Source organism: Quercus suber, unplaced genomic scaffold (genome assembly GCF_002906115.3).
Source record: "Quercus suber isolate HL8 unplaced genomic scaffold, Cork oak 2.0 scaffold_1095, whole genome shotgun sequence".
Taxonomy (NCBI): Eukaryota; Viridiplantae; Streptophyta; class Magnoliopsida; order Fagales; family Fagaceae; genus Quercus; species Quercus suber.
In genome coordinates, this window is record NW_027070500.1 from 1 (window position 1) to 59,637 (window position 59,637).

The 59,637-nt window shown below is 36.9% G+C and overlaps 3 protein-coding genes across 3 annotated transcripts; 2 read left to right on the top strand and 1 right to left on the bottom strand.

Annotated features, from left to right (window-relative positions):
• The first annotated feature begins 2,631 nt into the window (after positions 1 to 2,631).
• On the top strand, positions 2,632 to 7,711 carry LOC112038697 (uncharacterized). Its single transcript, XM_065769254.1, is given in 11 exon segments — positions 2,632 to 3,158; positions 3,293 to 3,370; positions 4,697 to 5,404; positions 5,504 to 5,606; positions 6,149 to 6,223; positions 6,226 to 6,248; positions 6,367 to 6,541; positions 6,660 to 6,830; positions 6,920 to 7,020; positions 7,147 to 7,258; positions 7,390 to 7,711. Coding segments are annotated over 10 exon segments (1,779 nt in total). The 5' UTR covers positions 2,632 to 2,873; the 3' UTR covers positions 7,207 to 7,258; positions 7,390 to 7,711.
• An 18,274-nt stretch (positions 7,712 to 25,985) lies between these two features.
• LOC112038710 (auxin-responsive protein IAA32) lies at positions 25,986 to 27,476 on the top strand. The gene is made up of 4 exons (XM_024071560.2): positions 25,986 to 26,218; positions 26,647 to 26,895; positions 26,976 to 27,084; positions 27,229 to 27,476. The coding sequence occupies exons 1-4, from the start codon at positions 26,092 to 26,094 to the stop codon at positions 27,308 to 27,310; spliced, it is 567 nt and encodes a 188-aa protein (XP_023927328.2). The 5' UTR covers positions 25,986 to 26,091; the 3' UTR covers positions 27,311 to 27,476.
• A 3,807-nt stretch (positions 27,477 to 31,283) lies between these two features.
• LOC112038699 (receptor protein kinase-like protein ZAR1) lies at positions 31,284 to 34,258 on the bottom strand. Its single transcript, XM_024071541.2, has 2 exons — positions 32,494 to 34,258; positions 31,284 to 32,336 (listed from the first exon to the last, which is right to left on the bottom strand). The coding sequence occupies exons 1-2, from the start codon at positions 33,974 to 33,976 to the stop codon at positions 31,666 to 31,668; spliced, it is 2,154 nt and encodes a 717-aa protein (XP_023927309.1). The 5' UTR covers positions 33,977 to 34,258; the 3' UTR covers positions 31,284 to 31,665.
• Positions 34,259 to 59,637: the final 25,379 nt, after the last annotated feature.

The following is a 59,637-nucleotide window of genomic DNA, read 5'->3' on the forward strand; positions in this document are numbered from 1 at the left end:
AAGAGTAAAGATTTCCTTCAACTAAAATTGAGAAAGTAAATTTTAACTTTTCTCAATTTGTTAAATATTTAAAATTTTGGATAGTATTGTGAAAATATTGTGAGATTTTATTGTATCTCTAGACTTTCTCAATTGGAAGATTTGTTATTTTATTATTTATTTCATGTAATGTACAGTTTGTTTAGGGAAACTGTTTCTTTGTTTTTCTATTCTATGTCAGGAGCTAAATCAACTTTACATAAGCATGTATAATAGAATTTTTAGGAGGAGTCAAGGGGAAGGGGAAGGGGGAGGGGGGGGGGGAGGTGCCACCCTCGTCCCCCTCTAGCTCCGCCCTTGCTAGAGGCTGTACCGGTTTAATCAACAGAACGATATATTTCGGTACCGGTGTACCGTTTCGGATTTACCGCTATTATATATATATATATATATAATAAAAATAAAAATTTATCATAAAACATTACCTCAATTCAGAATAAATTATTCATGATTTTAGTCTTTAGCATCAACTAAAATATATATATATATATATAACAGAAAACTTAATTGTTCATTGCATACTAAGAAAACAAATAATATAAATAAGTTACTATTCTGCCTTTACAAAAATTCGAAAATAACAAAACTAGGAGAAAAAAAAAAGGCTTTTTCTATACTGGCCTGTACGGCCTGTATTTAAATCGGTACGAAATAACTGCATTTCGGCACTGGTGCAATTACCGGAATGGTAAATACTGGTTGTATTTGCTAGTACGGTACGACATCGACCACCTTGATTTGATTATATGCATGTGTTTAAGCTTAAAAGCTTGATATTAAACTTGAGCTCAAAATCCAAACTTAGGTTTTTGGAATTAACATTGTTTGTTGACTTAGTTAGAGTTTTGGCCAAGTTTGAACATTTTATTTTTATTATTAAGTTGACCATTCACTACTCAACTCAACTTGGATGTACTTGATTACAACATGAATAGAGAGGAATTAGGCAATTTCACAAAATTACAAAAATTTTGAAATACCCAAACAACACACAAAATTAAACTAAAAACTCAAACTCTATTTAGAACACCACATTGTTCTTTGCACCACTACAAACTATTCTCTAATAAAATTTTGCAAAACCGTTAAAGGAACTTATTGTACAAAGACGAGATTAGTAAAAAAAAAAAAAATCCAATTCAATATCGGTGGTGCATCAAAAGGCATGGTCAATCGTTCTTCACACCACTAAACCAATTTCGTATTATTGTCGTTCTCTCACTCCCTCACTCCCTCACTCCCTTGATCTATCGCTCTCAGTTATTTAGGGTTTTGGTGGGTTAAGGGTTTAAATTTTATATATATAGGTACTACGACATCGTTTCACAATTTCTAGTGTAAGGACAGGGTTTTTTGCGCCCAAGCCTAAAAAGTAGACTGACCAAGGCTTCAAGAGCTCAATACAACGAATTTATAGATGTTGGACTTGAAACTAGACTTCAATGAGTGGAACAACAATCACAGTAGGTTAAATATGGCTAGAAAATGAAAATGAACAAGTTTTATGCAAGGGAAATCCTCCTTGGCGAAGTTCGAGGAAAGTAGTTCTTATATATTTCTGTTGAACTTAAACACAAATATAGTTCTTGAGGCTACTGTGTTTTTTTCCTAGATTCTTCAATCCCTTCTCGTAATGAGGTCTTTCTTCTTTATATTCCCCTACTTTACTTCATCTCAGCCTTCCACGTGTAGGTTAAGTTGTTGACTTTGATCCTTGTCCCATTAGCACCCTCTTGAAGTCTTTGGGAGTAGCTGTAAGACTAAATATTACTATTTAGGTATCACCTCTACATTAATGCGGTCAGGGAGTTAGCTGCAAACATTTAATGCAGTGGTAGCAACTTTTTCCTAGATAACTCTCAGCTTCCCTTTGTCCTATTCTCTCTTGATGCTTATCCTTACTAGTAAAATTGTCCAGTATATTGTTCTTGATGGCAGGTCAAACTTTTGACATCTACTCTACTTAGCCGAGAAGGCATTTCTCCTCGGACTACTTTCCAAATCTTTATGACCAAGATCCTTTCATAATTTACTGATTTGTTTGTCTTCGTTAAGGTCTGACTGTCCTCGGACAGTTAAATGCCATCGGACAAAGCCCACAACCCAATATACATCCGTGAGTCTTTCACCCCTACATCTAGGTTTTTCATTTTTAATTTTATAATAATAACTTTATTTAGTAAATATTCTAAAATTATCAAAAAACGCTTTGCTAGTTGACATTTAAATAAGTTTAATAGAGGTTAATAGAATGCTTTGATTGAATAATTTTGAAACATAGAAACCTCAATTGAATTAAAAAAAAAAAATTTAGAATCTAAAGAAAATTCTTAGGTACTCCTAGAGCACAGAAAAATTGTGCTCCCTCCTCTCACATTTATGGTGAACCCCACCATGAATTTAATGAGCAGATCTTATCATGAATGTGAGAGGAGAGAGTACTATTCTCTATGTTAGAGATTACTTAAAAATTACATGAATCTTAAAATGAATTTTAATGAAATTTTGTACTTTTCCCAAAAAAAAAAAAAAAAAAAAAACTTTAACTCATAATAAATACTAAGTGACAACCATTTATTAATATTCTTCACGTAAAGGGTAAAGACATTACAGTTTACAGTTTACAGAACCGAACCGACCACCAGAATTAGGCAAAATTATTAAGGTGTGAAAAATGTTGGGTCAATGATTCATTCACACACGTTTCACAATTGATTTATTGTCAGATTTGGAACATCATTGCCGTCCCAAATCCACGTTGGCACCAACGCAATCAAATCCAGAGACGAAAGCAAAAGCACCGAAACGAACGAAGAAGAAAGTAACAACAAAAAATGGCAACGACGATTCAATCCGATATTCGCTCGGCTCTGCACGTAGCCACGTCGACCATCCTCTCACGCGGCGGCGGAACCTTTCGAGCAGTGGCTGTTTGTTCGTTTCCCATTAGGCGAACGAAGTCGTCGTTGAGGCTGAGAGCTTTCTTCTCCTCCTCCTCCTCCTCCGTTTTGAAGAGTCAGGAAAAACCGCCGATATGTACGGCGGACGAGCTCCACTATGTCCCCGTGTCAAACTCCGATTGGAAGCTCGCCCTCTGGCGCTACCGTCCTTCACCTCAGGTTTCTTAAAAACTTTTAACTTTTTTTTTTTTTTTTTACAGGATTAATTTCTATTCTAGATTATTTTTATTTAATTAAAGTTGTTTATTAGTACTAAATAGTAAATACTAATAAATATGAAAAAAATTATGTAGGCTCCTCCGAGGAATCATCCGCTGTTACTGTTGTCTGGAGTGGGCACTAATGCTATTGGATACGATCTCTCTCCTGAGGTAATTTTTTTTTTTTTTTTTTTTAAGCTTATGGAGTTTTATATATAATGTGTGTTTAAAGACAATGATGTCTTAATCTCATAATGGTGCCAAGTTAAATTTGACAATTTGAGAGAGAGAGAGAGAGAGCAATCGGAAGGATATTACAAAAGATTGTGTGGGGCCCCAGAATTTTCATGTTTTGGACTCTATTTTTGTTTCGTTTGTTTGATACTATGTCTATGACTATTTCTTTTTTGGATAATAAGTATGTTCAGTGCGGAAATGACAAAGTGGGTGACAAAGAATATATGTGTATTAGTTCGTGAGAATCCATAATGCTCACCTTAGTTTCATTAGGATTAAGGTTGAGTTGAATTGAGAGTGTGCTTGTAAATTTGTGGAGTAAACGAGGAAAAGTATGCTTTACAATTTTCTAGAATGTTTTTGAGGTATATGGGACACTACAGCTTTAAAAATATATGAATAGTTATTGTAATAAATCTGAAGTCAGGCTAGGGAATGGTAAAGCTTGACTGCCTGGAAAGTGGGGATACATAAATTGATATTTGTGATGTATTTTGATCATTCGTGAGGAAGGAGCGAATAAGAATGCCATTGCATATCAAGTCGTGGTGGAATATGAAGTATGGAACTGCGATTGGATTATTGTATCTTTGTTGGAAATGTAAGAAAAAGCTGTATAAAAATGACAGTATAATGTTAGTAGTGGATCGCCCAACTCACTAAAGCTGCAATTCTAGTTGTAGCCAGCATATGCATCCTTTAGCATTTAGCTCCATTGAGAACCTCCTGTCCTCTGTGTTATGTCAAAGGAAATCAAGAATATTCTCACCACCCATATTGACAAACTTTTGGGCTTTGTTTTTCCGGTAACATGATTATAAAGTGAATCCTCTGCATGGTGCATTTATACTATGAACTTGGTTGAATCATTTTGGGAATTTTCACTAATTTTATCATCAACCTGTCTGACCTGAATGTACTTATCGATGCATTTACTTGTATTTTTACTCATCCAAACTTCTTTTTATGTTATACGTTTCTCAATTTTTGGTCTCTAGAGTATGGTTCACCCTGCACATCATTGGTTTGGTTCCCTTAAGTATCTTTTGTTATGCCATTTGTTGCTCAATCCTGTGAGTTTGCCTGATCATGGTATTAAATGTGAAACTGATATCATGTAATTATTAAAAACTTATGCAGGTTAAGAAGAATTTAATGATTCTTTACACTTGGGGGTTTTTTTTTTTTTGGTCTCCTACATTTCCCACATTTCTATACCACACTATAGCAGCCTACTAACATATGTGGTATCTTTTTCAGTCTTCATTTGCTCGGTATATGTCTGGCCAAGGGTTTGACACATGGATCCTTGAAGTTCGAGGTGCTGGGTTGAGTGTGCAGGGATCGAAAACCAAAGAAATTAAGCAGTCTGCCAATGAAAGATCAGGGCAGATGGAAGCTGCTTCCAAGCGTGTGACCAATGGGGCTTTTCCCGTGGAACCACAGTCAACTAATAGCACTATAGCTTTTGCAGAATCTGAGACTTTTGCTGTCAAAGAAAAAGAATCTGAGAGCATGGTTGTCAAAGGAGACACAACGGGAATGGCGACAGTGTGGGATGAATCAAGACTGGTAATGAAATTGACAGAAACCTTTATGCGTTTGTCCGAAAGACTCTCTGGCTTTCTCAGTGAAGGTCAATCCAAGATCATGTCTGCTAAATTATTTGATCAGATTTCAAGACTTTTGGTGGATTCTCAGTTATCCGGTCGATTTAATGATATAAGGGACAAGCTATTAGGTTTGTTGGAAGCAAGGCAAAATTCCAGTATTGCTAGCCAAATCAGGGATCTGAGCCAAAGGATTGTAAATATCATTGATGAGGGCCAAATATCTGTTTCACCTCCATTGTTTGACTTGCAAGAGCGTTTTGTTTCAACAATAGAAGATTTCCAGAAGCAACTTGACTTGATAGTGAAATATGACTGGGACTTTGATCATTACTTGGAAGAGGATGTTCCAGCTGCGGTGAGGTGACTTTTGTCTGGCTGGAAAGCTATAATATATAAACTAAGCATGCCTACCCTTTACATTATGAACTAACATTGTTCAATTTTGTTAATATAGATTGAATATGTAACAGCAGAAAGCAAACCAGAGGATGGTAAATTGCTTGCAATTGGACACTCCATGGGTGGTATCTTGCTTTATTCAACCCTTTCACGATGTGGTACAATTCCATCCCTTGTAGTGTGTCATGTTACAATTACATTTACCCACTGATAGCATTGATTTTTGTAAATGCATTCTGTAAGCTTTTTATTGTATCTCATGGCTTGCTCTAATGGCTTGACCTTATACTGTGTTGGATCGAAGGCTTGGTGCTATATACAATATTTCTTTTAGTTCTAGTTTGTCATAATCATAACCAATTATGTCATAGGCTAACTGACCTTTTCTCCTGTACTATAGAAAATGATAACTGACTTATTAATGTAATATGGCCCTTCACTAATGTTGTGTGGTCTGAATATTAATTTTATGGGTATAATAGAAAATGGTCAGCCATTATTATGATAGTTTCAGGTTTTATACAATTTTAATCTAAGTTTTCATATCATTTAGAATGTGTTTTTTTTTTTTTTAAATCAGTTTTTAAAATGTTATGTTAGTTTGTTTCAGGTTTTATACTATGTTTGTTTTTCTTCTTTCCATTTATTTTGTGAAGAAAGAAGAATCCTATTGATGCATTCATTTATTTTATCTTATAAGCTTTTGAAGGAAGAGACTCGAGATTTGCAGCTATTGTTACTTTGGCATCATCCCTTGACTACACATCTTCAAAATCACACTCAAATTGCTCTTACCACTTGTAAGTGGATGTAAAATTTCATCATTGTATCATCTCATGTAATTCGTGACTATCTTCTCAAAACGTTTGGAAGAATACGCTTTGTTGAGAAACTAATATCAAGGCACTTGTCATACAGGCGGATCCTGCGCAGGCTCTCAGTGTACCTGTCGTTCCTTTGGGAACATTATTGGCAGCAGCTTATCCTCTCTCATCTCAACCTCCTTATGTCTTGTCTTGGCTTAATAATCTTATTTCAGCAGAGGACATGATGCACCCTGAGTTGTTAAAAAAGCTTGTCTTGAACAACTTTTGTAAGTTTCTGGTCAATCTACATCACATCATCAATTGAAGGTTCCACTATATGCATGATATCATACCTTGAATCACCACTAACTACTAATAAATGTAACCTCCAATTACAACTGGCAGGTACTATACCTGCTAAACTTCTCTTGCAGCTTACAACGGCTTTTCGAGAGGGTGGGTTATGTGATAGGAGTGGTACCCTTTCTTACAAGGATCATGTACATAAAGGCAATGTCCCTATCTTAGCACTAGCTGGTGACCGGGATCTCATTTGCCCACCTGAAGCTGTAGAGGGTATGCTTAAATTCCAGATGATTTATATATCTACCTTGTTTGAGATTAATAGCCTATGCTTATTTCTTATGATGATTTGGATGGACCAGCAACTGTTAAACTCATTCCTGAGCAACTGGTTACCTATAAAGTATTTGGAGAGCCTGGAGGTCCACATTATGCCCACTATGATTTGGTGGGAGGACGATTGGTATGAAATTTTTTTTTTGGGGGGGGGGGGGGGGGGTTTGGTGTGGGGCGGGGATGATGGCATAATATGACACCTCATTCAATTTATTTATCTGCACAGCTATTTGTCTAATGCTTTAAAATGCAGGCTGTGGAGCAGGTGTATCCATGTATAACCCAATTCCTTACTCAGCATGACTCAGCATGATTACCTAGGCAATGAAACTTCATGTTACGGATTGAATTTGATTTCCAAGCAGGTATGAAATATCTCTCTTAAGATTTTGATTATTACACATCCCTATAGGATCTTTGGTTTCTTGGAACATGCTTGGTACTTTGTGCCACTTGCACTTAATGTAATTATTTGCCCTTTTCATTGATGATGTAGGGAGGATGTGCAGATAAAGCATTCCATTCCTGGAGGACCTTAAAGATATTTAGCAGAATTTACATTGATTTTACTATCTTGTAAATTATCGACGTAATTGGTGTTAGGAGAATCAAAGTCAAGCAAGGAGGAAGGAAAGCATTCTTTCCATTATACAGTGCCTAGATCTCTGGTCAATTGTGTAATAAGAATTTTGTTCAAAGTATATTATTTCTTGCTTGTCTAACGCTATAACCTGCCCATGCCAACACCTTTAAAAGTGTCCTGCGATATCTGATTCTGAGGTATAATTTGCTCTAATACACCTTTTGTTTATTTATCATTTTAGATTATAAGATTGCTGGCAAAAATCTTGGGTCAAAACAAAGTGTTGTAAAGGGTTGTAATTTAGTCAAATTTGAGCTGTGTTAATAGGATTGTGTTAGGGTTGAGTGTGGATCATAATTTCTTCAAAGATGAGGTTTTGGTCTGTTCAAAGGAGATGAGTTGCCAATCTTTTGGTCATATCTTTTACACATTAGGGTGTTTGTTGAGGTTATAAAAAAGAATCCATCTCTATTTCTCAATCTTTGTGTGCGCATTAGGGTGTTTGTTGAGGTTTTGGTCTGTTCAAAGGAGATGAGTTGCCAATCTTTTGGTCATATCTTTTATACATTAGGGTGTTTGTTGAGGTTAAAAAAGAATCCATCTCTATTTCTCAATCTTTGTGTGCGCGCTCTTTGATGAGTTGTGGTTTAAAATCAATACAATTTCATATTCTACATCATATCTTATCCAAATAATGCTATTATTATTTGATGAGATGGGACTATAATTTCCATTATTTTGTAATGTATATGCAAATATGAAATTCAAAGGAATAAAAAGAATAATATTATAATATTCTTTCATTTTTTTTGTTTGGGAGTTTTAATGGAGAAAATGAAAAATCTATTCTCTTATTTGAGTGGATAGGGGGAATACTCATTTCTCTTTATTTCTTCAAAACCTTAAATTTTCATTCTCTCAAAATTAAATTAGGAGAAATTGAAGGAAATAGAATTAGATTTAATGAATTTTTTTACAAAAACTTTTAAAATACCCTTATATATTTTGCCAATTATTTTAAAGCAGGGATTTAATAGTAATATTATTATAAAATTATTCTATTAATTTCTTTCTATTGTTACAATCCATTCATTTTCATTCATTTATTTTAAAACATCTAAATAAGATTACTTAATTCCATTTTTTTTTTACATTCATTTTTATTACTTAAATATTTTTCATTCTTTTATGATCATTCATTCTTATTCCCTTATGAATTCTTAAACAAAGCATAAGGTTATAACAAAAATAAAGGCACGTTATTGGAAGAAAGAATATTAAAAAAAAAATGTTAACGGGTGTGTGGACGACTAAATTTCTCTGTTCGAAATAAGTCAAACAAGTAAAATAGTTTCACAAATGTGAATTTATATTGATGAATGTGTGGTACAATTCTCTGTGATTACAAAAGAGTGATCATCTAATTCGATCTCCTTGAAAGATTTGTTGATTGGAGTTGTGGTAATGTGATTTTGATTTGAACACAAGATATCCTTCAATTTGGTTAAGGGATGGATCGAAGATGGTTGAAACGGAATTACAATGAATCTTTGGCCATGAGCTTGTTAGAAATCCTTTGTTCTTCACGTTTTTCATGTTCTTGGTGTGTTCTTCGTGTTCTTGGTGTGTTCTTCGTCTTCGAAGGTTTGTGGTGGAAGTTCTTCGGTGCTTTAGAGGCTTGGATCTGTAGAGCTTTACTGATTTGTGATTTGTTGAGGTTTCTGGAGGCTTTTGAGCTTGATTCCAGTGAGCTTTGAAATCTAGAAATATGATTTGGATGATTCCTCTTTGAATGTTTTTCGTATTTGAAGGTTTGTGATGAAAGTTCTTCGGTGCTTTAGAGGCTTGAATCCGTAGAGCTTCGTTGATTTGTGTTTGTAAGGTTTCTGGAGGCTTTTGAGCTTAATTCCAGTGAACTTTGAGATCTAGGCAGGTAGTTTGGATGATTCTGCTTCGAATGTTCTTCGTATTTAAAGGTTAAAGTTCTTGAAGTTGCTGAAGGCTTCAGGGCTTGATTCCAGCAGAGCTTCTAGACTTCTGAATCTTCAAATGGCTTAGTGTCCTCTCTCCAGATCTCCTCTTCCCAGCCCTCCTCAAATGCTTTAGGAAGGCTTCTATTTATAGGAGTTTAAGGGTAGGTAAGCGACATGTGGCGGAGTCTGATTGGTGACACGTGGCAGAGCTTGATTGGTCCGCTTATGTCATCGCTTACACGTGCTGGATTGATTGTGTCATCGCTTACACGTGCGAGACTGCTTATGTCATCGCTTACACGTGCACTGATATGTGATTGGTTTTTGCATGACACTTGGCAAATTTCTATTGATTTCTGAGTAGTGATAGCAAAACCTAGCAGCAGTATGTGGCGCTTTGTAATTGGCTGTATTTTGTGGACTTGGTAGTGTGACGTGTCAGCTTGTGATAGGTCAAAAATTTTTCCTCTCTACAAATGCCCCCTCGAGACTCGTTCACGCACATAGTTTCAGAGTGTGATGTGGGAATGAGTTTCGAAAACAGTTTTTTGCACTTGGCTCTTCAAATGAAGTAATTAGAGGTGGTGGAGCTTTCAACAGGATGAGATAATTTTCGAGGAGTAGACCTACCCATATGAAAGGTTTTGATGAGGCCGAAAAGAGGTCTGCGAGTATTTGAATGTACTTGCATGACCGAGCTTTCTCAGCAGAGGTTAAGTTGAAGTAACTTCAGAAGAGTGTTTTTGGATCGTTGGCGGCGATCACATGGTGTAGAAGATGGGAAAGACGTGAGGATGGTGGCTGGGTACAGCGTGCAGAGTCATGGGGCTAGCCTCGTGTTTTTAAGAACCGCTGGTGAAGTCATCTCAGAAGAGTATACTTCAGATTACGGCGAGGCCATGTGGGAAAGTGGCTGAGTGCGCATGTGTCATCGTTTTACTCAGGTTAAGTTGAGGTAATTTCAAAGCTTATGGATTCTGGAGATGATGATGTTGGTGGTGAAGAAGACGGGGATGAAGCAAAGCGAATGGGTGAAACATACGCCACCATGGTACTGGTCCTGTATGTCGGGGACCCTCTAGTGTAGGTGTTTCTGGGAGATACACCTTTGAATATAGGACTGACTGAATGTTGCATGGGGTCTGACAGTAAGTCATTGAATGTGCGTGTGTGATGGGACTATGCCGACAGACGTTAAGTTGAAGTAATTTCAGAAAAGTTCATTCTGAAATACTTCAAGCTGAATTTAAGTTGGAGTAATTCCAGAAAGTGTGTTTTGGGGTACCAGCAACAATGACCTTTGGGTCCCACACCGGTGGGGACATGGAATATGGCTTTGGCAACCATTTACCAGCTCCAAAGGCTGAACTCTGATGAGCTGGTGTCTTGGAGGTTGTTTCAAGTGTTGGATGAAAGAGAATTTGTAGGACACCCCAACACTTTTTACCGTCTTCACCTATTGACACTTGTTGGGAAAGCACAACAAAATGAAAGATGTTTGTTCCGAACCTCTACCTTTGCTGTAAGACTAAACAAGTTGAGAAGGACTATGGAGTTCTCAAAGCAGTTAGGAAGCTCCTTGAGCTAGGATACGGGAGATTCAGTTGGCCTTAGATCTCTTGATCGGGTAGATCTAAGACTACAAGGAACAATGATACGAGCTATGTTATGAGAAATTTTATGGACAAATGTAGTCGTTAAGTGGAGAAACAAAGTTTGTCTGGATTTCAAAACTGCAATGATTTTGTGAGGCGGTTTTTTACTGAACCATGAGAAGGTTGAGTTCAAGATGATTACGAAGCAATTTTGGTTGCTAGGTATTGAGGATGATGAAGCTATAGTGAAAAATGGCTGTGAGAAAGAGGACTTGAAAATTTGAAAGAAGCAAATCTTTATTTCATAACTCAGTGTGTTTTTCTTGATGAGTGCTTGATGAATCCGGCCCTTCTATTTATAGCAGAGAGATGAAGAATGGTAGATGGAGTAGTCGAGAATGGCGGATGGAAATTTTTGGTGAGAATGGTAAATTCCCGACTGGTAGGTGCCGAATGGTAGGTGGGAATGTTTGGCACCAAAAGGAGAATGGTAGGCAGAAGACTGGTAGGCACCGAACGGGAATGGTAGGTTGGACGGGTGACCTGATGTAATTTCAAATTTAAGACACACATGTGAGAGTTCATCTATACTTTAAAAGAGAAGCCTTGATGAAGTCTGGAGAATAACCTTGAGGGGATCCAAACTAAATGGATGAATCTCAAATCTTGATCTTGGGAGCTTAAGTTTTGGACATTGTCAGTACTTTGGAGATGTGGGTTAGGTTGGCGACTTTCAAGTTGCGAAAAACTGAGCAAGACAAGTTTGGCTTGAAAATCTTGACTTTGGGTTGAATTCAACACAAAAATCAACTAGCTTGGAATTGAGTTATTTGTGCAATTTTCGAGTCTCAAATGACGGAACGGACTCCAAAATTGGAATGTACGCGAAAAATTGAGCAAGATAGGTCCATCTTAAAAATTTTGACTTTTGGTCAACATTTACGCAAAAGTCAACTTTTTAGAAATTGGACGTTTGCGCAATTTCCTAGCTTCGAATGAAGAAACGGATCCCAAAATTGGAACGTACTCTAAAAACTGAGTGGGACAGGCCCCTTTTGAAAATTTCGACTTCTAGGTCAAAGTCAAAAGTCAAACTTGGTCAAAGCATTTTCTTTTTTCTTTTTCTTTTTTTGGCGGTTCGGACTGGGTCAAGGTCAAACCGGGTAAGATCAGGACAGTTGGGTCAAGCCGGATAGTGGAGGATGACGTCATTGATGACGTCATGCTCTGAGGCTGGCGCGTGCAAGCATGTGAGAAACCTACCGGCGCGTGAAAGCGCGTGAAGAAGGCTGGAGGCGCGTGGGGGCGCGTGTTGCTGAAGCAACCACTACTGGCGGCGCGTGGCGGCGCGTGCCGCATTGTTTGGGCCTGAAATTTTCAGGTTTTGTAGTTCCAAGGCCATACAAGACCCCTGCAGTGTTAGTTTCATGAAATTGTGAACAGATTTGCACAATTTTGAGAAACTAAACCGTTGCCCATTGCGAGCTTATGGCGGCGCGTGGTGGCTCCTTTGAGAATGATCTTTCTGGGTTTTTTAGATCAAGGGCCGTTTGAGATTTCTGTAGGGTCAGTTTTGTGAAATGATGTCTGGATTTTCACGATTCTGAATGAGAAAGCCACGGGTCTTTGTTGGACTTAAGGCCTTTTTTGGTCTAATTTTGCGATGGCTGTCCTGACAGGATGGTACCAGGATTCACATTTGTGAGGTAGGTAATGAGCCAATATCTTCTGTCTCCATGGCTGAACATCCTCCCTCATTTCAAAATTCGATGCAGTCTTTTTTGACTTTGAGTGCATTTGAATTGCAAAGTCTGACCTTAAACATTGGTGGCAGCATTTTTCTTCTTTCTTTTTTTTGTCTATTAGCTTGCAAGGATTCCTATATAAAGTTGTCCCAAGCACGCACTAAGTTTGCATAAGCTTTGTCTTCAGTGGGCATCTTGATACTATGCAGAGAAACTCTGCCTCTTTATTTCAGTGGGTATCGTAATACTGTGTAGAGTTTTTTTTTTTTTTTTTTTTTTCTTTTTTTCTTTCATGCTTAGTTTGTACATAGGCTAGAGATTACAATTGAAGCTCTCTCTTTCTCTGATTTTTTTTTTTTTTTTTTAGACTTGCCGTGAGATTTTCTTCTAACAAGTTCTTTGTTGTTGCTTGCTTTTGTTATGCAGCAGACTTTCCTTTATTCTTTGGGCATTTGCGTCGAGATTTACAACAACGTTCTTAAAGTGATGTTTGTCTCTATCCTTGACGTTCGCATAGCAACAGTCATCTAGGCAACAATGTTATCAAAGGTGTTTATGATTCAATAATGCTATTACTAGCATTTAACTTTGAAGTTGTACGGGCCTTTGTCTTGGCAATTATGCTGTACCAACACTTGTCTTTTCAACGCAGCCATCTCAAGAGTCTTTACAATATAGCCACATCAAGAGTCTTTATCATGAAGCCATGCTAGCATTTGTTCTTGTACTGAAGTCATGCCAATATTTCATTCGCCCCAAAGCCATGCCAACACCCATCTTTTTCATGAAGCTACGACAACACTTCACATTAGCTCTAAAGCCGTGCCAACGTTCATCTTAGCTATGAAGCAATATTTGCAGTTACATCTGCTACGAAGTCACACTATTATTTGCACTGAAGTCGGGACAACATTCATCTTTGCCATGAAGTAATGTCAACACGTTATTTGCACCGAAACCATGCCAACGTTCATCTTTGTCATGAAGCAATGTCAACACTCTATATTAGCACTTGTATTCGCATTAAAGTTGCACCAACATCCGTCTTTACCATGAAGCTACATCAACTTGCACTGAAGTCGTGCCAACATTCATCTTTGTCGTGAAGCTATGACAACACTTCATTCACACCGAAGTCGTGCCAATACTCGTTCTTGCCATGAAACCACATCAATGCTTCATTTATATCGAAGCTGTGCCAACATTCATCCTTGCCATGAAACAATATTTACACTTGCCTTCACAATGAAGTTGCATTCATCATTGTAGTGAAGCCGTGCTGACATTCATTTTTGTCGTGTCAACACTTCACTCGTACCAAAGTCATGCCAACATCCATCTTTGTCATGTCAACACTTCATTTGTATCAAAGCCGTGCGAGCATTCATCTTTGTCATGAAGCCACGACAACACTTCATATCGAAGCTGTGCCAACGTTCATCTTTGTCATGAAGCCACGACAACACTTCATTTACATTGAAGTCGCATTAAAGTTGTATCAATATTGACCTTATAATAAAGCTACAACAACATCAATTTTCAGAGGCAACATAGCTCAGACATTGAGGATACGTAGCACTGTAGCTAGACATCGGGATTTCAAAGATGCCAACAAGATGTTAAAGATGCAAGGAGTCCCTATCAAGACTTTGAAGATGCAAGAAGATGCCAACTAAATCTTGAAGATGCAAAGAGTCCCTATCAAGATTTTGAAGATGCAAGGAGATGCCAACTAAACTTTGAAGATGCAAAGAGTCCCTATCAAGACTTTGAAGATGCAAGGAGATGCCAACTAAATCTTGAAGATGCAAAGAGTCCCTATCAAGACTTTGAAGATGCAAGGAGATGCCAACTATACCTTGAAGATGCAAAGAGTCCCTATCAAGACTTTGAAGATGCAAGGAAATGCCACCAACAACTCAACATTGCACGAACATGCCTATAGAAGCAAAGTGATGCAACACCAATAATCTATCATCATTCTGGAGGAAGATGACGTCATCCAGATTTCAGAAATATGATGTGAAACGACACCACTCAGAAGGGAGATGATGTGGTTCAAATTCTAGAGCTATGAAGTGACACAACTTAGAAGAGAGACGATGTAGCTTAGACTTGCAAGGTACAAGAAGATGCCCCCAGGAGATAAGTGATGCAAAACATACTTCAGAAACGTGGGAGAGTGTCCATAGAAGATAGGCAATGCCATGCAGACTTCATTTCTTGCAAAAGTGGTTGAAGATTTTATTTTACTCCACAATCAAAAATCAACTTATGTTCATCATCATTTCAAGGATAGCTAAGCAATATTAACTCCTTGCAGTCTTCATCTTCGACTACAACGATCTTCGATCATCCTATTGAGTAGTTGACTACCTTCAAGTAATGTCTTGCTGACCAAAGGGGTCTTAAAAGCATATTAACAACCATTGCAAAATTCTTCAAGCCAGACTAACAATCCTTCTTTTTTTCATGTGACTGAACTTAGTGACAAGCAGAAAGCTACCAACGTACCCCGGAGAGGGATCAAGTCATCACGTAGTTCAACATTCTTTTTTTTTTTTTTTTTTGTGTGTGCAAAAAAGGAGGGCTCAGTGTGTAATAGTCGGTATCACTATTAATCGAACCCGAGACCTCTCAAGGGCGACTTGGGCATCCAACCACTACGCCACACTAGCAATTGGTGACATAAAGTGAGATTAATTTCTCTTTATTGGTATGCTTTCAAAGGTAATGGGAAGACATCATGTACCCTTGCAGCATTACAGTGGGTAGTTTAAGCTCTTGCCGAGGAGCAATCCTTGATTTTTAAGTGTAGAAGCGTTTGAGGAACTTCCCATTGATGGGGCCGATCCTTTCATCATCATTGTTGGTCAACTTGTAAGCTTGGTTGGTGTTTGCCCCCTGCTTGAGAGTTGGAAGTATATCACAAGCAACGGTCACATGGTTTGACTCGACAACTTCATCAAAGTCTAGATCAATCTTATTTTCTTTGGCAAGCTTTATGATTTGTTTTTTGAAGACGAAGCATTTTTAGATTGGGTGGCCAATAACGTGATGATATTTGCAATAGTTAGGGTCATCAACTTTCCCTATGTCTTTTGGTCGCTTACATTCTGGCAATTCAATCAGTTTCAATTGCAGTAGTTGTTCTAAGATGTTTGACATATCTTCATCGGGGAACGGATATGCTTTTTGCTCACGTTCCTTAAAAGTCAGACGCCACACCTCGTTGCCACTCTTCAAGTCGTTTTTCATCTGCTTTCGCTCCTCTTCTTGGAACCTTAACTACGATAATGTTAACAACCATTGAGTCTTTGAGATTGCTTTTTGCATTCTTGTCATTCCTCCTTACTTCCTTTCTGCTTTCCTCAAGTATGGGAGGGTTTGTACTTCCGTGGCTAGCAATGGCTCCATGTCATGTGCACGAGTTGTTAGCTCTTCAAATGTTCGAGGTTTTATCCCTTGGAGGATGTAAAGAAGTCCTCAATGCATGCCTTGGATGCACATCTCTACAGCAGAAATTTCAAAAAGTCGATCCTTGCAATCCAAGCTCAAAGAATGCCATCGATTGATATAATCGACCACCGGCTCATCTTCCCATTGCTTGGTATTAGTAAGCTCTATCATACTCACTGCATAACGCGTGCTATAGAATCGGTCAAGAAACTCTCTTTCAAGTTGTTGTCAGCTATCGATTGACTCGGGTTCTAAGTCTGTATACCAATCAAAGGCATTTCCCTTGAGCGAACGGACAAATTGCTTTACAAGTAGGCCTTTTTGAGTCCCTGTGTTCTCACAAGTTTCTACAAAGTGAGCAACGTGTTGCTTAGGATTTCCATTACCATCAAACTGCAAGAACTTGGGGGGTTGATACCCATTTGGCATCCTCATGTTGTTGATGCGTTTTGTGTAAGGTTTTGTATATATGAGAGTACTTGTAGAAGAACCTCTATATTGTGCTCGGATGGTATTTGTTATCATGTCTTGTAATTGTTGGATTGACAACGAAGCAACTGAAGTAGATTGTTCTCGTCGGGGAGTGTTTTCAATTTCTCTCCCTTTGTCATCCTTTGCGGATGTGAATTTATGACTTGGCTTGATTCACCAAGATCTTGTACTTCGAGTTTGTTCATTAAAGTTGTAATTTGGAGGTCCTTATCTTCAAGTGCTTTTGTGAGAAGGACGACCCTTTGTTCCATTTCAGACATCTTTTCTTCCATGGTAAAGGTGTTAGTCATCATGACTGACACAACTTCCCAAGATGATGGAGAAGAAAGTGATTTGAAGTGAGTACGTGAAATCTCATCTTTTGGGTTCCCTTTGATGGGAGAGAAATCATGCGACCAACTTCTTGTGAAGGAAGAAGGGGATTTGCCCCCATACTTGAGGTGTTCCAAGGTGGAGATGTCCTTGTTGATGGCCTTGTTTCTTGCAAGAGGGTCTAAGGAGATGATTGTCTGGACCTTGGCTTCCTTGGTTGATTGAGATTGAAGTTGATTATTTGCTTTGGGTTGGCTACAATTGATTACACCAATGTAGTTGTTGGTGGTAGCTGTACCAAGTTTAGTTGAAGTAGTTGTTAAAGCTTGAATGTTCTTGCTAGAGGCCATTGGAACTGGTAGCAAGATGATGTAGGTTTCTTTCTTTAAAGGAGAATGAGATGAAAGGCAGAGATGTCCCACCGGGTGTGCCAGAATATGTGGACGACTAAATTTCTCTGTTTGAAATAAGTCAAACAAGTAAAATAGTTTCACAAATGTGAATTTATATTGATGAATGTGTGGTACAATTCTCTGTGATTACAAAAGAGTGATCATATGATTCGATCTCCTTGAAAGATTTGTTGATTGGAGTTGTGGTAATGTGATTTTGATTTGAACACAGGATATCCTTCAATTTGGTTGAGGGATGGATCGAAGATGGTTGAAACGGAATTACAATGAATCTTTGGCCATGAGCTTGTTAGAAATCCTTTGTTCTTCACGTTCTTCGTGTTCTTCGTGTTCTTGGTGTGTTCTTCGTCTTCGAAGGTTTGTGGTGGAAGTTCTTCGGTGCTTTAGAGGCTTGAATCCATAGAGCTTTGCTGATTTGTGATTTGTTGAGGTTTCTGGAGGGTTTTGAGCTTGATTCCAGTGAGCTTTGAAATCTAGGAATATGATTTGGATGATTCCTCTTTGAATGTTCTTCGTATTTGAAGGTTTGTGATGGAAGTCCTTCGGTGTTTTAGATGCTTGAATCCGTAGAGTTTCGTTGATTTATGTTTGCAAGGTTTTTGGAGGCTTTTGAGCTTAATTCCAGTGAACTTTGAGATCTAGGCAGGTAGTTTGGATAATTCTGCTTCGAATATTCTTCGTATTTGAAGGTTAAAGTTCTTGAAGTTGCTGAAGGCTTCAGGGCTTGATTCCAGCAGAGCTTCTGGACTTCTGAATCTTCAGATGTCTTAGTGTCCTCTCTCCAGATCTCCTCTTCCCAGCCCTCCTCAAATGCTTTAGGAAGGCTTCTATTTATAGGAGTTTAGGGGTAGGTAAGCGACACGTGGCGGAGTCTGATTGGTGACACGTGGCAGAGCTTGATTGGTCCGCTTATGTCATCGTTTACACGTGCTGGACTGATTGTGTCATCGCTTATACGTGCGAGACTGCTTATATCATCGCTTACACGTGCACTGATGTGTGATTGGTTTTTGCATGACACTTGACAAATTTCTATTGGTTTCTGAGTAGTGATAGCAAAACCTAGCAGCAATATGTGGTGCTTTGTAATTGGCTGTATTTTGTGGACTTGGTAGTGTGACGTGTCAGCTTGTGATAGGTCGGAAATTTTCCCTCTCTACAGGGTGCTTTAAGAACATTAGTTTAGAAATTATTTTAAAAATTTTTTTATAAAAAAATAATTATTTTAACAACTTTTTGTATTTAAAAGTGATATAAAAAAATTTTAAAAGTAATTTATTAACATCTATCCTAAGAGTCAGTTAATAAGACCCTATTTAAAATTAGTGTTTTGGCAGATAAAATGATTTTCTCATCAATTTCGAGATCATCCCTTGATTCAGGAAGTGAAAGCTGAATAAAGGTAAAAGTCGTTGCGCATGAAATTCTGTAGCCAAGAGTCAGAGCCGTTTTTATGCATTAAGGTCTAGGAAGTAGGACTTTAATAGTTTGACAACGATTTACTGTACACAGTGTGAACTCTGCTCATTAAGGTCTAGGTGTAGGAAGTTAAAAGTGAGAAACATTTACTGTAACCTAGTGAACCGGGTAGCATGAACTTCACTGGACTCATCTCAGACTTGTCTCAATTAGAAATCTGTGCCTTATATAAAAATATATTGAAACTCAAGCCCATTTACATTTAGGTCTGATCTTGCAGCCCCATTCTGGGGCCGAGCCTCTTTTTGGGATTGGACTGCTGTCTTCCCATAATCCCATTAATCATGTTTGTTGACCCAAAAGTAACAAGTCATTCATTTTTGGGGCAGGATTGCTTTGACACTTCTGGCATGGTGAATCATGCTGGCTGGTTTTATGTTGTTACTATCAATTGGGTTATAGTAAATACATACGCATGAGAATTTCTACATTAATCAAATAAAATAAGTACGTATTATGCGGGCATGTACTAATTCTTACATTTGAATTGTGCTACATAAATAATTAGAGGGTACTCAATTATAATTTTACTAATTTTTTTGAAATATGACGCATATATGATTAGTAATACCTGTCAACTTGGTAATCTCACATAGCTTGGGGAAACTTAAGTGGGAGAGATGAGAATACTAGTTAAGAAATCAGAGAGATCACAATAGTAACACAATGACATTGTAGAAAACCCAAATGCCAAATAGACCACACTAAGAAAGAAGTAATAGTATAAACTAAACTGGAGTCCAATTATAATTTGAATAAACCAACTTTGATGAGCATTAAATTCAGGCCACCAGCGATACCGTTGTCCATATTGTACACTCACAGCAGACATGAAGCAACATGTAGAAAAATTAGTGTTTCAATTCTTTAACATGTATTGCACTTGTCACAATACATGCATTACTTATTGTTTATAACATGTTGGTCCAAGAAGTACAAACTCGTTATCAGTCATTGGAAATTGCTCCTAGTCACCCTGGGATACCATACCAACCTGAGAAGTCTGAAACTTTTGTAGCAATGTTAGGTAGCAGAATCCGAAACTACTTTTTTTAAGATAACTTTGGCCATCCCTTGTTCTTGTGGTGTTTTCAACTATCTTGTCTACTTGGCTACTTGCATGTTGATAGTAGCAGAAAAAGATAAGCATCATTCAATAATAGATAATGGAGTACGCTTTCTTGTCTTCAATTTGTACTTTTAACTGGCCCCCACAATCTGTTTGCTTTTCTGCTTCACATGTTGAGTTGTTTTTGGCTCAAACATGCTATAAATTGGTACCTCCATTGGATGCAAATCGGCATAACATAGTAGCTACCGACAACTTAACCGCGTAAAACTAAAAGTTGTTTTGCGCAATATTCCAATGGATTCAAACACATCAGGCTTTTTTCACTCAGTTTATTACCAAGCCAAGGAAGATGATAGTTTCATTGATCTGGGTCTTAGCCTGAGAACTTTGCAACCTGAGGCTTATCATCCTTCAGGAAATCGTATGCTCTTCCTTCCTTTACTTTTGTTGTTTATGTAAGAGTCACTAGCTTTAACCAACCCCATGTAGTAGAGAGATTAAGGCTTTATTGCATTGAATTGATTACTTATGTTATTCATTTGGGTTTATGTTAGTAATTTGTACCAGGAAAAGATAGGATTTCATGGGAGGATGTGATGACAATTTCCTATTATGTGTATCATTTATCATATTCATGGTATTGGTTGGTTATGTTATACTTGTACACAATGCTCAAGAGGAAAATTGTCTCTGAGTCTTTCCATTTGGTAACTGTAACTGTTGCCAGTAGTCTAGTAACTCAGTGGTATTGTCTGGTCTTCTTTGTAAGGAGAACCAAGGTTCAACAATAAACAGATAAATAAAAATAATTTTAACAGTAACTGCAATGTACTAACTAGAATTTGGATTTGGACCAGTGGAAAGCCTTGAGGGATATGATGAACTCCTAGGTTGGCCCCCAGCTAACCTGAACTTGAAAAGTTCAGACACTTTGAATCCAAGAAGTATAACTGAAGATTGTGATGAAGAGGCTGATGGAGTCCAAAGCAAAGAAAGGTGGGCTTTTGTGAAAGTTAACATGGATGGGATTGTAGTTGGCCGGAAAATTTGCATACTTGATCATGGTTGTTACTCTAGCCTAGCACTTCAGCTAGAAGAAATGTTTGGTAGGTACATTTTTTTTTTTTTTTTGTGTGTGCAAAAAAGGAGGGCTCAGTGTGTAATAGTCGGTATCACTATTAATCGAACCCGAGACCTCTCAAGGGCGACTTGGGCATCCAACCACTACGCCACACTAGCAATTGGTGACATAAAGTGAGATTAATTTCTCTTTATTGGTATGCTTTCAAAGGTAATGGGAAGACATCATGTACCCTTGCAGCATTACAGTGGGTAGTTTAAGCTCTTGCCGAGGAGCAATCCTTGATTTTTAAGTGTAGAAGCGTTTGAGGAACTTCCCATTGATGGGGCCGATCCTTTCATCATCATTGTTGGTCAACTTGTAAGCTTGGTTGGTGTTTGCCCCCTGCTTGAGAGTTGGAAGTATATCACAAGCAACGGTCACATGGTTTGACTCGACAACTTCATCAAAGTCTAGATCAATCTTATTTTCTTTGGCAAGCTTTATGATTTGTTTTTTGAAGACGAAGCATTTTTAGATTGGGTGGCCAATAACGTGATGATATTTGCAATAGTTAGGGTCATCAACTTTCCCTATGTCTTTTGGTCGCTTACATTCTGGCAATTCAATCAGTTTCAATTGCAGTAGTTGTTCTAAGATGTTTGACATATCTTCATCGGGGAACGGATATGCTTTTTGCTCACGTTCCTTAAAAGTCAGACGCCACACCTCGTTGCCACTCTTCAAGTCGTTTTTCATCTGCTTTCGCTCCTCTTCTTGGAACCTTAACTACGATAATGTTAACAACCATTGAGTCTTTGAGATTGCTTTTTGCATTCTTGTCATTCCTCCTTACTTCCTTTCTGCTTTCCTCAAGTATGGGAGGGTTTGTACTTCCGTGGCTAGCAATGGCTCCATGTCATGTGCACGAGTTGTTAGCTCTTCAAATGTTCGAGGTTTTATCCCTTGGAGGATGTAAAGAAGTCCTCAATGCATGCCTTGGATGCACATCTCTACAGCAGAAATTTCAAAAAGTCGATCCTTGCAATCCAAGCTCAAAGAATGCCATCGATTGATATAATCGACCACCGGCTCATCTTCCCATTGCTTGGTATTAGTAAGCTCTATCATACTCACTGCATAACGCGTGCTATAGAATCGGTCAAGAAACTCTCTTTCAAGTTGTTGTCAGCTATCGATTGACTCGGGTTCTAAGTCTGTATACCAATCAAAGGCATTTCCCTTGAGCGAACGGACAAATTGCTTTACAAGTAGGCCTTTTTGAGTCCCTGTGTTCTCACAAGTTTCTACAAAGTGAGCAACGTGTTGCTTAGGATTTCCATTACCATCAAACTGCAAGAACTTGGGGGGTTGATACCCATTTGGCATCCTCATGTTGTTGATGCGTTTTGTGTAAGGTTTTGTATATATGAGAGTACTTGTAGAAGAACCTCTATATTGTGCTCGGATGGTATTTGTTATCATGTCTTGTAATTGTTGGATTGACAACGAAGCAACTGAAGTAGATTGTTCTCGTCGGGGAGTGTTTTCAATTTCTCTCCCTTTGTCATCCTTTGCGGATGTGAATTTATGACTTGGCTTGATTCACCAAGATCTTGTACTTCGAGTTTGTTCATTAAAGTTGTAATTTGGAGGTCCTTATCTTCAAGTGCTTTTGTGAGAAGGACGACCCTTTGTTCCATTTCAGACATCTTTTCTTCCATGGTAAAGGTGTTAGTCATCATGACTGACACAACTTCCCAAGATGATGGAGAAGAAAGTGATTTGAAGTGAGTACGTGAAATCTCATCTTTTGGGTTCCCTTTGATGGGAGAGAAATCATGCGACCAACTTCTTGTGAAGGAAGAAGGGGATTTGCCCCCATACTTGAGGTGTTCCAAGGTGGAGATGTCCTTGTTGATGGCCTTGTTTCTTGCAAGAGGGTCTAAGGAGATGATTGTCTGGACCTTGGCTTCCTTGGTTGATTGAGATTGAAGTTGATTATTTGCTTTGGGTTGGCTACAATTGATTACACCAATGTAGTTGTTGGTGGTAGCTGTACCAAGTTTAGTTGAAGTAGTTGTTAAAGCTTGAATGTTCTTGCTAGAGGCCATTGGAACTGGTAGCAAGATGATGTAGGTTTCTTTCTTTAAAGGAGAATGAGATGAAAGGCAGAGATGTCCCACCGGGTGTGCCAGAATATGTGGACGACTAAATTTCTCTGTTTGAAATAAGTCAAACAAGTAAAATAGTTTCACAAATGTGAATTTATATTGATGAATGTGTGGTACAATTCTCTGTGATTACAAAAGAGTGATCATATGATTCGATCTCCTTGAAAGATTTGTTGATTGGAGTTGTGGTAATGTGATTTTGATTTGAACACAGGATATCCTTCAATTTGGTTGAGGGATGGATCGAAGATGGTTGAAACGGAATTACAATGAATCTTTGGCCATGAGCTTGTTAGAAATCCTTTGTTCTTCACGTTCTTCGTGTTCTTCGTGTTCTTGGTGTGTTCTTCGTCTTCGAAGGTTTGTGGTGGAAGTTCTTCGGTGCTTTAGAGGCTTGAATCCATAGAGCTTTGCTGATTTGTGATTTGTTGAGGTTTCTGGAGGGTTTTGAGCTTGATTCCAGTGAGCTTTGAAATCTAGGAATATGATTTGGATGATTCCTCTTTGAATGTTCTTCGTATTTGAAGGTTTGTGATGGAAGTCCTTCGGTGTTTTAGATGCTTGAATCCGTAGAGTTTCGTTGATTTATGTTTGCAAGGTTTTTGGAGGCTTTTGAGCTTAATTCCAGTGAACTTTGAGATCTAGGCAGGTAGTTTGGATAATTCTGCTTCGAATATTCTTCGTATTTGAAGGTTAAAGTTCTTGAAGTTGCTGAAGGCTTCAGGGCTTGATTCCAGCAGAGCTTCTGGACTTCTGAATCTTCAGATGTCTTAGTGTCCTCTCTCCAGATCTCCTCTTCCCAGCCCTCCTCAAATGCTTTAGGAAGGCTTCTATTTATAGGAGTTTAGGGGTAGGTAAGCGACACGTGGCGGAGTCTGATTGGTGACACGTGGCAGAGCTTGATTGGTCCGCTTATGTCATCGTTTACACGTGCTGGACTGATTGTGTCATCGCTTATACGTGCGAGACTGCTTATATCATCGCTTACACGTGCACTGATGTGTGATTGGTTTTTGCATGACACTTGACAAATTTCTATTGGTTTCTGAGTAGTGATAGCAAAACCTAGCAGCAATATGTGGTGCTTTGTAATTGGCTGTATTTTGTGGACTTGGTAGTGTGACGTGTCAGCTTGTGATAGGTCGGAAATTTTCCCTCTCTACAGGGTGCTTTAAGAACATTAGTTTAGAAATTATTTTAAAAATTTTTTTATAAAAAAATAATTATTTTAACAACTTTTTGTATTTAAAAGTGATATAAAAAAATTTTAAAAGTAATTTATTAACATCTATCCTAAGAGTCAGTTAATAAGACCCTATTTAAAATTAGTGTTTTGGCAGATAAAATGATTTTCTCATCAATTTCGAGATCATCCCTTGATTCAGGAAGTGAAAGCTGAATAAAGGTAAAAGTCGTTGCGCATGAAATTCTGTAGCCATGAGTCAGAGCCGTTTCTATGCATTAAGGTCTTGGAAGTAGGACTTTAATAGTTTGACAACCATTTACTGTACACAGTGTGAACTCTGCTCATTAAGGTCTAGGTGTAGGAAGTTAAAAGTGAGAAACATTTACTGTAACCTAGTGAACCGGGTAGCATGAACTTCACTGGACTCATCTCAGACTTGTCTCAATTAGAAATCTGTGCCTTATATAAAAATATATTGAAACTCAAGCCCATTTATATTTAGGTCTGATCTTGCAGCCCCATTCTGGGGCCGAGCCTCTTTTTGGGATTGGACTGCTGTCTTCCCATTAATCATGTTTGTTGACCCAAAAGTTAACAAGTCATTCATTTTTGGGGCAGGATTGCTTTGACACTTCTGGCATGGTGAATCATGCTGGCTGGTTTTATGTTGTTACTATCATTTGGGTTATAGTAAATACATACGCATGAGAATTTCTACATTAATCAAATAAAATGAGTATGTATTATGCGGGCATGTACTAATTCTTACATTTGAATTGTACTACATAAATAATTAGAGGGTACTCAATTATAATTTTACTAATTTTTTTGAAATATGACGCATATATGATTAGTAATACCTGTCAACTTGGTAATCTCACATAGCTTGGGGAAACTTAAGTGGGAGAGATGAGAATACTAGTTAAGAAATCAGAGAGATCACAATAGTAACACAATGACATTGTAGAAAACCCAAATGCCAAATAGACCACACTAAGAAAGAAGTAATAGTATAAACTAAACTGGAGTCCAATTATAATTTGAATAAACCAACTTTGATGAGCATTAAATTCAGGCCACCAGCGGTACCATTGTCCATATTGTACACTCACAGCACACATGAAGCAACATGTAGAAAAATTAGTGTTTCAATTCTTTAACATGTATTGCACTTGTCACAATACATGCATTACTTATTGTTTATAACATGTTGGTCCAAGGAGTACAAACTCGTTATCAGTCATTGGAAATTGCTCCTAGTCACCCTGGGATACCATACCAACCTGAGAAGTCTGAAACTTTTGTAGCAATGTTCGGTAGCAGAATCCGAAACTACTTTTTTTAAGATAACTTTGGCCATCCCTTGTTCTTGTGGTGTTTTCAACTATCTTGTCTACTTGGCTACTTGCATGTTGATAGTAGCAGAAAAAGATAAGCATCATTCAATAATAGATAATTGAGTACGCTTTCTTGTCTTCAATTTGTACATTTAACTGGCCCCCACAATCTGTTTGCTTTTCTGCTTCACATGTTGAGTTGTTTTTGGCTCAAACATGCTATAAATTGGTACCTCCATTGGATGCAAATCGGCATAACATAGTAGCTACCGACAACTTAACTGCGTAAAACTAAAAGTTGTTTTGTGCAATATTCCAATGGATTCAAACACATCAGGCTTTTTTCACTCAGTTTATTACCAAGCCAAGGAAGATGATGGTTTCATTGATCTGGGTCTTAGCCTGAGAACTTTGCAACCTGAGGCTTATCATCCTTCAGGAAATCGTATGCTCTTCCTTCCTTTACTTTTGTTGTTTATGTATAGCTTTAACCAACCCCATGTAGTAGAGAGATTAAGGCTTTATTGCATTGAATTGATTACTTATGTTATTCATTTGGGTTTATGTTAGTAATTTGTACCAGGAAAAGATAGGATTTCATGGGAGGATGTGATGACAATTTCCTATTATGTATTTCATTTATCATATTCATGGTATTGGTTGGTTATGTTATACTTGTACACAATGCTCAAGAGGAAAATTGTCTCTGAGTCTTTCCATTTGGTAACTGTAACTGTTGCCAGTAGTCTAGTAACTCAGTGGTATTGTCTGGTCTTCTTTGTAAGGAGAACCAAGGTTCAACAAAAAACAGATAAATAAAAATAATTTTAACAGTAACTGCAATGTACTAACTAGAATTTGGATTTGGACCAGTGGAAAGCCTTGAGGGATATGATGAACTCCTAGGTTGGCCCCCAGCTAACCTGAACTTGAAAAGTTCAGACACTTTGAATCCAAGAAGTATAACTGAAGATTGTGATGAAGAGGCTGATGGAGTCCAAAGCAAAGAAAGGTGGGCTTTTGTGAAAGTTAACATGGATGGGATTGTAGTTGGCCGGAAAATTTGCATACTTGATCATGGTTGTTACTCTAGCCTAGCACTTCAGCTAGAAGAAATGTTTGGTAGGTACCAATAATCTTTTTCTGAAGATTGAGAATTATACATGTTGGAATGGAAGTAAATAACCAATTGAATATTTCAGGTAGGCAATTGGCATCCGGGTTAAGGTTGTTCCAGGCTGGCTCAGAATTCTCACTGTTCTATAAGGATAGAGAGGAGAATTGGAGAGCTGTTGGTGATGTGCCATGGAAGTAGGTTCTTTTTTGTCATCATCGTTTTTTTTTTTGAGTCTGCATTTTTCGCTTTCTTTGTTAGATGGAACACTATAGAGTCATAGTATTGGAACCATTGTGTTAATATCCTTTTTTTCTTAACCCCCCTCCAATTGGTGACAGGGAATTTGTGGAATGTGTGAAGCGGCTGAGGATTGCACAAAAGAATGTAGCTCTTCTTCCAGGTTCATCAAAATTTACCTAAGTTTTCCTCATCAGCTCATCGCTTCTTCCCACTCTCTGGTTTTGAAGCATCTCTGAGTTAGAAGGAGATTAAGCTAACAACTTTTTAAGAAAATGTACTCCAAAATCATTTGGCCCTCACAACTTCTGAGTAAATTGCATGTGGAATCCTGATGAGTGTTTGTTTTGCTGGGCCTCTTGAGTACTAAATTGTAAATGCTAGTAAGGCTGTTTGGGATCAACTTTCAACTATCTTAAGACATGTTCTGCTCAAATTCTTTAGTACATGGAATTGTTAGAAAAGCAGTCTGTGCACTCGTTTGTTTGTGGCCAGAAAATAGTTCTTGTATCTTAGGAATAGCCAAACAATCCTGATAGAGAATCACAAGATAACTTATTTAAAAATAAAGATAATCACAACTATAGATCGCATGTAATGAATTATTTTCAATACACAAAACGCCTTAAGGAAAATTAAAAAAAGAAGTAGCTTTAAAGAAGTGCTACATCATCTTACAGTCCAGTTTGTTACATGTTTTTCTTCTCTCAAGAGTGTGTAAAACTGCAGATAATGCCACAATATGTATTTCTCCAAGTACATATTGATCAGTGAATACCATTCACTGAATAGTGACAATTCAATCACTGAGGGCTTGCCCTCTTTAACACATTGGTGATAACTATTCTAACCTTCCTGAATGACTGTGAGAGCATAATACTTTAGTAGCATATAGCGGGTGAATATATTGGCAATTTGGCATATAGAAGACCACATCAACAACATAGATACTATGTAGTGCAGAGTGGATGATGGATGTAAGCTTTTCTCATGTGTCAAGCATAAAGGTAGCTTCTGCCTGAAGCCAAAAACTAGAAATATCCATCTCACTCGTTCTCCCCCTTTCCAGTCTTTCTAGAGCGAGCACAACTGGAATCAAAACTCCTACTGTTTCTCGTTTAGAATACCGTCCTTTGATGCCTCAACATTTGATACTAACTGTGAGGTCAAAACAGTATCTCAAACCATTAATGTGATTATCTTAAGCCACCAAATATTTTCTTCCTCTCTTAGCCAACCTGCTTGACAATTTCTGCTCAATTGCTACAACCACATTGCAGTAGGTGTGGTAGATTCAATACCATTCAATCACACTGCAGTTATAAATATAGCACAGTAATAGTATGGATACAAATCTAAGCTAACCAGAGTGCATCAACATGGCAGTTAATTAGGGGGGCAGCATAAACCCAAAAGGAGAAACATGCATTTGCAAGTTTTATTTCATTACTTTTTTGTAAATCTCTTCCTCTCATTTTAATAGTAAACGAAATTAGTACTGAAAAAAAGTCTCGCCTAAATGGAGAGAAACCTTTGTTTCTTGACGAAACTTCCAAAAGTGTCACTTCGATGCATTAACGTCTATTGACCAAATCCTTGTCTGCTAAAAAAACTTAAGCCTCTTTCATTTATGAAGAACCATCAATGTGCACAAAACATGCTGAAATATAAGCAAATTGCCAAATTCTGCGTCCAAGGAAATGGAAAAGAATGCTTCCATACTCTAACAAATGACATGAAAAAGCTATTCCAATGAAATTCTTAACATAGGGCTTTGCTGCTGCTCTGTTCAACTAGCCTCTGAGATGATGCACACAGGTTGCACAGCCTCTCAGCATAGATCTGCAGAGCAATATATATTAGGGCGATTGAATAAATTCTATAAAGATCTACAAAGCTGAATTTCCTGGCTCAGTCTCCTCATACAGTATGCTGAGTTCGTTAAACCAATTGAATTATGGATGTCCATGTATCACTCATTTCAAACTGATAAATAGTTGTTCAATTCCATGTTATCAGTCATTTGCAATTAAGCCTCCACTTGAAACGGCAATGTAGCAGTGTGTACATGAACTTCTGCAACAATGTATGCCTTCTAGTTACCCCAAGTAAGCTTTTAATTTTTCTAACACTAGAATACAAAATGTTAAGAAAGCCTTTTTTCTTTTTTAATTATTATCAATGTTAAGAAAGCTTAGATGGACAAAATTGACCAAATACATTCCGACAAGAAGCCACCGTAAAAGTAAAATAACAGGCATATAGACCACAAATAAATCCAAGGACAGCTAAGAATGTTCTTGCAGATTGGTGGTGTCTACTCCCTACAATCTCGCCTCATGTTTGGTACTAGAAAATCAACTATTTGTTGAACAATAAGTCATAGGAACACAAAATTTTCATTGGGAAAATTATAGTAAACTCACTCACGGTTTGGCTCGTTTCCATTTTACTCACTTGTGTTTTAAAACTTAACACTTTGCTCATTTGTGTTTAACTCCTTTTGGTTTCCATTACCCACCTCTAAATAAGTCTTTTTGCTTATATTTTATATCTCTCTCCTCAAAAAAAAAACATAAGAACAACAAAAATTAAGAAAGAAACAAGATCAAATAGGAGTAGGAAATTTGTAAAGAAACTAAATAAATAGAGCTGGGTATCAATGAACTTAGCAATAAGCCAATAACACCACCGTGAAATTGTCGGTGCTAATAAACCTTTTCTACTTTATTTATACCTGTTCTGTCCTAGTGTCAAGCAATAAGCCAATAACACCACCAGTTCTACGTTTTTTATGGTGTCGTTCGGGTTCTCATTGACTAGAAGACAAAGAAATAATTGAGGTTGAATGCTAACTCTTATATCCATAACTTATGCATAATATAAAGGTACTGAAAGAAAGAAAACAACCTGCGCATAATATAAAGGTTTAAATCTCAATCGGCTTTTCTTTTCACATAAAAAATTGTAAATCTTTTCTCTCAGACCCAAAGTAGTTGTGCTCCTCTACAAACGAAAGCCCAAACCCATACGTGCTCTTCCACTATCGCCACCGTTAACCCAAAGCTATCGCCGATTTGAATTTTAGCGCGAGAGATGAGAGAGATATTTTCTTTCAGTGTGTTACAAAGACATTTTGAGCATTATTGGAGTTCATGTGCATTATTATTACAGTGTTTTTACGCTTTTTCGCTCCCAGTCAACAAAAGAAAAAGTCTTAATTTTGAATTCTACTCCGTAGTGGGTCCCAATGTATAGACATTTTTTAATAGTTCGTCGTAAACAATCCTATGTTTCTTGCCTTCTTCCTTTTTTGATTATTTTTCAAAGGAGTTCTAGCAAATGACCAATAGTTTGCATAGTGACACAAAATCCCATAACTCAAGCTCTTTTAAAAAATTTAAATCTTAACTTTTTGATTCGTGTTATGTTATGTATTGGTAATAAAAGTTGTTTTTTAACGAAAAAGTTAAAGATAAGTAACAAAGATCAAATGGAGTTAAACAGAGTGAAAACAAGTCAAACCATTATGTTGGTTTATTGTTATTTTCTTGTAAAAATAACATCAATAATAGACTCATATAAAAATAATATTGCTGTAATCATAACAAATTATGTTTGCAGTCATGAAAAATATCGTGTCGCTTTGCCTTGCTTGCCATACACTTTTGTTGGATTGTATTATATTTGATATGGGATAGTTGGAGGGGAAAGTTTGAAATTGATATCTGGAAAAGTAAAAATAAGATTGAGAATAATTCGGATTAGAAAAGATGTGTGAATATCACACAAAGTTGACGTCGTCAACCTCACAAAATAGAAAGATATGTCAATTCAGTCTACTCAGATGTGCACTATTAATATAGGTATTGGGTGGAATCACTGAATGAGTACTAATTAGAAAGACTAGAGCAATATGCACCACATTATCTAAATTCAAGACGTCTATAATTTCCAGAATGATTTTAGTATGTTCAAAATATGCACCACATAATCTAGTAAGGTAAAGCATTCTAGGGGAAATAAAGCAAAGGTGTTCAGCTGAATGCGGCCAAACAAGTAACACAGTTATCACAATCTTGGTTTTGAGTTCACGTGACTGGAATAAATTAATTGTCCTCCATTGTTTAATGATTAATTTAAGAGTGATGAGAAAGAAACAACAAACAAATAATTTAAATTCATTGACCAAGAAACAGGAAGATACAAAATGGTCTGCAATAAGAGCAAGAAGAAAAAGACATTCTTTCAGAAAAATATTAACAGCCAGCTTGTGCAAAATACGTTTGAGACTTCTCATAGCATGCTCTCCGAGCAGACCCTACCTTCACCTAGCGACAACTAACAAAGAGAATCTTACAGAGAACAAAGTCACTAACACAAAATAATCATTTTCTCTTCCATGACTTTCAATTCTGATGCAAGTTCCCTTCTTTTTCATCCTTTTCAATTTAGGAAAATTCAGCTAGTCATGCATCTGTCAGCAAACTAAATGTCAAGCTTCACGAATGACCAGATTCAAAGTTTTGTTGGATTGCTCAATCAGTGGCTATGGCAAGCCTGTCTAGAGCATCATAGACGTGTCTCATTGCGGGTCTCCTGTCGGGGCAACTATGAACACAAGCCATTGCAATCTTCAGAACTGCAATAATCTCCTCTTCCTTATCTGCATCTTCAGCCAAATATGGGTCCAAAACATCTGAAAGTGGCTTCTTTTCTTCAATACAGAGCTGAATCCATTGAACAAGATCCATTTCTGAGGTACCCACTTGAACTATAGGCAATCTTCCAGTAATCATTTCTAGTAAGATCACCCCATATGAGTAAATATCCCACTTCTGTGACGGTTTCACCACTTTGAGTGCCTCAGGAGCTTGATAACAAAATCCCAAATTTGTAGATGAACTAACCGTATTAAAATCTGAGGGCGCACTCTTTTGTTGTCTTTCTTGTGCTTTCTCTGTGGCCATTCGACTAGATTGCAGGGTTGGGGAACCCCCAGCAATATTAGCAAGGCGCCCAAGTCCAAAATCAGAAATGTGGGGTTCCATGTTCTGTCCAAGCAGTATATTATTGGGCTTCAAGTCTCCATGGACATATTTTTTGGGGCTAAACTCATGTAGATAGACCATGCCTTTTGCAATTCCTTTCATAATTTTTAACCGAACAGACCATGATGGTGGTGTAAATGATACCATTCCAGGTTTCCCTGATGACATTACACCGAAGCAATCAATTATAAAGATATATCAGAACATTAATCAAAGTATTTATAAGAAATCAAAATAAGTTAAATAACTACCATAAAGAGAAGGGAAAAGAAAAAAAATCCTTTACGCTGAGAAATAGGGACTGGTGAAACTTACCATGAATTGCAGTGGCAAGATTTCCGTTAGGGATGTAATCATAGACGAGCAGCTTCTCATCAACAGACCAGTAATAGGCTCTGAGGGTTACAACATTAGGATGCCTTAGCTTTCCAATTGCTTCTACTTCTGTCTGAAATTCCTTAAACCTTTGAGAACCCCCTTCACCCAATCTTCTCACGGCTAAGGTAAGCCCATCTTCAAGCACAACTTTGTACACAATCCCAATTCCACTCTTTCCTAGAACAAAAGCTGATGCCTTAAGAAGCTCATCCAAATCAAAAGCCACTTGTGTATCCAATGGCACAAGGTCATACTGCTCAATATTTTCTGATAAAGTCTCTGATTCATCCTTCCTAAAGCACAAGCAGTCCTTCCTTCCCTTACCTCGCTTCTCAAAACCATAACCATTTTCATCCTTACCCTTGCTACAAGGACAAACCCTAGTATAACAATATGAGAACAGCAATCCTACGAGGCAAATGCCAATAACATCACTCACTACAATCACAATTAAAGAACTCTTACTTAACCCTCTTGCTTTCCCACTTTTTCCAGGATTATCATCAGGATTCCCAGGCGGGTTGTTATCCGGCAAAAATGGAATTGAGGAAGGTGAACTTGCACCAAAGGTATCTGAAGAACATAGGTTCTTCAATGGAGGGCCACAAAGCCCAGGATTCCCAATAAAAGCTGTCGGTCCTCTGTTCATCAGAGCACCATTTTGTGGTATAGGCCCACTCAAATCGTTATAAGTGAGATCAATATAAACCTTCTCAGGGAGGTTTCCAAGGCTAGCTGGGATGGAACCAGAGAAAAGATTATGAGACAAATCAACAGTGCCTTGCAAGCTAGACAAGTTTCCCATGTCACTAGGAATTGAACCTTTGAATTTGTTGAATGAAAGATCAAGTTTTTCCAGGGAAACCAAACTAGTCCCAAACCCATCTGGCAGAGAACCAGTGAGATTATTTTGACTAAGATCAAGGGCTTTGAGTCTCTTGCATTGAATAATTGAACTGGGTAAAGACCCATTAAAGAAGTTCTGGGACAAATCTAAGGTTTGAAGGTATTTGAGCTTCCCAATCTCAGTTGGCACAGACCCAGATAAGGAATTCCCATAAAGGACCAAACTTTGTAGCCCCTGAGCTTGAAAGAGCTCAACAGGCAAGGTCCCATACAATTTATTGTTTCTCAAATTCAAATGGCGGAGCTGGGAGAGAGCTCTAAGAGCAGAAGGAAGAAACCCATAAAGTTTCTTTTTTGGAATGCTAACAGAAATAACTTTTAGTTCTTTGCATGTAATCCCATTCCATGAACAAGGACTCTCATCAGAAGAGTTCCAGTTACTCATAGACCCTTCTGGGTCTTCTTTAACGCTCTGTTTGAATGACAAAAGGGCAGACCCTTCAGCGTTCAAAGAACCCACTAAACCATAAGAGTTGCAAAGAAGAAGAAGAACAAACAAGACCAAGGGAAACATATCATCTAGGATGAAAGAAAAAAAATGACCGTTGGAGAAAAATGAAAAAAAATCCAAGTACAGAATATGAGGAGGGTGGGTTTACAGAGCTTACCTTTCAGTAGCAGAAAACCAAGTGATGAGAAAGCTCTGGTTACACAATGGTGAGAGAGAGAGAGAAAGAGAGAGAGAGAGTATGAAAGCAAGCTTTGACAATGATGGAAAAGAGGCAGTGTTGAAGAATGGTAAAGGTTCAGTAAGCAAGACCTTGGGAAGATAGACAAATATTAGAGAAAAGAAGAAAAAAGAAAAATGGGAAAAGAGAAAGTTGGCCAAAGAATCTTACTGTAATTTCTCCAATACTTTATTCAGGCCAAGCAATTTCTCGCGATATTTTGTTGGAAGTTTTGCCTAACCAAATCTACTAATCCTCATTTTTATAATGTGTAAACTTATTTTGTTTTTATTTTATTTATTCCCTCCTCTCTTGTTCATTTCTTTTCCAACATGAATACTGAGTACAGCTTAGTAGGATAAAAAAATTGAGCACAAAAAATATTTATAAATAAATCTCTCTAGAGAGAGGAGGTACTCCATATATATGATAAATGTATCATCTTTTTTTATTATGTATGACTCCTATAATTATGGGGGAAAAGGACCCAGCCTAACATAATGGGCCGAAAGTCCATAGGAGAACTATTTTGCGACCGAGAAGAAGGAGATGGAAAGGGTAAGGCCCATCTGGAAGTGGGACCCTCAAAAGGAAGAATTATTACAATTCGAAGAGGATATCTCTTGTCCGAAGAGGTTGTAATCCTCTGACGCAAATATTATAAATCAATTGAGTGTGTAAAAGGCCAAAATGACCTTCCGAGGACTCCACCTGATCAAGATAAGCTCTGAGTATGCTGGGAAACGATAAGGATGGAGAAATATCTAAAGGAAAGGCTGCTACCACCGTATTTAATATCTCTGCAGCAACTTTCCTGGCTGCATTTATGTGGAGAAGACCCCTGAACAGTGCATCCTAACCTACCGCCACTTACACAGAACTAAAAGAAGATACTTGACGTGACATGTACTCAAGCAAACTCATGGATGAGGAACAAGTGGACGATGGAGATGAAGAGAAGGGTGGCTATATAAAGGAAGGAGGCTCCTAACGAGATATATAAAAGATATATATATATATATATAAAAGATAAATATAATTATCTGATTTGGAAGAAGGGTCTTAGGAAAACAAAAAAAAAAATTTATTTTTAATTTCATGTGGAATTATTTAGTTAAAAGAATAAGTAATTTTGATAAGAAGGAATGAAATATCTCAATTTTTAATAATAAATAATTTTATAGGAAAATAGGAATATTGAATGAATTTTTAGCTTTGCTTATTGCTATTGGTTGCACTAATTTTTTTTATATATAAAAACAAATATTTTTCTTATTGATTAAAAAATTATTTACTTATTGAGTATTAGAACAAAAATTACCTTCGCATGCTCCCAAATAATCATGTATAGAGGTTCTAAAAGTAGAAAGCAAAGAGTTTCTTGTCAAGAAAACTTGGATGAGTTTATAGTACATTGTTCTAAAAAAATTAACATGTTAAAAAACCATATCTAATCTAACCAAATAAATAAACAAAAACAAAAGTGCTCAAATATAGTGGATTCGTTGGACAATTAGAAAACATCCATCTTACTTACGTTTTGTTTGGGAAGAGGGACATTTCTATTTACAAGAAAAACACACTTTAACAAAAACTAATAAATTTGTATATGCAAACTAATAAATTTTTGATAAGTATAATTTTATTTTTAAAAATTATGCATTGCAACTCATAATTAAATATTTATTATTCCTTAATCTGTACTCTTATGGGACTCTTTAACAGTCAAATTATGCACAAACAACCACAAAACATTAGTGTGTAAATTAATAAATTATATATAGGTGTATTCTTATTTTAGAAAACTATGCAATATTGCAACTTATAAGTATCACTCATATATATATATATATATATATATATATATAGGGTCACGATTTGTAGCCCAAACCCAAATGATATGGGATGTGAGCCTAATAAGCCCAATACAATAAATTTGTAGAGAGTGAGTGTTAGAGCTGGGCTATTTGCGAATTGAACAACGGCTAATAAGGATTTAAAAAATGAATAAGCATAAAAACACACTTAAAACCCGATTAATTTAGTGTCCGAGGAGATGAATTATGAATTGAACCACTGTTCCTGAAAGCTAACACAGTCCTTAGTGCTACAGTAATTATTTTTCTCTCTTCTCTCCCTATATTTTCTCGATCTCTCTCTTATGGGAGGTCTTTTACATTATATAGTTTCCTTTCAGACCATCTTGATCGTACATTTGTTAATCATCTAAGCCTTCATTCGAGTATATGTCCTATCAGGCATCTTCTTTGGCTCTCTGTGAATGGTGGTGGTTGAGATTGCACTGTTCAGGGGTCTTCTCCACATAAATGCGGCCAGAAAAGTTGCTGCAGTGTATTTAATGCAGTGGTAGCAGCTTTTCTTTTAGATATTTTGTATTCTTATCACCTTTGTACGTGCTTGGAGTTCATTTTTATTATTGGAACTTCTTGGAAGATTACCTAAACCGCCCAAGTACCTGCTTGGTTGATATTCATCGTATCTGAGAAGGATATACTCCTCAGATGATATTCTTCCATGATTTCTTTACGTGATTCTTAATTTTGGGGTCTCCTCTAATCATTTGCTCCTACTTGAACATGTCTACATCCTCGAATAGGGTCCAAGACCCTATATATAAATTTGGGTTCTCATTCCCACAATATATATATATATATATATATCTGTTGAGAATCATATTAGACATTATTCATTAATACTTTTTCACATAAAATTCCATAACTAATAGAACTCGTATATTCTTCTAAAAAAAATGTGCTCGTACTAAAAGAATATTAGATTCAATCATAACCTTACCATATTTAACAACCAAAAAAAAAAAAAAAAAGTGTGAGAGCCTATAGGAAATGATAAGACTGCCTGAACAAGAAGATTAGCCAGAGAGTCAATGAGTTGGACAGTCATGATTAACCTCTTATGCTTACAAACCGTTAGAGGAGACATTGCTATGATTGTGGTCACTTTGTGCCCCAAACAATACCAATGATCAAAACTATTTCTCTTTCATTAGAAAATTTCCATAGTGTACTGTTGAACGTCCACCATAGTACCAACTTTGCCAGAGTTTGACCGCAAAGATTGAAGTTCATAATATTTTAATGGTCCTGATCTTTTGCTGTAAGTCTAGGGGGACCCAACATGGTACAAAGCAGCCTGTGAATGTGCATGTGATTGTGAAAGTGAAACCATATTTCAGCAAAGTCTGTGCAGCTGTCGAAGCCCCCCGGAGTCATGAACTCAACAGTACTGAGATTTTGAGAGAGAGATAATGAAACGTATCGTGATATGGAAAAGAGAGAGTGGTAAATTGACATGTGAACCCATGCATCGAAGACTTGAAGTAGCCGTTTGTCAGTGGCAACCCCACATAGCCTTTATAGGCTCTTACAACATATGGGTGTTAAAATAAAGAAAAAAGGTTTTATGTTCGAGGTCCATATTAGGGTTCGTTTATTTTGGTAGTAAATACTTTCAAGAAATCATTTTTCACTTGACCGATGTGTTTAGCAGCTATAAAAAATAGAATTTTTTGAAAAAGCATTTCATTTGATCCTGTAAAATGAGCTTTTGATCCGAAAATGGTTTTACAATTTTACACTAAAACTCGAAAAGAGTTTTAGTGTAAAATTAAGGATGTCTTTACAACTTCGATTCTGTAACGGGACAGGACAACTATCGTTTTGCTTGCTACGCTCTAGAGTCTATGGTCAATAGCCAATCACAGGTATAAGTATGAACACAGGTACAATACTATGACACAATCAATTTAAAAAAAATTATAACATAAAATAACTGGTACAACACAATAGGAATGACACCCTAAATAAAATATTCATAATTCGTAAATTAATAGACATCAATTTCTTGCCAACAATCTTGTATTTCAACTCATTTTCAATTTTTGGTGTTTTTGAAAAAAGTCTTGTAGTTTAACTTGTTTACACTTTTTGGTGTCTATCAAAAATATCAAAATTATTGGGAAAAAAAAGTTATCAAAAATTTTTTTTTTGGGTGGTCTATTACTATTTTCCAAATATTTGCTAGTGAATAAATAACTACTCATGGTCATCATGGGCAATTATAATAGATTATGATGGAATTAATAGTCGAATTCCCTCTTTGTTTTTGTCAATACAACTTAGGACATGTTTAAAACTATTATTCTATTGTTTTGTTTATGTTTTTGTTATGGAAAATAATTATTTCTTATCTAAAAATCTGTGAAAATAGTTCCTTAAACACACACACACACACACACACACATATATATATATATGGAGGTACTATTTTTGAACAAAGGTCAAAGGAACATATTATTAATTATAAATATTTTCTTTTTTTGGGTTAAAGTTATAAATAATTTCACTTTATAGATATTAAGCTCTAAGCTAGATTCACAATAGTGGGTTCCAGTTAGTTCAACTAGTAAAGTTTATGAAGATTGTATAAGAAATCTGGAGTTCAATCTTCGTTTACACTAAAAACTGATTGGTATTTTGGTCTAATAATAAAGAACTATCATCAGAAGTAGACACTATGGATTGAAACTCTCTCTCTCTCTCAAAAAAAAAAAAAAACACCTAGATCCACAATAAAATATCATTTTATAAATAAGGACATATTATAAAATTTGAATGAAATGTGATTCCAGTCCACCAACTTATCATGTCATACAAAATTGTGGATTACATATTTAGGGTTTTATTCCCATGTTATCACCAAATAGATAATCATTCCATTACTATTTCTTATACTTTTGTAATAATTATTTTCATTTTTATGTAATCACCTTTGTACTGTACCAAACGTGGCCTTGCTCATCAAGCTTGGATTTAATAATTTCCTCTAAGATACCATTATGAAGAAGGATATAATATGTTTTTGTATTCCTTCTCTCTATTTGGTTGAAGTTTGAAGGAATTCAAAAGTGTCACTAGGCAAAATGAACACTGACATTATGGTGTTCCATGTGATTATGTAAGATCTTAATGACATAATTTAGAATGAAAGACATTTATGCAATAGGGATGAATTATAAGTTGATCCAAAATCATAGAAAATGTAAAATTCTTACTTACTAATTTGAAAATTTCAGGTTCAATTATTAAATGGCCTTTTTTTTTTTTTTTTTTTTTTTTTTTTTTCCTTAGGTGGTGGTTCCTCTCCTCTTTTCCCTTTCCTGAAGCAGGTGAAAAAAAAGGGGGTTAGATGGCCCAATTTGATTACTTGAATCTCATATTGTAACAAAATCCACATTAGCTACATCTAATGGTCCCATTAAACTTTATTCCATTTGTGACTAATTCTATAACTGGTGGAAGATACATTGAACTGAGATGGGGGAATATGGTTAAAAATTTGATGAAAGAAGCGGATAGACCTAATTGTTCTTATTCTTGACAATTGACATGCTAAACTAATGGCATTGCTATAATCTCAAGGCAATAAGCTTTGTTTGAATAAAAATCACCGGTCCCATATTGCATATTTCACTCTATACTTTTCTTATAACAATTTCTCATATAATTTTGTTTGTTTTTTATTTTATTTTATTTTTAATATTAGGACAAAATATTTTTGCAAGTCACATTACTATTGTATCTCAACTGGTACCTCGAAGTGTCTCCAATAAATAAGTAAAGTGTCTCCAATAAATAAGTGCAGGTTCAAATTCTCGTTTCCTTATAATTGTAACTATAGAACTATTAAAAAAGTTTTACAATCATGTCTCTACATGCATGATAATGAATTTTAGAGTTTTTCCTTAAAAGTTTCAAATTCTAGTTTCAAGTTCCAAGTTCCAACTATAAAGAGTCTTTTAAAGCTCTTCTGGGAAATTATCAAACATTTAACAATTTCAATTAAAAGAATTTTAAGTATCTGTTTGGTATCTCATTTTGAAACTGCACTTTTTTTAAAGCACATAGTTTTTGAAATCTCATTTTTGTTTTTAGGTACATTAGTTTCAAACATCTCATTTGAAAAAAGAAAAAAGAAGAAAAAAAAAAAAGAAAGAAAGAAAGGAAGAAGGACAAACCACAACTCGAACCAACTGGGCATTTAATCCCTTTAAATCACTTTGAGACCCCTTCAAAAGTAAAAAGCAAACATGCTCTTAGTCTTCATTATCAAATAATTAGGACTCACAAAGGCACACTGATTCAGAACGAATGGATGCATGCATGGTTTTAAGGTTGTGGGCTTATTTACCAAAAAAAAGAGGAGGTTGTGGGACTCACAAAGGCACATTGAATCAAAACGAATGGATGCATGGTTTTTAAGGTTGTGGGGCTATTTACAAAAAATAATAAAAGTTGTGGGGTTGGCCATACAACTAGCTTGCCCTCTGGTTTGATTTTGGGAAAGGGACTTGGGTTTGGTAGAGACCAATTGTGCCTATGCATTATTATTCTATTACCACAGTAGGATCCTCTGTTTAGCAAACATTTTTTTTTTTTTTGCTGAATTAAAAAAAGGGTTTTTAGTATGAATTCATCGATTCTCCATCACGTGACGGTAATAAATAATATTGTAATATCATATGTATCACTGGAACCTTATTGAAATTATTACCCGAACCACTCACCAAATAAAGCAATTTAAAAACTCTTACTATCAAGTGTATCTTCCGTTTAGCAACTGTGACTCCGTGAGACGGTGAGAGTGCCTTTCATAGAAAGCAATAGCATGACTTTTCTTCATGAACAGAAACCAGGTCGAGCGTGACAATTACATTTAATAAAAAGTCAGGGCTACCCCCATGCTTTACAGCTAAAAAAATAAGAGTTAAAAACTTAAAATACAAACGTGCATTGCTTTTCCTTTAACAAAAGAAAAGTACCTTTTTGCTCTACCATCTGTCAGTGTTTACAGAATTACGGTGATTAGTACCAATCACTCATAAGTGCATCAACTGACACCTGTCCCAAAGGAATATGTGTCGGCCTCACTGACAATTTTTTTTATTACTCTGTAATTTCCCGCAGAGTGTTTAACTCTGTTTCTCCTGTGTCCATTTTTCTCTATTTCTGGGTACGTATAATCCTTCTCTTATCTTTTATACTCTCTGCATTATTATTATTCTGGTTTCTGGATAGTGGATGCATTGTGTCTATTTTGGACTTATGCACAAGTTGGTCATTGCATTTGCAGATTAAAGAGAAGGGAATAGCTAGATGCAATGACCAACTTGTGCATCTGTGGATGCATCTGTAGGTTTTTATATGCAAACTAAGAAAAGGAAATAGATGTCAGAGTTCCAATTAATTCAATTATAAAGTTTTATAATATATCTAATATTCCCCTAACATGATTCTAAGTAAGAAAAAAACAAAAGAACAAATAGTCTAGACGAGTCAAAACATTACAAAATCCAAATCCTAACGTTTTAAACTTTTTTTATTTTGAATTCTAAATATATATAGGTAAAGTGCAAAACACAATAATTTATATTTAAAATTAAATATAACTTGAATAGCTTAAAAAAGAGTCAAATAATACATTTACCATTTTTTTTGAGAGACCATCCACCACAACAACAAACAAAACCTTAATTCCAAAAGTTTGGGATCAGTTATGAATTCTCACACAAATTAGTTAGAATCAATCATATTTTTTTTTTCTTTTATTCTACTCAATCTAAAGTCACATTCTCTATTACTCTTTTAGTCATATGTCATTTTTTATCACTTCTATTAATATGACTCTTGGTCTTCCTTTATCTCTTTTCCTTCCCTTAATTTGGATAAGTTCGTTCTTTCTTACTTGTACATTATTTGCTCTACTTTGAATATGGTCAAATTATCTTAAGTGATTTTCTTTTTCATCCTTTCATCAATAGAGGCCATCCGCCAAAAGAAAATACCGGTAATTATTTTTTTAGATAATCAAAATACGGATAATGTTGTATATATGGTCTTTGTCTTTTTTAAGGGCCATATGAAAAAAAAAATGGTGAATAAAAGAATAATAGAAAAAATCTAACTACCTCATTGATAGGAAAAATTATTTTATACGCTCATCCTATAGAATGTGTCTCATTCTTGCGAGAGGTGTGCTCTATAGGACGGGTGCCATTGATAGTGTCGTGGAGGGCTGCGCCTTTTTACTAGACAAAATAAAAAGTGACCAAATACCACCGTCCATAATAATTCAAAAAGCAATGTCAAGGGGACCAGTCCTTTTGTATTTCACTATTGTTTGCAGGAAGTAAACTCATATTATGCCCGTGATTTTGTTCCCCCCCCTGCAAAATAACGAAAAATGTTAAACCCCTAAAAAAGGAAAGGACAAAATTCTACAGCCAGAGCTTCAGCAAAGACATCACGAATACTGTAGATTCATTCAAGCTTAGCTACCTACATGATTGATTTCTCAAAGCTCATTTTATGAAAAAAAAAAAAAAAAAACCTACCTAAGAAACTTTCTTTCTAAAAATTAGCACACTCTCTATTTAAATATGAGAAATGATATATCTACAACATTTTTACAACAAATCCTAAGTGGCAGGTTGTTACTGGTTGTTATTGTTGGGGCAAAAAAGTAATCTTAGTGTTAGTTTCAAATTTAAACTAATAACAACTAACCACCTATGATTTGTTGTAAAAATGTTATAAAATTGTTGTAGAAGTAACATCTTTCTTTAAATATATTTAACGCACATTTAATACATTTTTTTCTTAAAAACTAGCAAACACTAAACCCAACAGCTTACTTCATTTGAAATCCTAAATTTTAGTTTTTTAAAAATCTCATTCATAATAACCTCACTAATAATAGATTAATTCAAATTAGAAAATTATATTAAACTCAAAATAAATAAAAAGCCTCACCGCATGTGCGAAGCGCGTGTGATAAGGCTAGTAATAACTAAAAATTTATAATAATAATTCAAAATTTATTAACCACCAAAATACTTGCAACGTCAAATCTCTCTTCAACTTGTTGAAAAGCTAAAAAAATAATAATAATAAAGTCACTAAATATTTTAAAATACTTTTTAATTAAAATTTAAAATCAATGAATTTTAATTTTGAAAGGGATAATTTTTTTGAAAACCTACCCTTAAAAAAAGTGCAAGTTAGTTTAAAACATTTTTAATATCAATTCATTAGAGTTTGTTCAAACAAATGTGAAGGGGGGAATTGTTTTTTTCCATTTTCTAAAATTTCAAGGAAGAGAAGTGTATTTACCACTATAAATATAATATATAATAATAATAAAATAAATATCACAAAAGTGCAAAATAATCTATATATATATATATATATAAAACCGAAACCTCTGAAACTTTCACAATTTTTCACATCATCACTATTTTCTTTTTCTTTTTATTTTAGGTTTTATATCTTATATAGAATCCACCAAAAAAACAATAGACAAAAGTTTAAATTTTTATTAATATCAATAGTATTGAAAAACATATACAAACTTGTAGGCCTATTTAAGGGCTCCATAAAACTTGATGGACAAGAAAATATATTTTAAAATAAGCCATAATAAATACCTAACTATAATAGGAACCAAATTTGACCTAAAAAACATTAGAAGAACCTGAAAATAAGAAAATAAATCACCTAGACCTAAAATTACGTTAAATTGTAATTTCTATTCTACATCAACTTATCACAAAAATCATCATTTATATTTATTATTGTAGGGACCGGATTTGGGACACTTCTTCAGGCTGAGAGAGTGGACCCAAGCCCAGCTTGCCCTTCAATGAATTTATAAAGAGTGGGCTCAAGAACTAGGCCCTAGTAAGGGATACAACTGCCTTGCATGGTTACATGAGGGTTTATCAACCTAAACAGGAATTGGGGTGCACAATGATGCTCCTCGGACGTGTCCTCCGAGGATTGGCCTTCTTATTATTTCTTTTAAGATTGATTACAAAGGTCTCTAGAACACAAGTCGCTACCCTCCTTCTTAATGCAGATCCTTTCGTCCCCCTTTCAAGAGAGACTCCTTACGTTATATACCTCTCTAAACTGATCCTAACCCTCCATTTGTTGATCAGTCAGGCCACCACTTGAGAGCCTGTCCCATCAACCGCCTCCCCATTCCCCTCATGGGTTGCAGCACCCAAGACAGCACTGTTCAGGAGTCCTATCCTCATTAATGCGGCCAGGGCGTTAGTTGAGGGTATTCAATGTGGAGGTGATAGCTCGCCTGAGACTTGCTCCCTTACCATGCTCCCGCCGCTGATGCGTGGCATTTGCCCCTCTCCTCCTTGGATATTCAAGAAGACTCCCCCCTTTAGTGGAGTGATGCCCGTGTACTTCCGTGGTCTCGGATGTCCGAGGGCGGGGTCATCCTCGGATATGTTCCTCGGGGGGCGGACATCGCGTTGACATCCTCAGACCCCTCATGCATCCTCGACGTGGGCCTCTGGGCCTAGATTGAAGTGGACCGAGGCTGCTTGATTTTTTGGGCCCACAATAGCCCATCAAAATCTTGCTGCACGCATCCTCGGGCGGGGAGAAGGATTTTGACATCTTCGGGCCTATTCCGTGCCCAGTCGAGCCTTACTCCCCGTCAGCACTGGGGTCTATTCATCTGCCTAAGGTGCGTTGCTGACGTTTCGGAGCGCGTAACGTGCCCATCATTAAATTCAGGCGGCTCTGTGCTCCCCACGTCTAACGAGGCGTTACAAATCCAATGGTGGAGGTTTGTCTCGCATTTATGGGCGGGAAAACTCGCGTGGCTCTTCGATTTGGGGTATAAATACCCATTCAAACTACTTCTTCTTGTTTCTTATTTGTAGTCAAGATTTCTCATGCGTCCTTCCTGAGTTCAGCCACACTCTCACTTACATCTCCAGCACAAAAAGCCTGTCCGAGGAGCTCCTCCTCTTTCCAGTAAGTCGCTCTATCCCTCTCTGAGCTCTCTTCCTCTTTACCCCTTCTTCTCCTTCGCCTGTTCTTTCTTAGTTCCTTTAGGCGTCAATTGGGATGGGTAGATTTAAGAAATACGTCTACACTGAGGAGGCGATGGAGAAATTCATCGCCGACTATGAGATTCCTAGCAATGTAGGTCTGAGATATTGTGAGGATGGGGATTGGCTCTTACAAAGACAAGAGGGCGAAGTGGTAATTCCCATTGTCGCCTTCCTCGAAGGGGGGATAAGGATCCCCATAGGGCCGGTGATGAGGGGCTACCTCACGCACTTCCGGTTGGCCCCCACCTAGTGTGCACTAAACGTCTTTAGGATTTTGGGCTATGTGGACGCCCTGAACGAGAAGATGGGGCTAAGGTTGACCCACCATGACGTGAACTGGTGTTACAACCTTCAGCTCCTTAAGGGCAAGTCCTATTACCTGAAAACGAGGGATGACAGGGTACGACTCATCCAGTGCCTCCCTGAGTCCAGCAAGGGGCTGAACGAGGATTTCCTCATCGTGTTCGGGGAGTGGCACGATGGCCTTCAATGCCCAACAACGGAGGGAATACCAGGTGGGGCAGTGGGAGTAGGAGGGGTTTCAAGTTCTCGTCTTTTTCCTTCTCTTTTTTTTTTTACTAATGTGGTGGTGTTTTCTCCCTGCAGACCCGCACGCCTTTGAGCACCACTTCCACCTGGTCAACCGGGAGGATTTGCAGAAGGTACTGAGGGCATCAGTCTTTATAAACGAGGACGACCACCAAGTTAGAGCTGCCCACAAAATCTTGGGGTATACTCCTGTCCAGAAATCGTTTCCGGTTCCGAAGCACGTGATCCGAGCGAACGATCCTCGGCTTCAGAAAATTACTGTAACCAAGGACAAATTTTTGTTCCTCGAAGAGCCCTCCGATCCAGAAGTTGTCACTCTAGCCATCCCCTCTTCCTCCCACGTATTCGCCGAGGCTACCGAGGAGGATCCAGAGCGGGAAGAGGAAGCGTTTGATGTTTTCAACCAGCTCGATTTGTCCGAGGACCCTCCCGGGGACTTGGGCGACCCTCGTTTGTCCAAAGCAGACATCCTTGCTTCAGAAGCCCCTCCTCTGCCAACAATGGGTTACAAGAGGAAACCCTACACCAGCCTGTTGGACCTGATCGAAGGCCAACCGAGGAAGTCCCAACAGAAGCTTCCCCCTCCTCCTCCTAAGACTAGGTCGACTTCCGCCCAGCAGAAGCTTCCCCCTCCTCCTCCTCCTCCTTCCCAGACGGACCTGCCTTCTGGGTCTATGCCTGCCGACCCTAAGAAGAAGAAGGATAAAGGCAAAAGGTTTATGGAGGATAAGCCAATGTCCTCGCAGGAGGAGGACAACACTCTGCGGCCGTCCAAGCAGATTAAGATAGGCGGCAAGAGCCAGGACAGGTAGGTCGTCAACACCTCGTCCGAGGCTCAGGCCTAGCTCCCGACCCCAATGCTCCATGGGGAGCCCTTGAGGGATGACGCCTCCCTCAGAGACTTCAATGAGGGCGAATGTGCGCATGTGGCCGATGCGCTGGAGAGGTGCCTGCTAGGGCTGTCCACGGGTCGGGCCGGGTCGGGTTTGTGCCCAACCCGGACTCGACCCGCTCAGGTCGGGTGGGAGAGAATCAGACCCGCAACCGACCGCCGATCACCACGGGTCGAGTCGGATCGGATTCTAAAAAACGATCGGTCGGTTCGGTTGAAACCGACGAACGGAGTCGACGAGCGGAGGAGAGCAAAGCGTCGTCGGATTTGGCTGGAGAAGAGCGAAACGTCGTCGGATCTGGCTGGAGAAGAGCAAAACGTTGTCGAATCTGGCAGGAGAAGAGCGAAACGTCGTCGGATCTGAGCTTAAACATCGCCGGATCTAAGCCAAAGTTACCGATCTGAGCTTACAACGTCACCGATCCGAGCTTAAAAGTCACCGATCTGAGCGATTTTTTGAAAAATATTGCCGGAACTGAGCTAAAATCATCAGATCTAAGTAGATCTGAGAAAAATCGTCGCCGGATCTAAGCGAAAGATGGGTAATCGTCGCCGGATCTGAACGGGGGAGGCTTTGATCTGAAGTGGGGGTCGGGCGGGTCGGGTGGCTGCGGTTTTAGCGGAGAAAACCCGCCACTCGACCCGCCGGAATCGGGTTTGAAGGGCTGAGACCCGCCGCCGACCGCCAGAGTCGTCGGATCGGGCGGCGAGCGGGTCGGTCCGGGCGGGTTTCTCGGTTTGGTCGGGTGAGCGGTTTACATGGACACCCCTAGTCCTATCAGACATCTTTTTTGGCTCTCTGTGAATGGTGGTGGTTGAGATTGCACTGTTCAGGGATCTTTTCCACATAAATACGGCCAGAAAAGTTGCTGCAGTGTATTTAATGCAGTGGTAGCAGCTTTTCTTTTAGATATTTTGTATTCTTATCACCTTTGTATGTGCCTGGAGTTCATCTTTATTATTGGAACTTCTTGGAAGATTACCTAAACTGCCCAAGCACCTGCTTGGTTGATATCCATCGTATCCGAGAAGGATATACTCCTCGGATGATATTCTTCCATGATTTCTTTACGTGATTCTTAATTTTGGGGTCTCCTCTAATCATTTGCTCCAACTCGAACATGTCTACATCCTCGAATAGGGTCCAAGACCCAATATATAAATTTGGGTTCTCATCCCCACAATATATATATATATATATATATTTGTTGAGAATCATATTAGACATTATTCATTAATACTTTTTCACATAAAATTCCATAACTAATAGAACTCGTATATTCTTCTAAAAAAAATGTGCTCGTACTAAAAGAATATTAGATTCAATCATAACCTTACCATATTTAACAACCACAAAAAAAAAAAAAATTAATAATAATAATAATAATAGTGTGAGAGCCTATAGGAAATGATAAGACTGCCTGAACAAGAAGATTAGCCAGAGAGTCAGTGAGTTGGACAGTCATGATTAACCTCTTATGCTTACAAACCGTTAGAGGAGACATTGCTATGATTGTGGTCACTTTGTGCCCCAAACAATACCAATGATCAAAACTATTTCTCTTTCATTAGAAAATTTCCATAGTGTACTGTTGAACGTCCACCATAGTACCAACTTTGCCAGAGTTTGACCGGAAGATTGAAGTTCATAATATTTTAGTGGTCCTGATCTTTTGCTGTAAGTCTAGGGGGACCCAACATGGTACAAAGCAGCCTGTGAATGTGCATGTGATTGTGAAAGTGAAACCATATTTCAGCAAAGTCTGTGTAGCTGTCGAAGCCCCCCGGAGTCATGAGCTCAACAGTACTGAGATTTTGAGAGAGAGATAATGAAACGTATCGTGATATGGAAAAGAGAGAGTGATAAATTGACATGTGAGCCCATGCATCGAAGACTTGAAGTAGCCGTTTGTCAGTGGCAACCCCACATAGCCTTTATAGGCTCTTACAATATATGGGTGTTAAAATAAAGAAAAAGGGTTTTATGTTCGAGGTCCATATTAGGGCTGCGTTTGTTTTAGTAGTAAATATTTTTAGGAAATTATTTTTCACTTGATTTGTATGTTTGGCAGTTATAAAAAATAAAATTTTTCAGAAAAACATTTCATTTGACCCTGTAAAATGAGCCTTTGACCCGAAAATGGTTTTACAATTTTACACTAAAACCCGGAAAGGGTTTTAGTGTAAAATTAAGGATGTCTTTACAACTTCGGTTCTATAACGGGACAGGACAACCATCGCTTTGCTTGCTACGCTCTAGAGTTTATGGTCAATAGCCAATCACGGGTATAAGTATGAACACAGGTATAATACTATGACACAATCAATTTTAAAAAAAATTATAACATAAAATAACTGGTACAATACAATAGGAATGACACCCTAAATAAAATATTCATAATTCGTAAATTAATAGACATCAATTTCTTGCCAATAGTCTTGTATTTCAACTCATTTCCAATTTTTGGTGTTTTCGACAAAAGTCTTGTAGTTTAACTTGTTTACACTTTTTGGTGTGTCTATCAAAAATATCAAAATTATTGGAAAAAAAAAAGTTATCAAAAATTTTTTTTTGGGTGGTCTATTACTATTTTCCAAATATTTGCTAGTGAATAAATAACTACTCATGGTCATCATGGGCAATTATAATAGATTATGATGGAATTAATAGTCGAATTCCCTCTTTGTTTTTGTCAATACAACTTAGGACATGTTTAAAACTATTATTCTATTGTTTTGTTTATGTTTTTGTTATGGACAATAATTATTTCTTATCTAAAAATCTGTGAAAATAGTTCCTTAAACACACACACACACACACACACACATATATATATATATATATGGAGGTACTATTTTTGAACAAAGGTCAATGGAACATATTATTAATTATAAATATTTTCTTTTTTTGGGTTAAAGTTATAAATAATTTCACTTTATAGATATTAAGCTCTAAGCTAGATTCACAATAGTAAGTTCCAGTTAGCTCAACTAGTAAAGTTTATGAAGATTATATAAGAAATCTGGTGTTCAATCTTCGCTTACACAAAAAACTGATTGATATTTTGGTCTGATAATAAAGAACTATCATCAAAAGTAAACACTATAGATCGAAACTCTCTCTCTCTCCCCCCCAAAAAAAAAAAAAAAGAAGCTAGATCCACAATAAAATATCATTTTATAAATAAGGATATATTATAAAATTTGAATGAAATGTGATTCCAGTCCACCAACTTATCATGTCATACAAAATTGTGGATTACATATTTAGGGTTTTATTCCTATGTTATCACCAAATAGATAATCATTCCATTACTATTTCTTATACTTTTGTAATAATTATTTTCATTTTTATGTAATCACCTTTGTACTGTACCAAACGTGGCCTTGCTCATTAAGCTTGGATAATAATTTCCTCTAAGATACCATTATGAAGAAGGATATAATATGTTTTTGTATTCCTTCTCTCTATTTGGTTGAAGTTTGAAGGAATTCAAAAGTGTCACTAGGCAAAATGAACACTGACATTATGGTGTTCCATGTGATTATATAAGATCTTAATGACATAATTTAGAATGAAAGACATTTATGCAATAGGGATGAATTATAAGTTGATCCAAAATCATAGAAAATGTAAAATTATTACTTACTAATTTGAAAATTTCAGGTTCAATTATTAAATGGCCTTTTTTTTTTTTTTTTTTTTTTGTGTGTTTCCTTAGGTGGTGGTTCCTCAAAATTTCAGGTTCAATTATTAAATGGCCTTTTTTTTTTTTTTTTTTTTTTGTGTGTTTCCTTAGGTGGTGGTTCCTCTCCTCTTTTCCCTTTCCTGAAGCAGGTGAAAAAAAAGGGGGTTAGATGGCCCAATTTGATTACTTGAATCTCATATTGTAACAAAATCCACATTAGCTACATCTAATGGTCCCATTAAACTTTATTCCATTTGTGACTAATTCTATAACTGGTGGAAGATACATTGAACTGAGATGGGGGAATATGGTTAAAAATTTGATGAAAGAAGCGGATAGACCTAATTGTTCTTATTCTTGACAATTGACATGCTAAACTAATGGCATTGCTATAATCTCAAGGCAATAAGCTTTGTTTGAATAAAAATCACCGGTCCCATATTGCATATTTCACTCTATACTTTTCTTATAACAATTTCTCATATAATTTTGTTTGTTTTTTATTTTATTTTATTTTTAATATTAGGACAAAATATTTTTGCAAGTCACATTACTATTGTATCTCAACTGGTACCTCGAAGTGTCTCCAATAAATAAGTAAAGTGTCTCCAATAAATAAGTGCAGGTTCAAATTCTCGTTTCCTTATAATTGTAACTATAGAACTATTAAAAAAGTTTTACAATCATGTCTCTACATGCATGATAATGAATTTTAGAGTTTTTCCTTAAAAGTTTCAAATTCTAGTTTCAAGTTCCAAGTTCCAACTATAAAGAGTCTTTTAAAGCTCTTCTGGGAAATTATCAAACATTTAACAATTTCAATTAAAAGAATTTTAAGTATCTGTTTGGTATCTCATTTTGAAACTGCACTTTTTTTAAAGCACATAGTTTTTGAAATCTCATTTTTGTTTTTAGGTACATTAGTTTCAAACATCTCATTTGAAAAAAGAAAAAAGAAGAAAAAAAAAAAAGAAAGAAAGAAAGGAAGAAGGACAAACCACAACTCGAACCAACTGGGCATTTAATCCCTTTAAATCACTTTGAGACCCCTTCAAAAGTAAAAAGCAAACATGCTCTTAGTCTTCATTATCAAATAATTAGGACTCACAAAGGCACACTGATTCAGAACGAATGGATGCATGCATGGTTTTAAGGTTGTGGGCTTATTTACCAAAAAAAAGAGGAGGTTGTGGGACTCACAAAGGCACATTGAATCAAAACGAATGGATGCATGGTTTTTAAGGTTGTGGGGCTATTTACAAAAAATAATAAAAGTTGTGGGGTTGGCCATACAACTAGCTTGCCCTCTGGTTTGATTTTGGGAAAGGGACTTGGGTTTGGTAGAGACCAATTGTGCCTATGCATTATTATTCTATTACCACAGTAGGATCCTCTGTTTAGCAAACATTTTTTTTTTTTTTTGGCTGAATTAAAAAAAGGGTTTTTAGTATGAATTCATCGATTCTCCATCACGTGACGGTAATAAATAATATTGTAATATCATATGTATCACTGGAACCTTATTGAAATTATTACCCGAACCACTCACCAAATAAAGCAATTTAAAAACTCTTACTATCAAGTGTATCTTCCGTTTAGCAACTGTGACTCCGTGAGACGGTGAGAGTGCCTTTCATAGAAAGCAATAGCATGACTTTTCTTCATGAACAGAAACCAGGTCGAGCGTGACAATTACATATAATAAAAAGTCAGGGCTACCCCCATGCTTTACAGCTAAAAAAATAAGAGTTAAAAACTTAAAATACAAACGTGCATTGCTTTTCCTTTAACAAAAAAAAAGTACCTTTTTGCTCTACCATCTGTCAGTGTTTACAGAATTACGGTGATTAGTACCAATCACTCATAAGTGCATCAACTGACACCTGTCCCAAAGGAATATGTGTCGGCCTCACTGACAATTTTTTTTATTACTCTGTAATTTCCCGCAGAGTGTTTAACTCTGTTTCTCCTGTGTCCATTTTTCTCTATTTCTGGGTACGTATAATCCTTCTCTTATCTTTTATACTCTCTGCATTATTATTATTCTGGTTTCTGGATAGTGGATGCATTGTGTCTATTTTGGACTTATGCACAAGTTGGTCATTGCATTTGCAGATTAAAGAGAAGGGAATAGCTAGATGCAATGACCAACTTGTGCATCTGTGGATGCATCTGTAGGTTATCCCAAAGGAATATGTGTCGGCCTCACTGACAATTTTTTTTATTACTCTGTAATTTCCCGCAGAGTGTTTAACTCTGTTTCTCCTGTGTCCATTTTTCTCTATTTCTGGGTACGTATAATCCTTCTCTTATCTTTTATACTCTCTGCATTATTATTATTCTGGTTTCTGGATAGTGGATGCATTGTGTCTATTTTGGACTTATGCACAAGTTGGTCATTGCATTTGCAGATTAAAGAGAAGGGAATAGCTAGATGCAATGACCAACTTGTGCATCTGTGGATGCATCTGTAGGTTTTTATATGCAAATTAAGAAAAGGAAATAGATGTCAGAGTTCCAATTAATTCAATTATAAAGTTTTATAATATATCTAATATTCCCCTAACATGATTCTAAGTAAGAAAAAAACAAAAGAACAAATAGTCTAGACGAGTCAAAACATTACAAAATCCAAATCCTAACGTTTTAAACTTTTTTATTTTGAATTCTAAATATATATATAGGTAAAGTGCAAAACACAATAATTTATATTTAAAATTAAATATAACTTGAATAGCTTAAAAAAGAGTCAAATAATACATTTACCATTTTTTTTGAGAGACTATCCACCACAACAACAAACAAAACCTTAATTCCAAAAGTTTGGGATCAGTTATGAATTCTAACACAAATTAGTTAGAATCAATCATATATTTTTTTTCTTTTATTCTACTCAATCTAAAGTCACATTCTCTATTACTCTTTTAGTCATATGTCATTTTTTGTCACTTCTATTAATATGACTCTTGGTCTTCCTTTATCTCTTTTCGTTCCCTCAATTTGGATAAATTCGTTCTTTCTTACTTGTACATTATTTGCTCTACTTTGAATATGGCCAAATTATCTTAAGTGATTTTCTTTTTCATCCTTTCATCAATAGAGGCCATCTCATCCTTTCATCAATAGAGGCCATCCGCCAAAAGAAAATACTGGTAATTATTTTTTTAGATAATCAAAATACCGATAATGTTGTATATATGGTCTTTGTCTTTTTTAAGGGCCATATGAAAAAAAAAATGGTGAATAAAAGAATAATAGAAAAAATCTAACTACCTCATTGATAGGAAAAATTATTTTATACGCTCATCCTATAGAATGTGTCTCATTCTTGCGAGAGGTGTGCTCTATAGGACGGGTGCCATTGATAGTGTCGTGGAGGGCTGCGCCTTTTTACTAGACAAAATAAAAAGTGACCAAATACCACCGTCCATAATCATTCAAAAAGCAATGTCAAGGGGACCAGTCCTTTTGTATTTCACTATTGTTTGCAGGAAGTAAACTCATATTATGCCCGTGATTTTGTTCCCCCCCCTGCAAAATAACGAAAAATGTTAAACCCCTAAAAAAGGAAAGGACAAAATTCTACAGCCAGAGCTTCAGCAAAGACATCACGAATACTGTAGATTCATTCAAGCTTAGCTACCTACATGATTGATTTCTCAAAGCTCATTTTATGTAAGTCATGAGCTGCTACGTTAAAATTGTCTATTCAGTATTCACCCACTAAATTTACAGCTAACAAAATCTCTCTGGATATACTTAAGGTACTAATGATGCAAAAAATCAGTAGTTGAGCTCCTCATCGTAATAGATGAACGAAATTGTGATTGGTGTCGTCTCTATTGGAGGAAACTTGTAAAAATGAACTGAGTGGAAGAGTAACACACTAGTGTGGCGTTAGCCAAACCGCCTCTGATGCTTAAGTCAACAAGGGAGAAAGATTTTAGAGAGAATTCACTAAAGAGAGATTTTCGTAGAGTATTTGTGTGTACCTTTAACTTTTTTTGCCTTCTCTTTTTATAGTTGCGTGCCTCATTAATCGGCAATGAATTGCAATATTTATGCTCAATGGCTAGTGCGTTACAAAATCTTTGTCTGAAGTTCACAACTCACTCTGTGACCGTTGCTCTGTTCGTTACACTTTGTCATCAATGAGCATAATAAATGCGTAACATCTTCTCTTGGTTAATGACGATCATAAATTTCTGACTCATTAGTTGCCCCCTTGTTTGAATTTTCGTTGATTAGACGAGATAAAAACATATCCGTCTGACGCTTCGTATTCCCTGTATGGCGCATTTATGACAAGTTGATGTTTGATCTGTTGAGTGCCACGTGTACGGTTAAGATGTGTTTGACGCGCAAACTTTCCTCAATTTTCCTATGCACGTTTTGGCCATTTATCTTGCATTTTTCCCTCCTTTTTCCATTTCTTCATTTTCTTTCCTTGTTCAGTTGGCGTTCTAGGGTTTTTCTCTTCGGCAAGCTTTCTTTCTCAGTTTTGCGTTCCCTAGTAAGTTCTTCATGCTCCTCTCTCTTTTCCTGCTCTTCCATGATAGATTACTCTTTTGTTCAGGTCGATTGTCCCTTAATATCTTTTTTTTTTTTTTTTTTTGCTCGCTTAGGTCGTTTGCTTGAGATTGTGGAGGGAGAGTGTCTCAAGGGGGTTAGTCTTTTCGTGGGGGAGGACTATTCGTATGGGTTTGTCCTTTCCTCTTTATTTCCTTTAGTTTCTTGTTCTGCTAGAGTTGCTAGGTCTTTGAAAATGTTTGAGGAGGTTAGGTCTAGTGAGCTAGAAACGGGGTTATCTTCGTCTGATAATTGCGAGATTCCTGAAGTTTCTTCCCCTTCTACTCCCTATAAAGCTTAGAACATCCAATATGCCCTCTTAGAGAAAGATGAGAAGCGAATCAGGGATAGGTTTCAATTTCTTGATTCATTTCGAATTAGGATTTTAAGTGACGAGGATAGGGCCTGTCATTCATATGCTGATGAGGTCTGTTTCTACGAAGTGGATTTCGCTAGTGGTTTTCGTCTTCCCGTCCATCCTTTTGTAAGGGAACTTTTTGCGTATTTACACCTTGCCCTGGCACAATTAGTGCCTAATTCTTGGCGGATTGTCATTTGTTGTATGGTGGTGTGGATGTCTGCCAATGATGGGGCCATCAACAAAAAAGACGAATTTCTCCATTTTTATCGTCTGAGAAAGTCCAAAGATCCTGGCTACTGGGAATTTAAGCCATGAGATAGGGTTTCTAGGTTAATACTTGACTCTCCATTATCCCTTCGCAATAGGAAACCAAACTTCTTCTTTATTTCGGGTAGTGGTTGGGAGTTCATCCATGGTGAAGGCCTAGACGAAGCCTCCAAGTTTTTTCGTAGTTGGGGAACTCCTGTGTCTGATGTGTCCTTCTTGTCTATTCTTTCTGTTCTTTATCTATTCTTTGTGAGTGGTGATGATATATGATATACTTGCTTTTTGCAGTTCCTCAACGCCCTCGTCTGAAGAAGAGATATCACAATCGTGTTGAGAAGGTCAGAGAATATCTCGGGACTGTTAGGGATTGACGACCTTATCTTTCCTCAATCGTTGTTCCTCTATTTTTTAGGCTTAGAGCCCTCAAGCAAGGTTCAAAATAATTTTGAGGTTGTGAAGAAAAGTAAGTGTGTTCTTCGTCTCTTCGTCTCTTCGTTTTTTTGTTTTATTTTATTTTATTTTTTTATAATCTATATCTCTCCTTCTCTTTTCCAGGAATGACAACCAAGTTTAGCAGACAGAAACTGGTCGAGGCCCAAGAGTGGCATTGTTGGTGGCCTTATGTCTAAAAAGTGTCAAAAAGTGGGCGACACTCCCTCCAAAGTGCTTGTGGTGATTCCTCCTTTTGCTCACTCTCCTTCCAAGCGTCCTCCCTCTTCCACATTGTCTCTAAAGGTGATGGTCTCTTCAGAGGGGGGCGCCAGAGGAAAATTTGTTTGCAAGCCTTTTCCCCTAACCTTTTGGGACAATGCTGATGTCGTTTCGTTGAAGGCGCATGAGGCGCTTTCGGTGGACGACTTGAATCCTCTAATGTCAAAGTTGTCTGGTGATGTGATGTCGTCTCACATTCAGAAATTGGTGCAGGTGTGTTCTGATGACGTAGATTGCTTTTTCTTTTTTGTTTTGCTTTTGTTAAGAGAGATTTTTTTTTTCATATGTAGGCATTGGGGGAGTCCTTGTTCATCTCTGGGAAGCTTCTGGATTTAGAGAAGAAGGTGGCCACAGTTGAGCCTATGATCAAATTCCTCTCTACTGAGAATGAGACGCTTAAGAACAAGATTGCCATCCTTACTGTTGAAGCTAAGAATGACAAAGAACATGTGGCAGCTTTGGAGAAGAGTCTTCAAGTGGAGAAGGATTTTTCTAAGCTGAAGGACAAGCAGATAGGCGATCTTCAGTTTAAACTGAAAAAAGCTAGTCCTGATGCTGTATGGGAGTTCAAGGAATCTAACTTGTACTCGAACGACCTATGTGAGTACTATGTGGAGGGCTTGAACTCTTCAAAAGATAGATGGCTAAGCACCACCCAAAACTGGATCTCTCTAGTTTGGTAATGGGTGAAGTGGAGAAGGAGTTTGTAGTAGATCGTCCTTCCGAGGTTACAGAGGAGAATGTAGTAGAAGAACCTATGATCGTCGCTTCTGTAGATCCGTCCCCCTCTAATCCAGCTAGACAGTAATTTTCTTTATTTTCTTTTGTTTTATCTCATTTTTTTAAGACGAAAACAATGTCTTTATGGAGCTTGTTGTTTTGAGCATATATTTATTGAGCAATTTACTTAGGCTCGTGTGTTTTGGGCATGCAATTCTCTTCTGACAATTAATTGGCTGACAAAGTGTGTTTGTAACTTTTTATTTCGTTAGGTTTTTTGTTGTGTTGAGTAGATCTCATTAAGTTATGATTCTTATGAAGATGATGGGAGTTGGGGTTGAACAGCTTCTTATGTAGTTGTATTTGAACAACTTTTACTAAGCCATGTTTAGAAATCATGCTTAAAGAACTCCTCGTTTAGTTGCGTTTGAATAACTTTCATTAAGTCATGCTTGAATGACGATGATAGAAGTTTGTGTTTGAACAACTTCCTCTTTTTTTTTTTATATTTATTTTTTATTTTTAATATGCCATGACATTATTAGTAATGACAATGTTGCGCTGTACGCATGACTTGGAGTCACGCTATTGGAGCGTCTTTAGGTTAACCAATTTTTTTTAGGGTCATGTCTGAATGATGATGACAAAAGTTATGTTTGAACAACTCTTGGTTTAGTCGACTTTGGTGGTTGTGTATTAACAACCTTGATGGTTATGACGGTGTCGGTTGTAACGACAGAGATTCTTGGGACATCTCCCAAGAACAGCTCCTGAGTGTTGCACATGTTTTTGTTGATAAATAACTCGTGGATAATTATTGATAAATACGCATGGATAATGCTCTCGTGTATTATTGATCTATGAATTGGGCAACTTGAAATGTAAAAGATTCCTTACTTGTAGTACTTCTTCAAATGTTCTATGTTCCATGGTTGAGGCAGTTCCTGGCCGTCTAAAGACTTTAGGTAGTAGGAATTACGTGGGTAAAAGACCTAGTTGTTTTTTTAGAAATAGTTTCAACTTATGATGTCCATGAATACTCTTTATAATTAAACTAAAAAATCAATTGGTTTAGATGTAAGCAGAAATTGAACCTTAAATATCTTATTTGATGACAAAAGATTTTACCAATTAAACTAATTGAAACCCACAAAGCCTAGTTCTTAAGTTACAATCATTGCCCACACGAGGCATGCCCACTTCAATTGACAACTGCATCAAAAAATTAAATTTAATTACTTTTAACCCATCAAGTTAGAGGCTTGACCTAGCTTCCCCATGTCTCTTTCTTGGCTTCATCTAGTTTATTATATCTTTCTAACTTACTGATCAACACATTTTATCATCTGCTTTAGTATGAAATGTATGCTCTCCCATTCCACATGCCTATTTATGTAGCACACCTGATTCCTTAGCTTCCATCCACACATGAAGCTTAACTATACTGCTTCGAGAAAGACTCCTTTTCAACTCCTCCATTTAGTTGATGATGAGGTTCTAAAGGTGGAGTACTTGGAGGCAATGATGGGTTTTGGTTGAGCAATGGTTTTACTTGTGTGGCTTGGATTCTGTCAATGAATGAAGAAGAAGGATATAGAGAGTAGCATAAAATCTCTATTCTCAGTGGGGTGGCAAAATCAACCCAAACCCATTTGCCCACCAAAACCCACCCACTTAAAATAAACCAAATCCACCCAATTATTAGTTGGGTTAAATGGGTATTAACCCAATTAAACTCAATTAACACTAATGTTTATTGGGTTTAAATTGGGTACCCAATTACCCAACCCCAAAACTACTAAAATTACCAAAATACCCCCTCAACCTAAAAAATGACCAAAATAACACCTAAACCCAAAAAATGACCAAAATACACCGAAACCCAAAAAAAGACCAAAATACCCCTGAAACTTAAAAAAAGACCAAAATACCCCCGAAACCTAAAAATGACCAAAATATTCCTAAAAACCCAAAAAATGACCAAAATACCCCTAAAACCCAAAAAATGACCAAAATACCCCCAAAACCTAAAAATGACCAAAATACCCCTGAAATCCAAAAAATGACCAAAATACCCCCGAAACCCAAAAAAAGACCAAAATACCCCCGAAACCTAAAAAAGACCAAAATACCCCCGAAGCCTAAAAATGACCAAAATACCCCCGAAACCCAAAAATGACCAAAATACCCCCGAAACTCAAAAATGACCAAAATACCTCCGAAACCCAAAAATGACCAAAATACCCCCGAAACCCAAAAAATGACCAAAATACCCCTAAAACCCAAAAAATGACCAAAATACCCCTAAAACCCAAAAAAATTATCAAAATACCGCCGAAACCTAAAAATGACCAAAATACCCCTGAAATCCAAAAAATGACCAAAATACCCTAGAAACCTAAAAATTACCAAAATACCTCTAAAACCTAAAAAATGGCCAAAATAACCCCGAAGTCTAAAAAATAACCAAAATAACCCTAAAACCTAAAAAATGACCAAAATACCCTCGAAACCTTAAAAATGATTAAAATACCCTCGAAACCTAAAAACTAGCCAAAATAACCCCGAAGCCTAAAAATTGATCAAAATAACCTAGAAACCTAAAAATGATCAAAATAACCCTGGAACCAAAAAATGACCAAAATAACCCCGAAGTCTAAAAATTGACAAAAATAACCCCGAAACCTAAAAATGACCAAAATACCCCCTAAATCTAAAAAGTGACCAAAATACCCCTTAAACCTAAAAAATGACCAAAATACCCTCAAACCTCTAAAGTGACGAAAATACCC

Coding starts and splice junctions, on each gene's coding strand:
- LOC112038699 (XM_024071541.2), bottom strand. CDS start 33,976: ATGTTTCCCTTGGTCTTGTTTGTTCTTCTTCTTCTTTGCAACTCTTAT. Junction 32,337..32,493: donor TCTTGCCACTGCAATTCATG/GTAAGTTTCACC, acceptor TAATGTCATCAG/GGAAACCTGGAATGGTATCA.
- LOC112038710 (XM_024071560.2), top strand. CDS start 26,092: ATGGATTCAAACACATCAGGCTTTTTTCACTCAGTTTATTACCAAGCC. Junction 26,896..26,975: donor TCAGCTAGAAGAAATGTTTG/GTAGGTACCAAT, acceptor TGAATATTTCAG/GTAGGCAATTGGCATCCGGG. Junction 27,085..27,228: donor GTTGGTGATGTGCCATGGAA/GTAGGTTCTTTT, acceptor AATTGGTGACAG/GGAATTTGTGGAATGTGTGA.